The sequence below is a fragment of the Cryptomeria japonica genome, chromosome 8 (genome assembly GCF_030272615.1).
Source record: "Cryptomeria japonica chromosome 8, Sugi_1.0, whole genome shotgun sequence".
NCBI lineage: Eukaryota > Viridiplantae > Streptophyta > Pinopsida > Cupressales > Cupressaceae > Cryptomeria > Cryptomeria japonica.
The window spans coordinates 205288575-205360663 of NC_081412.1; the positions used below are offsets into that span (position 1 = coordinate 205288575).

Here is a 72089-nt window from a genome sequence, read left to right on the forward strand (position 1 = left end):
GATAAGGACTCTATGTCCGTGAATGTTTGGACTCAAAATGACTCAAAGAAAAGTGTGTTGTTTGATGTAAGATTGTTTTGACTACACTTGAAGACACAAAAGACACAATGTATTGATGTTTGGTCTTCAGTGTTTGAATGTTTAAAAGAAGACAAGTGTAATTCCTATGGTTGGTCGGGACAATAGTTGTTGATGTCACATGGGGTTTCCCCCGAGGCTATGCTATTCAAAGTAAATAATTAGGTGCTTGACCCCACTGGCTCCACCCTCGACACTCATTTCTCTGAGGCAACCAATCACCTATCCCCATGAAAACTCCCATGGCAAACTTTGTATCTCTACTAAGAACTGTATGTGTGTGGGCCACTCCAGAGGTCCGACCTCCTACCCCAACAACTAGAAGGGTTTTGGCTTTCTACAACAAAAATGTGCTAGTAAGGGCATCCGCTTATGTGGCTATACATACGACACTTTCAGCTCTGTAAATACAGAAGGCTCCCAACCGGTAGGGGTTACGCCCTACTACTGACTAAATAAATTTGATCAAATGGATTTATGGGGAGACATAGTGTCAGTATGAACTAATCAACACACGTTACCCATGGCTTTCACCATGGATACAATTATTTATAGTGGTTTGGAAGAGGTGGATTTTCCTCACTACCACTTGGGTTGTTCCCTCCTCACTATGAGTCCTAATGACCACACAGGGAGGGAGGCCCTCTAACTAATAAACACAAAGAGCCTATTGCTTAAGACACAAAAGACACTGGTTCAATTTTAGTGCACCAATTGAAGTGTTTGCTAGTCTATGGAAACAAAGCGCACAATGAAAAATCAAAAGAAAACCCTTGCCAAGATCCTACAACAAAGATTTGTGAGTAGTTTGGGTTGTTTCAAATGATTACCCCTTCCTGCAGGCAAACAAGTTAGGTTTATTTTAACAAAATCGCAAAACACTTTGTGAAACAGGGGCCTTCGACAATGCATTTTTTGACAAATTCAAAGATCTGATTTTCCATGAGTTATTTTGCATCATTAAAAATAGAGAACCTGTAAAATTTCAAGAGATTTCCAGAAATGTAAGAAAATCCTAAAATGTTTCTAATTTGCTCAAAAAATTATTTTTTTATGAAACATCATAAAAAAATTCATAGAAAATGCACAATTGATCCAAAAAATCTGAATTATCTACAGGATACTTTTGATATCCTTTCACACTCGCATAAAAATATTCCTACAAAAATTCTAAGCAATTTGTGAGATATGATCAAAATAATGCAAAACCCTAATTTTTAAAGATCCATTTTTTTATGAATTATTTTGCATCAAAATTAAAATCACAAAGAACGAATCCTATGTATAATTTTGAGAACTTTCCCAAATTGTAAAAAAAAATGAAAAATTCTATCGTTTGCTCTCAAAATTTCTTTTTTATGAAAATGCATAAACAATTCATACAAAATTCAAATATGATCCAAAAAATCTTATTTTTTAGCGAAGCACTTTTGATATTTTTCTCGACCTGCAACAAAAATTTGATGCCAAAATTCAAAGCCATTTGTGAGATCTGATCAAAATAATGAAAAACCCTAATTTAAAAAAAATTGATTCTTAAGGAGCTATTTTGCATCAACATTAAAAACACAAAGAACAGATCCCGTGCATAAATCAGAGAGATTTCCAAAATTATAAGGAAAACTGAAAAATTCGCTTATTTGCTCTCAAAATTATTTTTTTATGAAAATTCATATACAATTCATAGAAAATTCAAATTTGCTCCAAAAAATCTGAACTTTGGATTGCAAGCTCTTGATACTGTCCAAAACCTGTAAACAAACTTTTATGCAAAAATTACAAGCCATTTGTGAGATAAGATCAAATCTCTCCAAGATCTTAATCTTATGTCAAAAACCCTAGCTGCACAAGGTTATTCTCCAAATTGTTTTACAAAACAACACTATAGGGTTAGAAAAACTTGCAAAAAAAAACATAGATCTAACAAAAATCCATGTCCCACCAGGTGTGCCAAAATGTTTATGGTAAAAATAAAACAACAACATTGAAAGACTAAATGAATTCAACCACAAAACCCTAGCCTAACAACAACAAAGATCCACCATAACAAATGAGGATTACCTAAGACAAATGCAAATTAAAAAAATCATAAAGATTATTCCATCGCATGTCCACTAGGGTTTGAATCTCCATTCTTCCTATCTCCATTGATCTTTCTTGATATATTTGCTCTCAGATTTTATGTGTGCACAAGAGCTCAACAAAGAATGGAAATGTGGTTGCAAGTAGGCTTGATCGCATATGAAAGTTCGAATGCTAGAATTCTTTGGAGGAGTTGATAATGAAGTAGGAATCCTCTTATATAGAAGACACTATAAGAAAATGGAGGGATAAGATTGAGAGGTGTAAAAGATAAATGGTCGGCTAGGATTAGAGGGTAGGTAGAAGAAATAAGAAAATAATAAGAGGGTAGGTAGTGTAAGAATTAAGAGATGAATTACATGTGTCATAGGTAGAAAATGCTAATGAATTGATTAAATAAATAAAGATTAATTTAATTAATAGAAGAAATGGGATCAATTAAATAAATAAAAGTATTTATTTAATTTAGGGGAAGGATAATTTAAACAAATAAAGTATTTATTTAAATGAGAAATAAGGCTAGAAGATGATAAATGAATTAATTAAATAAATAAAGATTTATTTAATTAATAGATCAAATTTAGGCTAAACTAATTAAATAAATAAAAAATTTATTTAATTAGAGAGGACAAGTTTAGGCATCTACAATAATTAATACAACTTATTATATTTGCCTATGCCGCTAATGAGGAATCTTCTAGAGGCAATCGATGGCTTTTTGGGAGTGGCTGGGGTTATTATTTAAATGGATCAACTTCCTTATGGATTATTATTGATCAATGTTAATTAGTTTCACTTGCTTTGCAAATTGAACTTCAACAATTCCTTTTAGGACAAAACCCGTGTAGAGGAAATACTTTTGGATGAAACCCTAGAAGATTCTCATAGAATCAATACAACAAATCAGTTCTTTCCCCAGCGATAAGAGAAGTTATTCCAACATTCAAGGCAACAAATTTATCTTCTAGTAATCATAGGCTGGCTATTGTAGATTGAAAGAATATTCCTTTATGTTTTGGGAAGGCTTGTATTGAAGGTATTCATAGCCAGACTTCTAAAGGTGCAGATTGAACTATTCCAGTCACAATGAATTATTGCTATAGAAATTGCTGCATACAAGGAAGATCTAGAGATGCGAAAACAATATGAAATATACATCGATTAATGAACAATATCAACACTTCAAAATAAATTGATACAAGTATGTAATACTTTTTTTATTTCAATAATAAAATTAGAAAATATGCATTGCTGCTATTGCATGCACAATCGGTTTATGAACAAACTTGATGTATTAAACAAGAAAAAACTATAATTTCTACCGAGAATCAAAGGTTAGAATATATTATTGGTATCAAAGTTGGTTATCTTGCTACCATGTTGGGGTTTCAGTGTTGTATGTCAATTTGGTGAATACCCAAATTAGCGCATGCCAATTTTGGCGACTACCCAGATCCCGCATGTCAATTTGGCAACTACCCAGATAGTTGCATGTTGATTTTGAGTGTTGCATGTTGCTTCTAATCAGTTGCATGTCAGACTATATGGTTTCATGTTACCCATAATCCATTTCATGTAGATTTGATTTGGTTCTATGCACTCTAGGGAGTCGGAATTGCATAGATATAACACAAAGAGTAGGTTCAGGCAACAACAAAAAGATGAAATTAACCCAACTGAAGCAGAGATGGGTGAAAGAGGAAATTAAAGCTCACCAAGGGACTTGAATAATCAATTGAATGAATTTTTGAAAACTCTTGCACAATAGCAGCAACAAATGATGCAACAGTTTTGGGACAAATGAGAATGGATTGTTCCTGATCAAGAAGATCTAGTAGTGTACCTAGTAGAGGCAATGTTGGACATGAAAATCAAGACATGGCAACTTCTAATGTTGTTAGGACAATAATCACACTCTCTAATAGACCTCTTCACCCTACTTTTCTACATAGACAAATTGAAGAAGAGGTGATTCCCGAGGAAGTAGTTGAGGAAACTCATATCACAGATGATGTGATGGTTGAATATGATGACTATATGGCACTTCCAGAGTAGGTTAGGGAATTAATAAACTTGATTCAAATCATGGACCAGTGAAAGGATAATGATAGGTACCATCGAAATAGGCAAGACATGAGGTCTAGAGGACATATTAGACAAGATTCTCAGTGAGTGGAAAATAAAAATACACTGAATAAAATTCCCTTACCAGCTTTTGATGGCAGTGGATAGTTGAGTGTCAGATCTTGGGTTGATAAAATTGACACCTTCTTGTCACTGAAGCCTATAGAGGAGGAAAAGGCCATACATTTCACTACAATGTAATTGGAAGGTGTGGAATATGACTAGTGGTACCATGGATTTGTTTCACAAGACCGCGGTTTAATTCACTCATATGAGGAGTTCATCAATAAATTGATTGCATGTTTTGACATGAAGGATATTGAGGTTTATTATAGGTATTTAGCTCAGTTAAAAAAGGTTGGGCATGTTGATGCTTACATCAACGAGTTCCAAAAAATAACACTTATGGTTCCTGACATGACTGTGAGGCATGTAACTATGTTATTTGTCAAAGGTTTGATCAAAAATTTGAGGGGTTTGGTCAAGGCACACAATCCTAGGACCCTGCATGGTGCTATTGGGTTAGATCTTGACCATGATACCTCACCCCTTACCAGCCACCCAAGAAGAACTTCAAGAATAGGAAATTAGATTATGAATCAGATGTGAAGGCTCCTAATTAGCCAAATGACCCAACACTTATGATAAAAAAAGAGATGAGAAACAAATTGATAAGACAAAACCTTTTCTTTTCTTGCAAAGAACCTTGGGAACTAGGACAAAAATGTCTTGGTAAGGGTAAGGTTCACCTTATTAAGGTGATTTTTGATGTGAACAATGATGAGGATAATGAGCATGATGATAAAACACATGGTACTATTACATCCCTCTTCGGTTATTCTATAGATCATCTTCTGTTGTTTAAGGGGACTATCAAAGGGAACAAAGTTATGTGTATGATGGACAGCGGTGCTATGCATAACTTTATCAATAAGGCCTTGGTGGTTAAGGAAGGACTACAAGTAGAAGAATTCCCCAAATTAAATATCATTTTGGCAAATGGATCCAAAATCTGTTGCACAAAAAGGATACCAAAATTGATCATACAACTGGGTGAGTATACATTTGATAATAATTACTATGTTGTTGGCATTGGTGGGTCTGATATAGTATTGGGAGTACCGTGGTTGAAATCTCTTGGCAGACACATCCAATATTTCAATAACATGGAGCTTGAGTTTACTCGTGAAGGTAAACAAATTGTGTTGAAGGCTATCAAAAGTAACAACCTAGGTTTTGGCAGCCAAGTTTATGCAAACTTACCTTGATGATGAGAGACGTGTGTTGCCTAATCTTGAGTTTCCAGTTGAGATAGTTGGTCATTCTCATGATGGTGATAGTGACTTCGTTGGTGACTCTCTTAGTTGGACAACCACTCAAGAGTTGTCTATGTTTGGTAGTAGTGACATAGATTCTTTATTTTTTAATTTGTCACCTATTTCTCTTGATATGGTAGTGATATCTTTGTTGATTTGTGACTTCATATTCTTTGATTCCTTAGGGACTAGTGGTTGTCCTAGTTGGAATCATATAGCATTTCTTGATTTTATAGTGACTACATCAGCAGTTTAGGAGTTTGGGAATGTTGAGGGGTAATTTTTGATAGAGATGAAGTGTGGAGTGAATTCCTTTGATTGGCATATTTGATATCTTCTATGTTGCGGATCAGAGTTACGACAATTGGGTTTGTGGACATTTATATTGGTTTATTGGCATATGGGAATTCATCTTCTCATTGTCTTGGTGTCATACATATATCGATGGTTACTCAAGGACAATTGGTTGAAAAACTTCTTCATCCCTTATAACATGTTCTACATATTGATATGGGATTCATGTATTGTTTTGTAGTTTGCATGGATTCCATGTTGTTGCTTCACAGATTGTGGTGTATGGTGTCTTGATCAAAGTGGAGCAGTGGGGTGATTGATGATTGCTTGAGGGTAAGCAATCCCAAGAAGGGAGGACTCCCAAAGGTCAGAACAAATTTAATAAAGGAATATTAAGAATAAATGAAAGGAATATTAAGAATAAATGAATAGTTGAAGAATGAGCCCCAAAAAGATTAAGTTTAATTATTCATTGTGAATAAGTTGGGTCCATTTTTAAGTTATAACAATATGTCTCCTAGATGACCATACTTAGGGGTCATTTAATAATTAATACAACTTATAATATTTGCCTAAGTCGCTAATGAGGAATCTTTTAGAGGCAATCGATGACTTTTTGGGAGTGGCTAGAGTTATTATTAAAGGGATCAACTTCCTTATGTATTATTATTGATAAATGTTAATTATTTTCACTTGCTCTGCAAATCAAACTCCAGCTATTCTTTTTCAAGATGAAACCCTTAGAGAGGAAATACTTTTGGATGAAACCCTAGAAGATTCTCATAGAATCAATATAGAAAATAAGTTCTTTCCATAGCAATAAGAGGAGATATTCTAGCATTGAAGGAAAAATATTATCTACTAGAAATCGTAGGCTAGCTATTGCAGATTGAAGGCAGATTCCTATATGTTTTGGGAAGACTTGTATTGAAGGTATTCACATTCAGACTTCTGAAGGTGTAGTCTAAATTATTCTAGTCACAGTGAATTATTGCTAGAGAAATCATTGCATACAATGATGATCCAAAGATGCCAAAAGCAGTCTGAAATATACATCGATTAATGACTAATATAAGGCCAACTTATTAGCACATGTGAATTTAAGTAATTCTAACTAAAAATTAATTTTAGTGAAACCTATGGTCTATAGAGATTCATTATAGCTATTTTATATATGGGACACAACTTTTCCAATTGAAATTATCTACAAAATGTATATTTAATACCAGTTTGGGTCTAATTAAGAATTTTTATTTTTGTTTGAAAAACTTGATGTTTCAACAACTCCTACTCTTATAAGTAATTATTTTTTGAAATGTAAAAATACCATTTTATATATCTATAAGTGAATTTTCCAAAATATATATATCTTTTAATATTTTAATTAGTTTTTATATTTTATATTTTATTTTTAGTAAAAGTAGGTCATCAACACTAAAATAAAAGGTTGATTGTCTTGTAAAGGAAAAATAATAAAATTTATTTTAAACTTTTGAAAAAAAAAATGCACTAGAGAAAAAAATCTATGTCAAGATGATATAATTCTTTTCTAATTTGGATAATTAATTAAGGAAAAAGGTGATGTCAAAATGAAAGAGTCATATTTCAATACACACAACTTTCCAAATTTATTGAAAAATATATATACATAGAAAATAGTTAAAAACATATTTTTGCACTAAAGTTTCAAGTTATCAATATAGAAAAAAAAATTGAAGAAAAAAAAGGTAAAATTTACTATATAAAGTGTGGCGCCTCATGTAACTTCAATTTAAACATTTTATTAGCAAATAAATTATAGTGTTTACTTTATAAGAAAGTAAATTCAAATATTTTTTTATATTTTTTAAAAAATTACAAACATAAAATACACAAAAAAAAATATACATTTTATTAGTTTACATCATTTCAAAATTCAAAACATATATTTCACTTTCTATTGATTCAATTAAAAAAGTTGAATCACAATTGACCATTTCCTTTATAAAACTGTGACACAACTTTGTGCTTCATAATACTTCTGTTATTTCCATAATAAACTTAGAAAGTATGCATTTATGCTATTGCATGCACAATGAGTTTATGTTGTGAAATGAACTTGATGTATTAAACAAGACAAAACCGTAATTTCTACCAAGAATCAGATGTTGGAATATTTCACTAAATCTCCAAGACGTAAAATGATTAAGACAAATGATGGTTCAATTTCTATTCCTATTAGAGCTCCTATTTTTGTTAATCTTGATGATGAAATAGATGAGAATGTTTTTCATGATGAAGAAGTTGATGCTAATAATTCAAATGATGAATATGAATATGTTGATGTTGACAATGATTTATCTAAACAATTTTCAAACGCATTAATCTTAGCTCCAAGTAATAGATAAAGTGACTCATCATTAGAGCATGGTCCTTTGTTGGAACTCGTGATAGCTCCATCTATAGTGCTTGACGTGGCTCCTCTTGCATATCATCCACCTTCCCAAAACAGTCATGAGCAAGGTTGGGAGGTAGATGTTTTCCAATGTGCCTAGAATTGATACTTTACATTTAACGAGAAGTGCAAAAAATTGTAGTCAAATTCTTTTATTGAAAACATACTTTTGCACCCTTTCTCAATCAACTTGTCTATCGTAATTGTCATATGTATTTTTAAAAATATGAAGAAACACTGTGTTGTCAATAATGTGTTTTCAAATAGACAGTAGTAGAAATTTGGCAAATAAATGACAAGGTGACTAATACTTTTACTCATGGCAAGTAAAAATGACCAAATTCTAGTCCATTTTTGCAACATAGCTATAAATGACTAAATAAATGACTATTTTTCCTCTATTACAAATAAACTTCAAGAATATATATACATACACACATATAGATATACACACATATATATATATAATTTTTTTCCTCACAATCTACTAAATTACCTATATGGTGTTTAAATTAAAAATTAAGACAATGTTTTCTAGTCTAGATGGGAAAGGGTAGAGGAACGGCGGGAAGTGATTTTTCCAATTTGAGGGCTCCTTCAAAGAAAACCTTGGCGAGATGAAAAGATTCCACTAAAATTACAAATCACAAATACAACTAAATGTTTGAAAGTGGGAACCATGACAGGTAAAACAAAACGGTCTCTTGAGGGCGGTTGCATAAAATTTGAACTCCTATATAAATAACCCTCCTTCACAGCATGATAATCAATGGAATTTCCTTCTTCTTATGGAACCGCTTACGTTGGCTACAACGATTCAGGCATGAATCTCATTGATGCTATGGTAGGAGATATCAACGTTGCATATATTAAACCAATAGAGGTTAATTATGCAAGCTATATTGTCTCATCCTTTTTCTCAATCAATGAAAAGAGAGGATGGGGCGGGGTCGATGCCCTTGCGGTTAGTAATCTAGAATGTGGAATGGATAAGACTGGGAGGAGGTGGTGCCAACACCGAGTCGACCGAGAATCAATGGGAGAAGCCGGTTTGTGAAGAGGCAGTTATGTTGGATTGGACTTGAGCACACACTTAACTATCTAGTATGATTTATCTCTAAGCTCTGTAATGTAACCTATCTATAGCATCTTCTTTCTTTTATTTAGCTGTTTTCTTGTTCTTTATGATAATCTTGGTGAAATTGTTGTAATTTAACTTCTTTTATTTGTTTCATTTTTCCTCTTACAAGAATTGTGATTCCTTGTGTAATATTTTAGGGATTCAATATAATTGTTTCGTAGTTTGGGAGTGGGTACTAATTTTTCCCTATTATGGCTTTGCAGAAAAATCTCTGCAAATCTTGCTAATTGTTATCTTTTTTTAGTTTTGATTGGTAAATCTCCCACTTCTTTATTTGTTTTTAGGGAATTTCTACCCATGGCTAGCATATAGAATCATTTAATTTTTGCCCCGTTGGACATTTCCAGTATGGCTGTTCCTTTGGTTGTACCTTGCAACTTGATGATCCAAAGCATGTAGCAGAGGTTAAACATATAAAGGCATAAAGGGTGGTTTCTTATCAACATTTTGAGCACACTTGCTCCCAATCCATTTTTGGATATAAGCTTGCTAACACACAACCCAGAAATTCAATTCAATATTGAATCCACAATACAACACAATTCTCATCTCATTAGTCTAATCTTCAAATGTTGTTTGAATACTACAGCTGGAACCTCACAACTCAAAGACATTTTATTCATACATAGCCACATAATCTTCAAAGGGCCATTACAACCCTTCTACAGGACTTTCATATCCCTGTAATCAATTTCTGAGCAAACAACAAATGTACTTAAGGCAGAGACAATAATTTACAATGTCTATACATTAACAGAGATGGTCATAACCCGGAAGCATTTAAATATGCTTTACATTAATCAAATTCTGTTACACACACAATATTCTACCCGATAAAGTTGTTAATTTAATTTTAATAATTTTTAATGTTTTATTAATAATTTTTTTTTTAAAAATAAAGAGAGGGTAAAAATTTATTGAATCAGCAAAGCATTACAAAGGGGAAGAAAACTCCCAACAAAAGCAACAAAGCAACCCCAAATTAAGATACACCTAAGAAGCACCTCATATCTTCCATAACCAAATCTTCAAGAACCACAGCCAAATCTTCTGGGAGATTGTCCCACTCCGCCACATTCCAAGTCCCCATCTGCTCAGAAGCCCACCTAGCCAAGCCATCAGCCACCATATTCCACTCCCGAGGGACATGACAAAAGACAACAAATTCTAAGGTAGTGCCCAAAGCAACAATTTGCTTGACCACCACCGCCAACTGCCAATTCACCTCCTCAAACTGCCTCCTATTTAAAAGGTCAATAACAACCTGAGAATCCGATTCACAAACAATCCTTCTCCATCCCAGAGCACAAGCCCGTTCCAAAGCCAGAAGAATGGTAGTGGCCTCCATGAGGTTATTAGTATGCTGACCTCTATAAATAGAGAAAAAAAACACCACCACTCCAGAGCCATCTCTACCAATGCCACCAACACCAGCATGCCCAGGATTTCCTCTAGAAGAGCCATCAGTATTAATTTTTAACTCTCCCAGAGCAGGGGGACACCAGTGACCAGCCTGACTAACCTTCTCCCCCCCGCGCCTATGGCGAACAGTCCTCACAATTCCTTTTCCCCCTAGGGATAGCCCCAACGCACTAGCAACTCCAAAATCACCAGGATCCATAGGAATAGACAAATCACACTTAGCTGTCAAAGTTTCCTGAAGACCCCCCAAAATTCTCAACCATAACTGACCAATCTGCAGCTTTCTATCCAAAAAGATTCTTCGATTGCGTTCCAACCAAATATGCCAAATTATCAGACTAGGGCCAATAACCCAAGCAATTAAAAGAAAAGAAGTCCTAACCGAAGGAGACCCTTGACTTTCCCAGAATTCCTTCAAAGAAAAAACATGTCTACACGGCATATGCCACAGATTCCACCAAAAGTGCCAAATGGCTTTCGCAAAGGAGCACTGAAAGAAAAGATGAGAAATACACTCTTCATGTCCAGCACACATAACACACATAGAAGGTCCCTGGAAGCCACGCTTACAGAGATTCTCCCAGGTAAGACATTTTCCTTGCACCACTAACCAAGAGAAGAAATTGCACTTAGGCCATGCAAACTTATTCCAAACCTTCTTCCACCAAGAGATCTCAGTACTCCCAAACAACTGCTTATCAAGGACTGCATAACCTGAAGCAACAGAGAATCTTCCTTTTGGATCAGAGTCCCAAGCCAACACATCACGTCCAGAAAGGGAACTAGAAGCACGTCTAGACAAAATCCCAGCAAGCTCTTGACGGTCCTCAACTGTGCCATCAGGAGGCCATTCCCTTGGGTCCTTCCACCTGAAAATAGTAGCCTGCCCCAATGTTTGAAGAGATTTAAAATCAGCCACGTGACAAAACCCAGCATCAATGAAGTGTTGACACAAATTTTGCAAATGAGGATGAGAAGCCAAAATGGGAGGATATCCATCCCAAGAATCATGCCAAAAAAGAGCTTCCTTACCCTCATTACAAATCCAGAACAACCCCTGCTTGACCAACTTGGCACCCCTTTTAAGAGTGCACCGAATCATAGAACCCTTCCCGTCTAAGCTAAAGCGGGCCACATCAGCACTCTCGACCTCACCAAGATACTTTGAGGTAAGGATTCTTGCCCACAACTGGTTTTGCTGAGAGCACCACCGCCAATATAGTTTCGCAGCTAGAGCTTGCCCATTCAAGTCAGTCCTGCGAAGCCCCAACCCGCCTTCCTGCTTCGGTCTACAAATGACATCCCATTTAACCAAGCTCCACTTTCTATGAAGAAGGTTGCTTGTCCAAAGGAATTGCCTAGACAATTTTTCAAAATCTTTGATAAAACTAGATGGTGCCGAGAGGACAAAGCATCTATATATAGGAAGAGCTTGAACCACAGATTTTAGCAGAGTCACTCTACCAGCAGAAGAGAGCCACTTGCAAGTCCAATGACTGACCAGATTGCGAAACTTGTCTAAAATCCCCTTCCAAAACAATTTAGGAAGCGAGCGAACTGCAAGTGGGATGCCAAGATAAACAAAAGGAAGAGTACCAATCTGGAAATGGAGAATACCAGCGATCCTCCTTTGAATAATCTTCAGAGTATTAAAAAAATAAATAAAGGACTTCCCTTCATTGATTCGTTGACCTGAAGCAGACAAGTAACAGTCTAGAGTGCTACGCCATCTGACAGCTTCCTCAATCTTGGCACGGCCCATGAGAGCAGTATCGTCTACAAACTGCAGATGAGACTAAGAGGGAATGTTATTTCCCCAGCTCCACCCCTGTATCAAGCCACACTCCACGTGAGATCTTATGAACCTCCCAAGGCCTTCCGCAAGCAAAATAAACAAATAGGGAGACAAGGGATCTCCTTGTCTAAGCCCCCTAGAAGCCTTGAACAACTCAGAGGGTTCACCATTGACCAACACAGAGAAGGAAGAAGTGACACAACTCCTGACCCACTCAATCCAATCACCAGCAAAACCAAAAGCTTCCAGAAGCTTGAACAAGAAGGCCCATTTAACACGATCGTAAGCTTTAGCCATGTCCAACTTGATGAACATGGCTTTCTCTTTAGAGCCCGCCATAGAATGAATGGTCTCGGCAGCAATAATGACACCATCTAAAATTTGTCTACCAGCAACAAAACCCCCTTTTTCTTTTGAGATTAGTCTACCTAACCAAGGTTTCAGCTGCTCAGCAATCAGCTTTGTGATAATTTTATACACCACATTACACAAAGCAATGGACCTAAAATTATCCAAAGTATTAGCTCCCACCTTCTTTGGTATGAGGGTCAAAAAAGTAGCATTCATAGATCTCAACATTTGTTTGTTCAAAAGAGATTCTTGAACAACTGCCAGAAGGTCCAATTTAATCACTTCCCAAAACTCCTGGAAGAATTCAGTCGGAAACCCGTCAGGCCCTGGGGCTTTTCCTCTTTTCATCTAAAAAACAACTGCCTCAAGCTCAAATAAAGGGATAGGACGAAGCAAAGATTCATTCATTTCTCTAGTAACCAAATTCGGTATGCTACCCAGGATCAAAGCTTCCTCCACCTCCGCAGGAGAGGAATCCTCAGACAGCAACGCAGAGAAGAAACGGGAAGACTCAGCAGAAATAGAAGCGGAAGACGAAAAAGTCTCACCATTCTCCGACACTAAAGAGGAGATAACATTACCTTGCTTTCTGTCCTTCACAGAGTTGTGGAAGAAGGAAGTATTCCTGTCTCCAGCTTGGAGCCACTCAATTCTGGATTTCTGTTTCCAAAAGATCCCCTCCCTTAAGTTCCATTCTTCCACAACCTTCACCGTAGCCGCTTCAAGCACACCAAGCTCCTCCGTGAAACCTTGGTCCCGAATCTGCAGGGTAATTGAATCCAACTGAGACTGAGCATTTTTCTTTTCTTGGAAGAGATTACCAAAGTGCTGCCTATTCCAACGCTTCAACTTATACTTCACAAACTGGAGTTGCTTCAAGAAGGAGTACATAGCAGTCCCATGAGCCGGCTTCCCAAAAATCCACCATCCAGGAACTAAGTCATGAAGAGACTCATCCTTGAGCCACATAAGCTGAAACTTAAAAGACTGGTTTATACCTTGTTGGGGTAAAGTAGCAGAAAGTTTGATAGGCCAATGATCAAAACCCCTGCCATCCAAAATCTCAGAGCTAGTCACCCACCTATCCCCCATCCAAAAACTGGAAACTAGGAATCTATCTAATCTTTCAGAAATAGCTGCTTCCCCACATCTTCTATTACTCCAGGTAAATAGCCCATTACTCGGCTTGATGTCAACTAGGTTCAAGAGAGCAATATTATCCTTCAAGAGTGTCGAAGCAGAATCCAGAGGGACATTACCACCCTGCTTCTCCTCTAAAGAAGTGACAACATTAAGATCTCCAGCCAGGATCCAAGGAAGGAAAGGATCCAGAGACCTCACATATCGCACATGATCCCACAACAGAACCTTACCCTAAAGGTCAGTCGGTGCATACAAGTTCGAGAAGAGAACTCTCTCCCCTGACTCAAGATGAGAAGCAACACAAGAAATTGAACCTTTGCAAGAGAACCACCAAATAGGTCTAATTTTGCGTGGGTCCCACAAACAAGCCACCCCCCCAGAATTACCAAACGCCCCAACACATTGGCACTGACCTCGACCCCAAATCCTAGAAGCCACCGCCAACATACTATCAACAAACAACTTAGTTTCCTGTAAGAAAACCACATCAGGAGAATGCGACCAAATCAAATCCCGAATAGCTTTTTGTCTAGGGATGCTATTCATACCCCACACATTCCAAGAGAGCACAATCATCGAAGAGGCTGAGAGAAGTGAGAATCAATAGTCTTCACTGAACCTGACTCTACCAATGTCTCACCAGTTAGCTTGACTTTTTCCTGATCCTTCTTTCTACCCACCTTAAGAGATTTCTCAAGAGCCCCTTTCTTGAAAGTCTTTTGATGCAGACCTAAACCAGGGGGGTGAGTCTTCTGTTTACCTAGATCAGAAGCACCTTGCATCACAGGGAGAACTCCACCAATGTCTGCAGGCCCACCAGATGCCTCCAACACCAAATCAGTCGTAGCCAAAGCAAGGTCTAGAGAAGATTCAATAGTAGCTATCTGAGCACCCTATACTCCAATCTGAGTCAAATTTGGAGGTCCAGAAGACTGAACTCCATGCACCTCCTCCACTAAAGAATTCCCTGATCTCTGTAGGACTTCTTGAAAACCCTCCTCTTGAACTAAATCCTCAAGAGCCTCAAATCTGTTGAGAGTCTCTTCCTCTTGCCTATCTTTAAATGATCTCCTTTGGCCTCGATTACGATTCCTAGTCTTAACTGGGATAAATCCCTCTTTATCAGCCCCCCTCCCTGCATAGGAGCTTTACCCTTATCTGCATTCAAAGAGGGCTGAGAAGAGGCATTACTTGAACCAAAAACACTTGAAGCACAGGGACACCTCCGTTGGAGATGTCCATACTCATGACATACTCGACACCTGAATGGTAGCATCTCGTAGTCTAACGGTTGAGTCCAAGGGCAGGATCCAACAGTCATATCAATAGAATCTGGTAATGGCTTACTCAAATCAATTTCGACACAAACCCTAGCATAAGAAAAAATGTGCTTATTCAGAGTTTGTTGAGAAGGGCCAATAGGTCTTCCTAGCAACAACACAATCGACTGTAATATATCACTTCTCCAACATTCTAGTGGTAGCCGAGGCAGACAAACCCAAACTGGGACTCTAGAAGGTAATTCCTCTGCCGAGTTAAAGCCAGCATGCCATGGTTTGATGAAAAGACCCACCTGATTATAGAAGTACGAACCACCTTCAAAAGCCCTGTTTCGGTCAGAAGCACACGAGAAATCTACCATAAAGAAGTTATTTGCAGCCATTAGAATATCAAAGTCACCTTCCGGGTTCCATGTCTTACGAATCCAATTATCAAGAAATGCGAGAGAAACCCTCATCCCCAGGAACTTGCAAATCAAAACATGGTTGCAATAGTATTCAATATCTTCAGCTACCGATTCTGATTGCACTACTAAAACTGGACGTTCTTGAGTCCTCTCCAAGCATCCATTAACCTTATGCAGTTTAAGGGCACCATTTCAAACCCCACCCGAACCAGAAGAATGTTGAGGAGGAATATTAGCATTCACCCCAGCCGAAGCAGAATCAATACCTGCCATATCTAAAGACACGTGGGCATCCATTTATAACACCAGTATGAAGGCTCTTGTAGCCCCCCGCTCACCAGGCCAAATCCAAAATAAGAACCCAGAACGGGCGCACTGACACAAGAAGCAGCAATAAAAGGAAAAAGAACGCGCCTCCCCAAGCATGCACCATGCACAGACTAGAGGACGCTAAGATTGAAGAGAAAAAACCCCTTTTGGAGTCCGCAAAATCTGTCCTCAACGCAACACCAGAGGAAGAAAAACACAACACCCACAGAAGAAAACCCAATGGCAGCCTGGTCCCCTTGACCCCCCGCGAGCAAGCAAACACCCAGCGCACAGAAAAAACAGACTGCAAGCTAGGGCTCAGGTGCCCTAGCTCGCCTGCACTCCCACGCGATTGCCATCAAAAAATTAATCTAAAATCATAAATTTTAGACCAACCTTTTATTAATAATTTAATAGTAAAAACTTGTATATATTTTTTTAATTTTAATTTTTTATTTATTTTGTAATGAAAAATTTCCCTCTATATATTGCCATATCCAGCAGCTGTATCTATATTGGGGGTCTTGAAAAACAGACATATCCATGTCAGATACCATATCTATGTATTCCAAATGCTCACAAGAGACAATAATTAGTAGGAGTAGGGAATCCCATTCCCAATCATTCTCTCTTGCACTTAATCCACTTGATGGGGATTTAAGGATGGTATTAGTATTATTATAATTTGATGGCTGCAAAGCCCTATTTAGTCCCAATCTGCCTTTAAAAAGTATGAATAAATAATATTAAAGGTTGTATATGTACACTGATATCATCCTCAGTTCCCATGTTTAGCAGAAGGTCTATGTTTTACAGAACTCCAACGCACATATTGTGTGGTATGCAGTTTAGCACTTAGTGAATGTTGCAGTGGTTGCAAGAATTCAGGGAACACATTTAGTTTGTTAATGTTAAGAGTCTAGGAAAAGGACATTAGAGTTGAATGTGTTAAATTTTTTGCATAGCAAAAATACAAATCTAGCTAGAAAGCAAGAAACAAAACTTGTGGAGAAATGAAGAAGAAAAACAGAACAGCTGAGAATGAAATTCTATTAATTCATTGTACAAATAACATTATGCAAATGTATGCTTTTATACAATAACAACCACCACATTACGGTGGAATCAAAGGCAGTCACTGGAGGTGAAAGAGGCATAGCATGAATAGCTAACTAGCTGTTTGCATTGATCGCTTAGTCAGGCTTAGATAATATAGTGCATGATGCCTTATTTACGGTGGAACTATTGCTTCCCTTCAATTATGGACAAGTGCATGCGCTAACACCCCGCCTTAAGTCTAACTAAGGAGAAATATGGGTCTTGGCAAAAAAGCCTTATTAGGTACCCAATTACAAAGAAAGAGAAAACCCAAGTGAGAAAAACTCGTAACCATTATTCAAACTAAAGAAGAAAGCTGCAAACTGCAAATGAATCCACACTGCAACAGGATTATACAGAATCATAGAAACCACTACATGAGTACCTCTGGGATACTTTGAAAATGCAATTGTATATATTTTGCATTGCTCAAATGGATGAACAAATAGGTACATAGTTTCTAAATACAAAAACTGATCATTTGAAAACAGGAAGATATGCATCTGCAAAAATATGCTCCAAACTGAGGAACTACAAAGATGACCTTTGGTTGGGATGATGCTATTGTATATCCATTGCTCAATAATGTCCCACTAGAAAGAAACTCTGGAAGCACTCGAAGATGCGACTCTAGAATCTCATGTAGTTAGGAATCTTGCTAGAAAGAATCTCTAGGAGCAAACAAAGTTGCAACATTGGAATTTCATGTAGACAGGAATTTAGAACAAAAAAATACTTATGGCTATCAATTGAAGGAAGAGTGCATAGCAACTTAATCTTGTATTTTAATAGGAAACTTATTGAAAGAAACCTATACTAAATGCATTAAGCAAAACCCCATAGAACCTTTCTAAAAGTTCATTTTTTTACAAAGCCCCAAATTTTCCAGATCTTTATCATGTGGTGCTTTCAAAGCACTACAATTTTTAAAGAATCAATATAGGAAAAAAATTAAGGAGCATGCAAAAATGAGGGGAAGAATATGCATGCATTTAGAAATAGAGATCTACATCAGCTTCCATGGTGATGCTAATCTTCAGAAATCTGCCTGCAAATAATCATTAATGCTTCTTCTTCCTAGCAACCTCACTCTGATACCATGTCAAATTTTCTGCATAGCAAAAATACAGATTTAGCTAGAAAGCAAGAAACAACACTTGCAGAGAAATGAAGAAGAAAAACAGAACTGCTGAGAATGAAATTCTATTAATTCATTGTACAGATAACATTATGCAAATGCATGCCTTTATACAATAACAACCACCGCATTACGGTGGAATCAAAGGCAATCACCGGTGGTGAAAGAGGCATAGCATGAATAGCTAACTAGTTGTTTGCATTGACCGCTTGGTTAGGCTTAGATAATATAGTGCATGACTGCCTTATTTACGGTGGAACTATTGCTTCCCATAAATTATGGACAAGTGCATGCGCTAACAGAATGTAGATCCAATATATCAGATAATAATGTTAATATTGTTATTTTTATAAAATAAAGAATAATTAGAAATCACAATAGAAGTTTGAGATTATAATTTGACTTAACTATGTTAATGCAATATTTTATTTATAAAAAATCAAATCTAATAGAAAACACTTCTTCAGCATTCAATAGATTCATTTGACTTTACTGTTAGCAAGATTGGAGGGAACAAATACGGTCTCTTAATGTTCAGAGTTAAGGAAAAGGCCCTTAGAGTTGAATACAGATCCAATATATAAGATAAATCAATATAATGCTGATATTGGTATTTTTTAAAATAAAGAGTAATTAAAAATTAACAACATGAAAATTTCCATAGTTCTAATATCAATGAAATCATGATGAGATTTCTGGATTTTGACCGCATGATAAATTTTACATGAATGTTTCAGATCATACTCCATGATCCATCATCAGAATGAGTTAGAACCAGAGAAGAGAATGGAGAAATAGTAGCAGACGAGAATAGATAAATTGATTTTTTTTTAGAAGTTTGAGATTATAATTTGACATAAATGTCTGTTTAGAAAAAATGAAATCTAACAAATACACTTCCTCAACATTCCATAGATTTCTTTGATATGCTGTGTAACTGTATGGTGTATATTGCACAAAAAAAATATTTTGAAAAATTGAAATATAATAGAATACACTTCCTTAACATTCCACAGATTTATTTGATATGCTATTTAACTATATAGTGTATTTTGCACAACAAATTTTTTTTTATGAATAAAGTTAAATATCATTTTAATTTGCTGAGTTTTGTCAAGTCTTTGCCGAGTCGTGAGTTTGTGAACTATATTATAAACCATACTTTTTTCTTATGACATTGCAAAGTAACTCTATATTTTCTAGAAATCTACTTTTCAATGAGTTTCAAGTGGATCACCCGACCTGTATTGGGAAATAGATGGTTTCTGCTAATCACTTTGTCAAGAAGATAGAGAAGTCACCTAGGAATCCTCATTTAAAAGATACTTATAAATGTATAGGAGCATTTGTCGTAAACTCATCTTATAATGTCGACTTGGTTGCATGTCTTGTTGTCTTGTATCCTAACAAGCAGAAATACAATGACATCCACTCTAAGAAGAAATGTTGGCTAGGGAGGCATCCCTGAAAGATATTTGGTCTATAAAAGTTACAGAGATGTCCTCTTGGCCCTACCTACCTACTTTAGTTATATTAAAATCCGTGGTGGGTATATTGAAAAATTTTATGCCTGTACTTTAGGGAGACAGCAATCATAGGGAAAAGTTTATCATAAGTACATAAAATGCATGCTATTTGGGAAGGTTTGAGAATTGTCGCATCTCAAACTAAAATTTTAATGTGTGTGGTGTGTGTCTAATTTGTCTCATATAAAAGTGAACATGCCGACCTATTGCTTTGGTCGTTCTATGTATAAACATTGACCATTGTATTTGGTTTTATTTAAATTTTCATGTGTGGAGTTGTCTATTCCTAATGCTGATGAATTGAAGCTGGCTTGTCCTCAAACTGTTTGATCCTATTGCTTTGGGTGTTAGATTGATTCTCTTTTATCCTTTAGAGCGTTATCATAGGGACTATCATTCTTGTTCATCCTCAAAAGCAACTCTCTTATATTTGGAGTTTGATTCATCTGTAGTATTCTGCTACATAATAGAAGCTTATCTTTTGACCCTGAAGACTTAGCAATTTTGAATAAGGAGTCCTGGTATCACGCTAAATGTTTTGTCTATGAGATGCATAATATCTATGTTGGATTTAAAATTCTTAGAAATTAGTTTCTTCTTGAGTAATTTATATACACACCTAAATGCTTAGAAATTAGTTTCTTCTTGAGTAATAAGTTCCTTGATAGGAAAATATGTTTCTTATAATCTGTGGTATTCTGAAGAGCATTTGTCAGGATTAAAATATCTATATATATCTAGATTGCTTCTTGAGATCTTGAACATGTTACATAACTTAACATATGGTCCTTGGATGATCCTGGTCAGGTATAGGAGCAGCATTTGGTACAACAAAGAGTGGAGTTGGAGTTGCATCAATGGGTATTATGAGACTAGAACTTATGATGAAATCTATAGTACCAGTTGTTATAGCTAGAGTGCTTGGTATATATGGTCTGATCATTGCAGTCATCATAAGCACAAGAATCAATCCCAAGGCTAAATCATATTATCTGTTTGATGGATATGCCCACTTATCATTAGGTCTAACTTGTGGTCTATTTGGATGTCTGGAGGAATGGCAATTGGTATTGTAGGTGATGTTGCTGTCAGGTATGTTTTTTGTTTGATTTTGAACAAAATATTTTCTTGTGTTTTTTATCCCTCCTCATAATATTAAATAAGTGATCAAAGGAAATTAAAATAAAATTTTTCTTTTATTACAAAAAAATGCTATATACATTTGTTAGAAGCAAAGATCACTGAGAGGGGGTGAATCAGTGATCTTTGCTTCTAACAAATCCATAAACTTATTCTTTATCCACTGGTTAGCAATGCATAACATAAAATAGCACAAGCAAGTAATAAACAAACCAAAAATCCACAACACAAGAATTTTTATGTGGAAAACTGGAAAGGGAAAAACCATGGTGGGGCTAGAACCCACAATATTCATATACTATGGCCAAGAGTACATAAATATTACATAGAAGGGGAATGCACTTGCATTTAGGCTCACTTCCTAGAGGTCACTGCTCAATTACAATGACCCGAAAGGCTACAACCTTCAGGGAAGTTTCACTGACTTACAATTTGATTACAATGAGAAAGTACAATGAAATGAACTCTAAAGTACCATATGATAACGCATGAATGAGTTACGGTTATGCAGAAGATATCTAACTATCCTCACTTTGCAAATACTCTATTTTTGTCTTAGTCAGCTACCAGATTATATATCAACCAAATGCGCACGTGAACCTACGCTCAATCGCACCAATACATATCACCATAAATAGTATTGCATCGAAAACCAATCGCCAATTCGATCTTATATATCCGGTCTTAACATAAAAAATAATCTCCTTCAAGTCAGCTTCAAGAAGTCTAACGTGTAGCTCCAAGTCAGCTTCAATCTCGAACAAAACATAGCATCGGACCAAAAGGGTATAATCACATGCTTCCTAAGGATCTTCCCATTCACCCAAAACACAAGATCAACCACCAAAATTACCGCAATAATTGGAAGTCATTCCAAACCAACACATTACCAAGATAGCCTCGATTTACCAGTTAACTACCTACCGGTTAACTCTTTCTTCCAGATAGGATGAATCATGATCACCGGATCGAATCACCAAGAAGAGTTGCCATCAATGACAACCTTAAACCAATAAGCAACTACTAGAAATCACCGGATGAGTGTCAATTGTCAATAATCTCCCCCGTTGGCATTAATGGCAACACTTGTGAAAAAGGAATAGGTGTTGAAAACCTATGAAACCTGTACACCGGATGAAAAAGAATGAAAGAATTCTAAGGCTTCCCTTAGATCAATAACCCAAAAATCTGCATCACCGAATTGTACAGTCCATACACAATCAGTCTATACATTTTTCACCTCATCTCTCCCCTTTGAAAACAATGCCAAAGATAGGGTGTGCAACAAAATTGCCTGTACATATATACACACACACCGGATGATCAAATCTATACATGCTTAAGTATATCTGCATATGCCATCTTGAGGAACCCAAGATAGGTGCTCCAACCTACCCGCAATTTCTCCAAAATGGAAACAAAACCATTCAGAACATAAGCATGAAATTATATAGCTACAATCTAAGTGAGAGTCTCCTGAGACATGTTTTGAATGCAGTCCATCTTATGGTACACTAAGGTGTCTAAATGGGGACCAATTAGGTTCTGGAGTTCACCTGTCTGCCTAACCATTCTCTCCTTCTCCTTCTCAAAATTCCTAATCTACTCCATAATAGTCAAAATTTGGCCTTCAATACTATTGGTTAAGTTAGCTATAGGATCATAAGCCTGAGCAATATGAGCTAACTTTCCTTTACAATTATCTATCTGCTTGTCTATTTCAATAGTAAAATTTGTCAAAACTAGACAAGACATAAATTTTACCACCTTTTGTTAAGGCCTTATCAATTAGTTTTAATTCGTTTTCAAGATGTACCTTATCATTGTTGATCATTCACAAAAATGTTTGAACTTTGGAATCTTATAGCCTTCTGAGTTGATGCCTTGGTCAAAGAATCAAATTGAGTTAATATATGATCTATCAAGTTCTGAAGCTTACTGGATGAACTGGCATTAGCATCAAGTTGTAGTTTCCGTACAACCTATTCCAAAATTGAAACCGTTTTCTCAATGAGTCTCTTATCTTCTGTTTTTGACTGTGCTAACTCCTAACTAGCTTGTGCTTGGAGAGAAGCGACAACAATCATCCTTTCTGCTAGAGACATTTGATTGAATGGTTTGTCAAAATTGATATTAAACTGTGAAAATCTCCCTCGGCTTTGTATTTTTGATGTGTCAATTTCCATAAGGATCGGATTTTTCCGCTACCTTATGCTTCCCTTTATCCGGTTTCTCCTATTTTTCGTCTTCCTTCTTCTTAGCATTATTTTCATCCGCAATGGGTGCCTTCTATGCATCGGTGTCACCACTTGGTGCACCAACCTCTATCTCAGTCGGTTCATCCTGAGTATTCTCTATCTCAACCTCCATTGAATCCAAAATTTGTTGCCCTGCAACATCTTGTGTATCTTCTACCTTATCATGCACTGAAGGATCCTCTGTTTGAGTGACTACCTCTTGTGAGTCCACATCTGGAGGGGAATTCATGGGTAGTCAGTTCTCACTGAGAAATTTCTTCCAGATTTCAATAGTTTCTTTTGTTATTTCTTCTACCCTTCCCACCATTAGGTTATTTACCCTGTGTTTATTCTTGAATACCTTTTTATTTGCTTGCAAAATGAGGTTGTCTATCTCCTCAATAGAAATACTAGTGCACAAATTGACCAGTTCATTTTATTTCATCTCCTTATCCATTTGACTTGCAAAATTTCCGCTGCCATCAATCAGACTGTAGAAATATTTGGGAAGATATTTTTCTAATTCAATCAAGGTTTTACTAAATACATCCATGTGCAAAATTACAACTTCCTCAATCTTCCTCTTATCCTTATCATCCATATTCTCATAATATACAAATATGTTCTTAGAATTTCTATCTTTAATAATTTCATCTATTAATTCTTGAGTAGACAGAGGAGGAATAATGTGATACTCTATTTGGGTGGTCTTCATCTTACCGGATTCAATTGCCTCATCTTGGTTAGATTTTGTCTTCCTTCCTCGCTTAGACTTGCTTATAGGTACAGGATCAGACTTTGCCTTCTTCTCCTTCAAACCTTTCTCCTCAACACTGGATTGAGGTTTCTGGATTATTCTTGCAAACTCTCCTTTCTTTGGTGCCTTGGGAATGTCTGCATCTGGCTCAATTTCAGATGCTATCGGAGAAACTGCAGCATACTCCCTTTGGGGTTTTTGTTTCTTCCTCAAAACACCTTTCCCTTTGTAGATGAACCGGAGGGTTTTGATTTAGCAGGAGGTGTCTTCTGTAGTCTTTTGTTTCTTCGCCTTTTCAATTGCATACATTGCAGCTCTTGCAACCTTGACTTTTTTTCGAGGGTGACCTTCCTCAACAAGGATTTCCTCCAATATCTTAGCAACTTTTCTTTTCCTAGCCAATTCGGTGAACTTGGTGTGCAGTTCCATTGATTTTTCGTTGCAAGTTCCAAACCTTTCTTCTTTAATATTCACTAGAGCATTAAGCAAGTGTTGTGCGTAGGCATCCAAAGTCCCTGCATTAACCTCATAGCCCATAGGAATTATCCACACTATCCTGGGTTGAACTGCCTCCATGAGACATTCATTTTTTTTCACTGTAAAACAGATTGTCCCCTCATATTTCTTCACAATATCCTTAGGGGTTCTGACCCTCTGCTTCATCTTAACCTAAAAAGTCTTGAAGAATGCCCACAATAGAACATTTTGATTATCCTTATTTCCAAGATTATTAAGACCCTACTTGATCTGATGGGCCATTAGTCTATCAAAAGCCCACTGCACTCTACCAATTCTGGGGAACTAATTCATGAAGTAAAGTGCCAAATAGATAACCAAGGAATGAAAACATGCTTTTTGTCTTGCTTAATTTTCTTCAGATTTATCATCAATTCCTCCAATAGTCTACTACACAGATCATAATGAGCATCTTCCTTAACCATCTGGTAGGTTGTATGGATGGCAGCGCCAGATGCATAGTTCAGTCGATTAGATTGATATACCTTGTAGCCGATTACCATCGCAACAAACTTAACATCATCTTCCTTGATTGTGTTGATTTTCATTGAGCGTCCATCAAACTTTGTACCGGTTAACTTGTTGATGGTAGGGTTTGTGACTTTTCGAAGTCCTAGCTTGTCACCGGTTTGATTCAAAAAATTTACCGTCCTAATGGCTTCTTGAGTAATCTTATAGGGATGGTCAAGCCATATAAACTCAGCATGAATTCTGCTCAACACATACCTTACCCATTCATTTTCATCGAATGACGCAAAGTTCACAAACTGGGTGAAACCTTTTCTTTGCAATTGCACAAATTCTGGCTTGGAGTCATCGATTTCATGCATGATTTTGTCAATGTAGATATCCCAAAAATCCTTAGTGTCAATTTCCTTGATTTCATGGTGAATATAGACTCGTACATCATCTACATGCAAAACTCCATGTGGAATGGAAGAAAAAGCTCCAATCGAGTCGTTCTCCATGGATTTGTAAGCGTGCTTCTTAAACACAGTTTGGGTTCTATCCTTGACCTCAACAACTAGTGGTGTAGGAATGGAAGAAGAGGATGCCATTTCAGATTTTCAAAAAACCAAACTCAGAAATGCACTTTGAGAAATACCTCAACTGACTGACGAATGCCCTAGATCACTTGTCGGATCACTTCTAGCTCTTGATCGCCTGGGAATCTTTGGTTGCCTTGTTCTATAGCCCAAAAAAATTATTCGCAAAGTGAATAATAACTCTCTTATTTGTCTTTTTAACTTTGCAAACCCTAATTTCACTATGAAATAAATGCACTTTAGGTATCCAATCGAATGCCCTGTTAAACTACCGGATGTTGAAATCAACCATCTGAATCCCAGATATCAATTGAAATTCAATTTCTACCATTTGTAATCCATTGACTACAGATCTCATCAAGGGGTACTATAAGATTCGCATGAATTTGCCTTCCCCTAAGGCCAAAAGTCCTAGTTGCCAGATGAAGGTTCTGCACCGGATTCAGGTACAGATCCACCATTTGTTTTAGATTCATCCTTATTTACCCACATCTTCTTATGTTGATCTCTGATCTCATCTATCTTTGTCTTTCCCTTTTAATCTGATTTGTTCTTGTCTACCATAGCACCATTTTTGATTTTGCAGTACTTTGCAATGTGACCGGTTTTGTTGCATGTTCTGCAAACACCATTCCATTTTATAGGTCTAAAGTTCATCTAATTTTCTCTCATCCTGTACTGGTTAGAAACATGTCCAAACATTCCACAATCATAGCATCTTTTGTTTTGAAAGTTATTTACTACTGCTCTGCACATATTTGACTTATGACCAAAGTCGTTGCAAATGAAACACTAACCGATAAAGGTAGGAACATTGTTCATGTTGTTCACTCCATTATTCATCCTACTTCTGCACTGACTCACCACGTGACCAAATTTATTGTAAGTAAAACACTTACCATTAAACTTATGAGCATTAGGCTTCCTTACCGAAGGATTCTTGCTCTTCTTCTGATCAGGTTTTGCATTGTTCTGACCAGATCTAGAGGATTCTCCCTTCTCATATCCAAGTCCACTAGAGTCCTTTCCATGTCTATGCTTGTTTATCATTTCCTCAAGCATTGCTTAACTGGTTTTGAATTTTTCTTTCTATTCATTTGCAATAGCAAGCTCATCCCTCAAGGATACAATTTGCCTCAATTAATCATTGTCATAAGTCAATTTGTAACATTCATCTGATCTTTCCTTTAAGGATTGAGTAAGACTTTCTTCATTCTTCTTCCGATCTTCAATCTCTTTAGTCATCTTCATCACAAAGGTTTGCATCTCATTTTTCAAAACAACATTCTTTCTGGCAAGCTTTTCAAATTCTTCGGATTTGCTTTGATCTTCAGTGTTCTGCTCTTTCTTTTCTTTTAACTTATTCATCAACTCCATCCTCTTTTCTCTTGAATCGTTAATTTGATCTTCCTGATCTTCAATGAAATTTGCAGCTGCACTCAGCCTTCTTCTTAAGGAACTTGCTTCTCTTTTAGCATCTTCAAGATCTTCAAGTACCACACAAAGCTATTTCTGCAAACTGGAATCCATGGATTCAATCTCTTGGATCTTCCTGAAGTAGTTAAGCTTCTGCAGAGGAACTAGGCTCTGATACCAATTGTCAGAATCTGAGATCACTGAGAGGGGGGTTGAGTCAGTGATTTGTCGGAAATCAAATCCACAAACTTATTCTTTATCCACCGGTTAAAAATGCATAACATAAAAGAACACAAGAAAGTAATAAACAAACCACAAATCCACAACACAAGAATTTTTATGTGGAAACTCGGAAAGGGAAAAACCCTGGTGGGGTTGGAACCCACAATATTCATATACTATGGCCAGGAGTACATAAATATTACATAGAAGAGGAATGCACATGCAGTCAAGCTCACTGTCTAGAGCTCATTGCTCAATTACAATGACCCAGAAGGCTACAACCTTGAGGGAAGTCTCACTGACTTACAATTTGATTACAATGAGAATGTACAAGGAAAATGAACTCTTAAGTAGCATCTGATAATGCATAAATGAGTTCTAGTTAAGCACAAGATCTCTAACTGTCCTCGCTCTGCAAATACTCTGTTTCTGTCTCAATCAGCTACCGGATTATTTGTCAACCAAATGCACACGTGAAATTGCGCTCAGTCGCACCAAAATGGATCACCACAAATAATATTGCACTGAAAACCAATCGCCAATTCTATCCTATATATCCAGTCTTAACATAAAAAAAATCTCCTTCAAGTCGGCTTCAAGAAGTGTAATGTGTAGCTCCAAGTCGGCTTCAATCTCAAACAAAACATAACACCAAACCAAAAGAGTATAATCACACACTTGCTAAGCATCTTACCATTCACCAAAAACACGAGATCAACCACCAAAATTATTGAGATAGCCCTATTTTAGCGGTTAATTGCCTACCGATTAACTCTTGCTTCCGGATAGGATGAATTACAATCACCAGATTGAATCACCAAGAAGAGTTGCCATCAATGAAAACCCTAGACCAATAAGAAACTACCGAAATTCACCGGATGAGTGGAAATTGTCAACAACATAATTATATATTATGAAGGTTCATTTCTCATTTAGTTTCATGTATTCAGATGTCTTCATGTCTTTAAATTGTGAATTTTTACACAATTCTTGACATGGTAGGGAGAAATGCTAAACAAGAAGGACATATTTTGTGATTATCCTTTCTTTCCAACTTTGGTTCATATTTAATTTCTTTCTAGAATCTGGGTTCTTCTTTCCATTATATGTAACATCACAAGAAAAAATTGGTGTTTTTCTGATAGACCAAACAAAGTTTTTATTATTCATAGGGCTACCATGCACGGTTTAAAATAACTGCAGGATAATCTTATTGTTTTTAGAAGAAGCAACATATGTCTGAGCAAACAATTTAGGCCATAAACAGTTAAGGAAACCCTGAGAAGCATAGTAATCTGTATATCTGATCACCTATATTAATTTAAAAACTAAACTATAATAATGATTCTTTGGTAGGATAAAAATAAAATTGTACTAAAGCTTTGGAGTAGAATGACAAAAGTGGTAGATATTACTGAACCATGGCAACTACAATAGCTAAATCCCATACATTAATAGATGTTATAGGATATTCTAGAGAATGAGGAGAATAGTTGTTTCATCATGCTAAATGAGGTTGGTTGTTGAACCTACCCAGAATGTAACGTCATTTATCTTATTGTGTATTTGCCAATTTATATATACTAGCACTATCATAATGTATTTGGCAAGAATTTATGGTATTAGAGCCAGGCTATTGTTTTTTGCGTACTTTGGATTCAGCCATAGTAGGAGTAAGTGTGAAAGTTTGTAGTGAGGTGAAGAATTCTGTCATTTGTTGTAGAGTATTTATTTTCCATGCTTCTAGAACACATTATACTAATTCAACATCAGTTTGTCAAACACAAATACACCAAACAAATACACATACACTTTACTAGGTATGGGTATGGTTACAGTACGACATACCAGGTATGCTTATCAGGGTTACCAGACTTTGTTTGGTGTATTTATAAATACTTCTGGAACACATCATACTAATTCAATATCAATTTGTCAAAGGTTCTTGCACTTGATTTAATTCTATATGTCTTGGCTTGATTTAGGCTTGAATTCTCAAACCTACCCTACTATGGTAACCCCTTTGCTGCTCTTTTGTGCCTTGAAGGGACTATCATTGTTTTGTATGGAAGATTTAAGGTGCACCTAGTTTTTTTGTTCAATAACTCCGTACAATCCTTTGGTGTTCTATGTCCTCAATGTAAATGTATTCATATCCTTTCAACAAATATTTCCTAGCCTCAAGGACTGTCAAACATTGTTTGCTTCATTGGCCTACCCCAGCTAAAGGAGCAAGAAAGCCATAGTTTTCTATAGGCTTCTCTTGTAAGCTGCAGTTTGATGTTGTGATGTCGGCCTTGAACATAAAGGTTGAAGATAAATAACACGTACCATTCACAAAAGGAGTGTAAAAGAGGTTGTGACAGTTCAAACCCACTTGTTGAGCAGCATTCAAGGGTTTTTCAGATTCAGACTTCATGCATAAGAGAGAAGCCTTCATAAAGCTTCGTGCAAATCTCATCCTAAAGATAGGAAGACCATACATAGGGCATTCAAACTCATCATGCAAACAGCCACAAAAGGTTAGCTTTATCTGAAGCCTCCTTATCATGCGAGAAAGAGTTTCAAAGATAGCTCTATGTCCAAATTTTCAAGCTATGACTAAGTTATTTCTATTATTATCTTGATAATTTCTCTCAAAACCCTAAGGGTTTTATTCTAATATAGGACAATAATAAAATATAGTCATCTAGTGAATGAGCGATAAAAGTTCAAATAGATCTAAACCAGAAGCCAACATTTTGATCTTAATTCTATTACTAAGGTCAAGCCCATTTGCAAGGAATGCATTGCGGATTATGATAACTTTGAGACAAGGGTTCAAACTCAAAAATATGGGAATTGTAAGTAATCAGATTTATGTCTTTTAATTATACCCTAGTTTGTTAATCAGATTTGTAATATTTTAGTAAACCATAATTCAATAAACTCAGAAATGAAACAAGTAAACAAGAGACAAACATAAATACCCTAGGAAAACCTCCAAGGAGGAAAAACCCAGCATTAAAGACCCACAGGTCAGATTATATATTCTCTCTTAATTCCACAAATACAATACTTAGCTTGCTTCTCCAGATCTGATCCCTTTTGTATATCAGATCTGCACTTCTAAGCACTTCAAGTCTGCATCAAAAGAGGCCTATATCCTCTTGGACAAGTTCGTACAATCCTTGACAAATTCGCACAATCCTTGGATAAATTTGCACTTTTATTAGCAGAGCTAATTTGCTGATTGCATGAGGAAATTATTTATTTATTTGAGTTTGCATTTGATCTTTATTTATATGAGTCTTTAACCTTTATTAAATCCAAGTCGGCCTTCCTCCTTTTGGTGCCAATTTATTTATTGAGGCGTGGTGTATTTTAGGGTGGTGTGAGGGTATAGGGCTGAGCTTAACTTCGGGGCACGTTACCTCTTTAGGATAGGACCCAGTCCTATATGGGTTTGGATGCTACCTTAAGGCAATCCGAACCCATCTTACCTAGTTACAAACAACACTCCCTCTTAACTAGGGAAGAAGAGAATACACAATCTGAACCTTTAGAGTTCCATCTAGCACACAAGCATAGAATGGATCTAGCGCACAAGCATAGAATTACATCTTCCACCTAGCACACAAGCATAGGATGGTTCTAGCACACAAGCATAGAAAGTGTAATACACAAGTGGGTCTTTACATAATTACAATTTTCCATCTAGCACATAAGCCTAGATTGGACACAATTCATTCTTGCACAGAAGCAAACAATGATCAAGGTACTGCAGATAGAGTCACTCAGATTGGAGCTCCCTCTCAATCAAAGTTCCGTTTTCCACAATACCAAGTCTGTCTCTGAAGTATTCGAACTTCACTTTGGATGAGGGTTCGGTAAGGATATCTCCAACCTGTTCATTTGTTCTAATATACTTTAGCTGAATGGTGCCTCTTTGCACCTCTTCGCACAATATCCCATAGTATCCATCTTGTAATGCTTGTGGAGGATGACTTCAAACTTTAACATGCACACTTGCAAGTCATGAATACATACAGAATTTATTCATGCACATCATGGAGTCTTTCCATGCCATCGATCACGCATATCCATCATTCATTTTCGTTACTTCAGTCTTCTCCCAAAGAAGAATGTAACATCATAATCTTCCATCTTGCACACAAGCAAGAAATGGAATAGACATAATCAGAATATTGTAGTCTTCCATCTTGCACACAAGCATAGAATGAAACTACATAACATAGTCTTCCAGCTCACACACAAGCATAGATTGGATCCACCTTACATTGCCTGCAGAGGGTGGAGAGGATCTTTTCTACCATCTTACATTGCCCGCAAAGGATGGTTGATACAATACAATGTATCACAGAGGTTGAGACTCCCTCTCAACCAAGACGGTGTTCTCCACAGCTCCAAGTCTATCTCAAGCTTCAAGAGACTTGGTGAGAACATCTGCAACCTAGGATTGTCCTGCCATAAAACACTGAATTGTCAGGCATCAATATACAACCCTGATAATAAATCAAAATAGTACAACAAGAACTTTGAGAAACCACACTGCTTGTCTTGATGCAACACTTGCAACAATGTATTTATCTACAGTAATACTTAATGCAACTGAGGACTGTCCCTGTAGGTCCAAGAGATCGCAGTGGGTGAATGCTTGACGAGTTTTCCTTGTCTGTAACACTTCTTTACCAATCTGAACTTAAGCAGCTTCAGCCCATAATCAACTGTGCCTCGCAAGTATCTTAGGATGTGCTTGGCTGCAACATGATAAACATGTTTGGGCAAGCTCATGAACTAACTGAGAGCATTCACTGCAAAGCATATATCTGGTCTAGTGTTAACTAGATACATCAGTGATCCAATCAACTGCCTATACTCTGATGGATCTGCAAAATTAGAATTAGCTGCAGAAACACTTAACTTCTTTAAGTTAGATTCCATAGGAGTAGACATGGGTTTACAATCCATCATTCTAATTCTTTTCAAAATATCAATAGTATACTTTCCTTGACTTAGAAAAATTTCGTTAGACCTTTGCCATACTTCTAGACCTAGAAAATAAAGTTTTAAACCTAAGTCCTTCATTTCAAATTCTGAAGCTAGTTCTTTCTTACATCTAATGATAAGTTCATCTTTACCAGTAAGAAATGAATCATTCACATATCGAACTATAATTAGCATTTCATTATTGGATGACTTAAAGTAGATGTTAGAGTCAGCATCATTTTACAAAATTCTAAACTTAACAAGTATTCTTTCATACCAAGCATGAGAGTCTTGTTTGAGGCCATACATGGCTTTCTTCAATCTGCACACCTGAATCTCATAACCCCTTACGATATACCAAAATAGCTGGAACTCCCTCTTAGCAGTAGCTACGTCCAATCAAAGCTTCCAAAGTACTTGAACTTCCTTTGAGTGTATGTCCATCCCAATAATTTCCCTTGAAGATTTAGTATGCCCTGTTTCAGAAGCATTCCAAGCCACTAAAAGATCCAATCAATTTCCTATACTCCGGGATAGTAAATCATACTCTATGATGAAATTGAAAATGCTCGACTCAAGAAAAGAATTACATGCTAATACTCATAATAAAAGGTGATCAACCATCATAGGTTAGAGTATACCAACTCAGAAGGAGGTGCTCCTCCTTAACTTCTGCACAATCAATCTTTTATGTTAATCTCAAGGATCCTGTCCATCTATTTTTCAATAAGGTGGACCCATAGCATAATTGTTGAGATAAGATGAGGATAAATTCCATCAAGAGATTACACAACAAGATTGCCAATAAAAAACGAAAATCCTAAGAAATCAACAATACATTCTAACTTCTACTATGTAGGAAAGAGCATCATCATAACCAATTAACTGAAAGCAACCTGTCATGCAGTTATTTTAACAGATAACTGACACATAATAAAACTGCTTTTGTCACAACATTTAATGACATGAGCTCGAATGCAACAGGGATGATATAAGGATGGTAACTCAGGATAACACAGGCACAAACTTGCTTGCAGACCTACAAGGATAAACACCTATCATAGGGAACCTCAAAACATGATTGGCCCAACATGGGTTAATTCAAAGAGAATATCATTTTCCTTTCACACAACCCAACAGGGGTTTTACAAACCCATAAGAAGCAAATATTGATAATGAAACCCTTATTATTACAACTTGACAAAGAAACCCCATATAAACAAATTGACAAAGTTATTTAATAGGAATACTTAACCTTCAATTATCATAAAGTCTCTCATCAAAAAGTTAATAAAGAATTAAGAAAAAAATACACCTGTTGATGTTTAGATGACACTGACATTGGAACTGAAAGCTTCCCCAAAAGAAACTATCTTTGCAGTCTATCTTCAAAATCCATAATTCGCAATCTCCTCTTGATGTGCCTTAGCACAGTCAGCTAGGGTTTGAAGATTGGTGGGAATACAACTGATTTTGTTAGCAATACAAAATAGCAGTTGGATGCCTAGTAGCAAAATAAATCTACCATACCATCAAAGATTAAATCATTATTAAAATTGGATCGGATCACATCAAGGGTTAAGAATCATGAAATATATACCAATCTAGGGTTTAGACCAATTATGAAAATCAACAACTTTGAAGGTCTGAATAAGGTAATAACTCCACAGTATACACTTTACATTCTAGAGATCTAAAACTCTGAAAGTAGAAATATTAGTTACTTCTTTGGTTCTTCACTCGAATCTCCACAATCTTTAATGAATTAAAGAATGACTCCTTGATGAGGACCCAATGATGCCCTCTAACTTCACCCCTGTCATTATTTTAATAAAAGATGAACAGCAACCTGAAGGTAAGAGCTTATTGAAATCGGGGGGTTAGCATAACCTTAGCTCTGATACCATGTTAAGTAATCAGATTTATGTCTTTTAATTATGCCCTAGTTTGTTAATCAGATTTGTAATATTTTAGTAAACCATAATTCAATAAACTCATAAATGAAACAAGTAAACAAGAGACAAACACAAATACCCTGGGAAAACCTCCAAGGAGGAAAAACCTAGCATTAAAGACCCACAGGTCAGATTATATATTCTCTCTTAATTCCACAAATACAATACTTAGCTGCTTCTCCAGATCTGATCCCTTTTGTATGTCAGATCTGCACTTCTAAGCACTTCAAGTCTGCACCAAAAGAGGCCTATATCCTTTTGGACAAGTTCGCACAATCCTTGACAAATTCGCACAATCCTTGGATAAATTCGCACTTTCATTAGCAGAGCTAATTCACTAATTGCATGAGGAAATTATTTATTTATTTGAGTTTTCATTTGATCTTTATTTATATGAGTCTTTAATCTTTATTAAATCCAAGTCGGCCTTCCTCCTTTTGGCGCCAATTTATTTATTGAGGCGTGGTGTATTTTAGGGTGGCGTGAGGGTATGGGGCTGAGCTTAACTTGGGGGCACGTTACCCCTTTAGGATAGGACCCAGTCCTATATGGGTTGGGATGTTGCCTTAAGGCAATCCGAACCCATCTTACCTAGTTACAAAGAGCAAGAATAACCTTTAAGGTTTCAGTCACAGCTTCTGCTCAAAATGTAAGGTCATGTAAAGCATGATGTTAGATGAATGAGTGAGTTTTGATTGAATAAATAGGTTGCAACACCAAAGTGGATAAAAGGTGAATTGACACATAACACAATGATGTTAATTCACTACCTAAAGGGAGAGAATGATATGAATCTAATATAATCATTTCAATACTTGTTTAGTACAAGAAGACATAGCCATTATTGCAACATGAAGTGGATAGATTTGTATCAATGTCTTCACATCCTTGTTCCAAGTTATCATTTGGCAATCTTTTTAAAAACAAAGATTCAATCATGCAAATCAAAGTGAGAAGGCAGTGACAATACGAGTCATAACAGTCATAGAGCTGCTACAATAAGAGCATCAAAGCCTTAGCATTCACCAAGCATAGGTAAACAAGTGGACACAGAGAAATGAATGATAACAATGTCATGGAGGGAGAATTCGAGATTTAATCATATCCTGAAAATTATGATCTAGGTTCTTAAGATTGTTTCACAGAAATTAGGAAACGAGAAGGAGAAAAAACTCAATAAATTTCTCACTAACCTAGTTCATAGTTTTTGTTAATTTTTCATTAGTCCAGAGCAGCATTCTATAGCTTGTCACATCCATTGAAGATCGCAGCCCTATCTTAAAGAACTCACCACTGATAAAAGAAATCCTCAAGAAAGTATTGATCAATTCACAAAGACCTATGGTTAGTAGCAACTTTAAAATATTCTTCTAGAACACAGTCACTATCATGCATCATCTTCAAGAGTAGATCACTGAGAACATGGTTAGAGCAGTCCCAATGAAGAGCTAATGAGCAAAGCACAAAGACAGTATACATACAGGGTGACAGTAGCATTAAAGATCAAAGAATGAGTATTTTAAAAGTCATATACAGTTATAAAAATGTTGATGACAATGTCACAGAGAATGATAGAGAGATCAAAGTGATGAAAGTAAATGCATATCACAAAGGGCTTGTAGGACAGTGAGCAACATGAGCCTTATTAACAGTCAAGACATCAAAGATTCAACAAAGATTCATGGAGACAACAACTTCATTTACATTGAAGAGGTGTGAAGATCACAGTCCTCAGTAAAAGACAAGTATGAAGGGTTTTGCATGCCTGAGCATGATCACATCTTTGAATACACGGTTCAAGGAGCAGACTTAATACCACAAAGCAGTGATTGTGAGTAAAGGTTGCACACAACCATAGTGCATTACAAAGAAGACATGGTGATAGCCCTTGCAAAGAACGGATATATGAAGGGACAACAACATTATATCAAAGGATTAAAGCAACCTTTGGCAGTCTAAAGGGTATTTAAGAGAAGCCATGTGATTGAAGTAAGGCCTCTTAAAAGACATCTTTGCAACATACAAAGAGATAGGCATGGCATGTTATGAAAAGTAGTCTTCTTGTCTTGAGGTCTGTGCTAAGCAACAAAAATAAGCCATGACAGTGAAATGGAGTAAGAGTCAAGCGAGGTGTTAGAAGGGCAAAAATGATCAATGATGGTGTTTGTCCTCTAGTTTTTGACAAGTTGGCTCGGTCTTCTCATGTTTTTGTCTTCACACTCTGTGATAACAAAGTCAAAATCCTTTGAAGCTTTAGAATTGAGCATTGTTTTCTATTCAAGCTTGCTATTGTTATTGATACTTTGAATGACAACAAAATAATCTTAGGTCTTATCTTGTCCTCTATTGTCAAAGTCTACTAATCAATGTCTATTATGCCTTAAGTGTGACCTTGATTTGAACCTTTCCTCGAATTTTCTCTCTCTAAAAAATAATGAATGTCTTTCTCTACTGTATTTAATGATTGCACAAGTATATTATCTATAATTCACTTCACTTACAATATTGTACTGCTATAACACTCATTGTTGCTTTGACTACAATACACCTTATAAATACTCTTCAAAATTTCAAGTCACAATGCCTTCTCCTAGGTTTATCTTGGATGCTTCATGGTGTAAAAGCTTGGTATTAGAATGATCTCAGACTTTATGAAGATTATGTTTTTACTTGCTCATGCTGCTACTATAAGGTATTTGGATTGCATTTTTATCTCCGTATCTAACCTTGTTCATTGTCTATCATACTTTATTGGATATTGTTGTTGCTAGGATATGTTGTTGTCATTGATGTCAACATATTCCTATGTTTTGGTGCTCTACTGATTGCAGAGAGATGATTTGGTTGATTTAGTGGATTCAGCATATCAATCCACTAGAGATACTTCATTCTCTATTGGTTTTAGTGATCTGGAAGTTTAATTGTTCATATCATTTAATCCGATTTGAGGTTTGGTTTTTTCTATTTAGTGGCTGGCAGAGTATGGTATTTGATCCATTGTGCTCCGATGTCATCTGGTCTTGAGTTACGGATTTGGGAGAGTATTTGGGATGATAATGTGTGTCTACATTTCAGATGGTTCATGATTTGGTGCTCCGCAAGTTATCTTTCTTCGTTGTAGTTGCTGCTGTTGAGTGTTCTTGAGTATCAGTGTGTTGATCGATGAAGATTTGAATAAGTGTGTTGGTGCAGCTATTGTGGATGATTCTACCATTCTTTTTGGTGTTTCCTAATCATGTCCTATTTGTTTCGGTGGTCTACATTGATCTTTGTGTGCAGTATTGAAGATCTTTTGGGTTCGGTGATGTTCTTTGTGTTGTGTGACATTCTCGGTGGTGTAGCATGTTGCGGTTGATTTTGGCATGTTGTTTGGCAGTGTTGCGTATTTGAGGGTTTGATTTGGGTCCATGCTATGTCATTGGTGATATTGTATTGGTCCAATGGTTGATTATTGTATCGTGTGATGTAATTTTGTAATTATGTCTTATGTGTTGAGCCGACCTTGTTATCAAGGTTGATGATTTGTATAAATAGGTTTGATATTCATGTAATTTGGATATAGGTGAAGTGTCTGCATTATCAGAGAGTGTTATATGTGCAAGAAAAGTGAATTTATCTTTCGGTGAAGTGTTTGAGCAGAGATTGAAGAGTTGCAAAGAAGACAATTGTGCTTAACCAAAACTAGTATCACGCATTAGGAGATGCTATTATTTCAGTTCATGTAATTCTGGATTGTTGTCCAATGTTTGTAAGGCAGTGATCCTTCCCTCAGTTGTAGCCCTTTGTTGTTTTGAGTAGTGAGCTCTAGGCAGTGTTCCTGGATGCATGTGCATTCCCTATTGTAATATTTGCACATACTACTGCAGAGTATAATCTTATTGTGGGTAATCTCCCACCGTGGTTTTTCCTTTAACCAAGTTTTCCACGTCAAAATATTGGTGTTATGTGTTTTGTTGTTATTGTTCTTATATTTGTTATTGTTGCAGTTGATTAGAATTGAATTTGTGCTTAATTTGTTAGATTCGGTGAAAATAAATTCACCCCCTCTCAGTTTTCTTTCATTGTTGTTGCCAGCATACTCTCGATCATGCTCACCTTCGTGTCAAATATGTTCTTCTAGAGAAATAGATTACTTTTGAAGACTACCTTACTGTCATAAGTATTCTTGACTGTTCATGATGTTCCTTGGTGACCTGTAACCTTGTTTCAGAATTTCTTTGAATTTTGACTTGATAGTTGGAATTTTCAAAGCATTGACTATCCTCTGGGATGTCTCTGCTTGCTATGTGACTGTAGATTATCATTGTTATAAATATGTCTTTCATTACATTCTGTCTTTTATGATTATGTCTGAACTTTGTCTCAGACTTTGCTATCTTTTGTAGAGGTTGGTATGATTGTGTTTGACAAGTTCACTATTCTTGCACTAATGATTCCTTTTAAATGCTTTATTACAAAATGACCACTTCTTATGCCATTTACATTATATTCATCATTAGGTCTACCCCAACTTCCTTAGATCATTGTTACCTTCACAACCAGGATTTCTATGTAAATCATAGACAATGATATCAACATTCTATGGTGCGCTGAAGAGATTTTATAAGGACATTCATTCGTTATCCTTGTATGCCTTAGGACTGGTTTTTGTCCTGAATGGACTTCTCTAGCTTGATGCTATTTTTTTTTCTATTTTGATGATCTGGTCTATATTGTTTTATGATTGTGAAATGACCTTGGTTGCTCCAAAATTTTGTTTCTTGTGATAGTGATCTTCCTTTCTATCATTCTCTGTTTTCAATGTGATGATAATGACTGTTTCTTTGTCACAACTTTGTCATAACTTGCCTTCCTTATTTACTATCTAGCTCATTGTCCTAGACAATGTAATGCAATCTCCTTGTTTTAGATTCCTTCATTTGATGGACTGTTTTCTACTCATGGAGGTTTATGATCTTGAGACTTTCCTCTAAAAGGTTGTCACTGTTTATTACTGATCTTTCATGTGCTTTACCAGCAAAGCCCATGATTGTCTATCTCACAAACCTCTACTAACATGATGGATTGTATTATCTTTGTCTCATTCTTTATTAAACTCATTGTCTTATGAAGGGATCTGTTCTAAAGTGAGCAAAAATGACTCAGTGGTGTGCTTTTTGAGGTTTGATCTTTTTACCTCCTCGAATCCAAGAATCATATAGTCCTCCGTTGCAACAAGAATCCTCACTATTGATGCCCTTTATACTAGATCTAGGCACTGTGATCTGAGTGTTTGGCTGATAGTTTCATGATGTTAGAATAGTGGCATAATAGTCATCTTTAAAAGATAATGAAAATAAAGAAGGCTTAATGATCAAAGATAGTCAATGGGGTTTTATGTTTGTAGTTACCTTCTCAGGACACAATGAAAATCTCTAGTTGGTTTTATGGAAATCCATTAGACAATTAATGGATCTCAAAACTAGAGATCAAATATAACACTGGGTTGTTATGACTCAGAGCACACCATCACCAGTCTTAGAGCAACACAAGAGAACCATATCTTCATGAGCTATCAATGTGACCTTTTATCTTCTATTTTTAACATTGTATAAGATGAATGTATATTGTGTTCTTTCCTCGTCAACTCTTAATGTTGGAAAGCTAATCATGTTATAACATATACTTTGCTAGTATTTTTTGAGCTGACTTGTAGGCACTACTCTATAGTGCAAGGTTATGACAACAGATTTTTATTCATAGCTGAAAGTTTATAGCTATTCTATGTCATTTAATTTAGGAATATCATATTTCAGGATAGTTGATAACTAGTTTTATTAGATGACCTTTGAGAAACAAGCATAATGAGATAGTTGTGACAATGTATGCCATCACTTCATGATTCTAAGTATAAAGTTAAATGCTAATATTGCATTTTTTTGTCATATTTTTGTTCATTACAATTTAATGCTTCAGATTTATGGGTTTTAGGAGTTTTGTATTTTATTTCTAGTGAATGTTAATCTTCCCTTTGATTGAGTAAATAAATTATTTATGGACATTAGATTTTGACAATCCATGTTCATTATTATGTCTTGTTTCAGGATTCAACAATGTAAATCTGTTTGCATCATGAGTGCTACAGGCGACAAATGGATGTTTTGTAGACCAGACAGGTTAAATAAAAGAGGGGGAGTGGGGAAAGGTTTCATGGGATCCAAATTTTCTTTTTGTCTTTTTAAATCCAACTTTGGATCCTATGGCAAGAAGTTCATTTCATATTCATTTGGGAGCTTGTGTCCTGTAATCAAAATCTAGGGAAGCAACATTTGGAGAGAAAAAACTTTCTTTGCAAAATAGTGATTTGTTCGATGGTTCTTGGGTGGATAAGATTATTTGTGAAGGAAGTGAAGATGCTCCAATAGCTAAATTGATTTTCAATCTTCAAGATGACCAAATATTGTTTGAGATAGTAGATGCTAAAGAAGGTAGACATTTATGGACTCATGCAACAACTATCTTTATTTCTCCCTCATCTAAAACATGTGAAATAGTAGAGCATGCGAATCAAGTTGCTTCCATTGCTAGATTCAATATCTTAATGACAAATATTATTCAATTCAGAAAAGCTCTCAGCAACAACATAAATCTAATACAAAGAAGCGAGCATTTTGTGTAATCAAAATTGTGCATTCTCTACCGGCCATCAGATTGCAGACAATGAAGCCAAAAATGACCAAGTGTTGTTTGTAGTTGATTTATTGTTCTTGTAGAAATGGTGATGTAGGATTTCTCTAGGAATTGATCTACAAGGGTTAATGCTTGTCTATTGAGGTGTTATTTTGCCATGTTTTTACTGACCATATGGCACCTGATTTTAACAAAAATAAATGTTTTGATTATCTTAAAGAGAATTGCCTTAGCTATACTAGATAAATGGTTTGGGTTTAAAACCATACAAAACCAAAGTTCAAGATTGTTTTCATTCCATAATTGCATACATTGAATGCTACACTGAGGCAACATAAAACCATAGTTTCCAAATGTTAAAATGAAGGATGATAATTTTATGTTTACATTCATGGCATAATTATTGTATTGAATTGGCTATCCTTCTCTAGCAGTAATTAACCCAACATAAGAGGTAGGCATACACGGCATAATCAAGCATGGTGGCAATTAAGCACAAAACTTGAATGTAAAAGTTTCATATTTACATGGTTTGCGTTGAAGCATTTGAAAGGGAAGGCCCAGTGTTATGTACCTAATATAATAGTCAGGGTTTGTATATTTGGTAAATGCATGTGACTATTATTATTGATCAGCCTGATGATATATTTAATTGAGCTAGCTGCTATAGAAAAAATGAGGATTGGAAGAATCAATATATGGACAAAATATTGACTTGGATCTCATTTGAGATATTGTCTAGGATATTTAAGGTTGGACCCTCTTGAAGTTGTCTACTATTTTGTAGGAGTGCTTCATTATATGTCGCCCCTTGTTTCAGTGTAGTTTTTTGTGTAATCAACCATGTTATGATTGATCAATCCTTTTTATTTTTTATAATTTCGTAATGGTATAGAATTGTATGCAAACTTTAAGTTCATACTGATGACCTATAACTAATTGCTTTTGTGTTTTTGAATATAGTATTCTATCATATTGGTTTGCATCTCTGGTAGAAGTTGTTTCAGCTTTTTGTAGAGGCAATCTTCTATAAGATTTCGTAGTACATATATATTTTCATGAATATTTTATGTTATGAACTGCAAAGTAGTGTCCAAAAGTGGCTTGTTAATTTATAACCAACTTATTTGTGAATTCTAGTGTTTCATGCTTTAAAAATCCGATTTATGTTTGTGACAAGTTTTGACTAAGGTTTGATCTTTCTTTGTAATTTAGTAATCGATGTTTTCTTATAGCTAGATTGTGATTGTTTTGAATGTTGTTATTATTTTAGACTAATATTGCTTGCAATACCTTACTACTTAATTTATATTCAATGTAGGTACTGTGAATAAAGACCTATTTTATTAGGAAATGCTAGCATGGGTGCTCGATTATCTAGATACTAGCAGAAGCTAACGTCTTCTGACCAAAATGTAGCTTTGTTGCGAAATGGATCAAATTGTTCAGGCAAGATTATTCAGTTAGAGCCAACAAATAAATCTCCATTTCTGGGAGATATTAACCTTGGTTGCAATCAGTGTTGGCTTGAAACAAATATGTCCCGTACACTAGTATTTCCTCACAAGGTTGCATCATATACTACTTGTTAGACATCTTCGCTCATTGCTTTATGCAGTATTTTGAATGTGTTGTTCAGGGGTCTTAATTAACATGGTGTATTTGAAAGAGTTGGAAACTCGTAGACAACTTTGAAATTTATTATTATATTTACATATATACTCTTAGACAACTTTGACATCTTATAATCTTTTAATTCTAGCATGGTGTTGTTGGCCATATGTTGGATTTAGTTAAGTGTTGTCATTGATGTCAACACTATATCCGGGTTGGAGACTATCCCGGTTAGTCTTTGTGATCTTCGTGGTTTTGGTTGTGATTCTGATCCGATATGATCAGATCTCTCGAATCGGTTTTGGATGCTTATTTTGGATGGTTACATGCTTTCTATATTCTGTTGGTTCATGATTTGGTACTTTGGTTGTTATTGCTTTTTGTATTTGCCTTTACCAGCTTACCCCTGCTATCCTAGTTAGCTTTACTGGTATGTTGTTTTGGTGATTTAGTTAGTAGATTTTGGGTTTGGCTTATGGAATCGGTTTCTTTCATGCTAAAGGTGTTTCTTGATCGTGTCCCAACACTTGGTGACTTTGTATTAGATGGCGTGTTATTGTGATGGTCCTATTTGGATTCGGTTAAACTTTATGTTACTTCAATAAGGGTTTCTACCGGTTGGTGAAGTGTGTTGGATTTTGGTCTTAGCGGAATTTTCGGTGGATATAATTGTTTGGATATTTGATTTAGGTCCATGATATGTAATGTAAATCATAATATTGGTTTGGTGGTATCATTTGATCTAATTTTTATAATTATGGGTTTATGGGTTTAGGCTTTAGTTGACCTTGTCAATAAGGTTGATGATCTGTATTTATATATGACATGTTCATGCAATTTCAGGATCGACGGTTATGGGTAGTTATGTTTGCATTATCAGAGAAAGGATTATGTGTGAATAGATTCATATCATTCCAATGGAGGTTGGAAAGGTTTTGTATTGCAGAGCAAACATTAGTGCTTAACTAGAACTGTATCAGGCATTAGTAGATGCTACTTTCACAGTTCATTTCTTTCTGCATTGTAGTCTGATGTTTATGTAAGTCATTGAGACTTCCCTTTGTGATGAGTAGTGTGCTCTAGGTTGTTGACCTATTTGTAAGTGTAGACCCCATTGTTATTATTCATAATACTACTACAGAATATTCATCTAATTGTGGGTAGGGTTTCCCACTATGGTCTTCCCATTTCTGGGTTTTCCACGTCTAAATATTGGTGTTATGTGTGTTGTGCGTTGATGATATATCTTTCATTGTGTCGTGCATTGGTGTATGGTTTATAATTGAATTAATTGTTGTACTTGTGAGTAAACTGATTCACCCCCCCTTCTCAGTTTACTATCAATATCAGTACATTCCAATAGTTGTAGCTTGTTGATATATGTAATATTTTTATTTTCTTTTATGTTTTAGTTAAAGTTTAATATTATGTTATTTTTGCAGTATAAAATTTATGGTATTTAATAAATTATTCATATCATGACTATATTTACTACCAATTAATGGAAATTGGTAAATAAAAATGACTAAATATACTACCAATGGATGAAAATCAGTAAATAAAAATGACTAAATATGCTACCAAACGATGACAATTAATGATTATAATGACTAAATAAATGATTGCTTAACAATAATCAATGACTAAATATATGACTAATGTAATGACTAAATATGTGACTAAATAAATGACTAAATTAATGACTAAATATGTGACTAAACAAATCACTATCATGAATAAATAAATGACTAAATCAATGACTAAATTAATGACTCAATCAATGACCAAATCAATGACCAAATTGATCAATCAAAACAACCAGTAAATGACTAAAAAAGTTTAGTCATAAATTTGGTCAGGTTATAAATGACCGGCAATAAACTACTAATGGTCATGTGACCAAGATTAGTCATTTATATTGATGTTTTAGTAGTTTTTTAGTCATATATTGTTTTTTTTTTAACTCGTGAGAGTGTGTTTTTTAATCTGCCAACATAAAATGAGGTGTTTTCAAATGTGCTTGAAATGAATAATTTACCTTCTATGGAGACTGGACAACACTATGTTTGAATACTTCTATTGAAAGCATAGATTTGTACCCTTGCTCAATCAACTTATCTATTTTAACTACCATGTGTGTTTTCAAATATATGGGGAAACACTATGTGTTGTCAATATTATATTTTAGAATGGTATGTGTTTTCTAAATTGTTCGCATAAAAGGAGGTGTTTTTTGACGTGGTTTAAATGAATAATCTATGTTCTATGGAGAGTGGACACCACTATAACTAAATGCTTCTATTGAAACTATAGATTTGCACCATGTCTTAATCAACTTGTCTATCATAATTACTGTATGTATTTTTAAAAATATGAGGAAACATCATATATTGCCAATCATATGTTTTCAAATAGTATGTGTTTTCCAAACCATTGGCATAAAACAAGATGCTTTTCAATTTATTTGAAATGAATATTTTACATTATGTGGGAAATGGAGGACACTATAGTTAAATTGTTCTATTGAAGCATGCATAGATTTGCACCCTTTCTCAATAAACCTGTCTATCGTAACTATCATACGTGTTTATAAACACATGGAGAAACACCATGTCTTGTCAATAATGTGTTTTTTAGGCCATCTACATAAAACAAGGTGTTTTTCAATGTGCTTGAAATGAATAGTTTTTAATTCAATGGGGAGTGGACAACATTGTAGTTAAATGCTTCTATTGAAAGCATATATTTGCATCCTTTCTCAATCAACTTGTGTATCATAACTACTAATGTGTTTTTGAAAATATAAATAAACACTGTGTTGTCAATGATGTGTTTTCCAAAATGTTAGCATAAAACAATATTTTTTCAAATGTGCTTGAAATGAATAGTTTACATTATGTGGGAAGTAGACAACACTATAGTTAAATTCTTCTATTAAAAGCATAGATTTGCACTATTTCTCAATCAACTTATGTTTTGTAAGTGTTATATATGTTTTTGAATATGCACTTAAATACCATGTATTTTCAAATGGTATGTGTTCCAAATCGTTGGCATAAAATGAGGTATTTTCCAAATGTTCTTGAAATGAATAATTCACATTCTATTGCAATTGGATAAAACTTTAGTTAAATGATTAGATTAAAACCATAGATTTCCACCCTCTCTCAATCAAGTTGTGTTTTGTACTGGCCTTACATTTTTTCCAGTATCGTGACTTTTTTAAATTTTTGGTGTAAAATGATGTGTTGTTGAAGGCAAATGCAATCATGCATTTTCCAATGTTCACTATGATTTCCATTGAAGTGTATGCATAAAATAATGTCTCCTTGTGTGTTTTATAATATGCATAAATAATGTGGATTTCAAATTGCTGGCAAAACCTAGAGTTGCCAACACCTATTTATGTGTACTGATCATTTATAGTCTCAATTTTAAACAAAATCTAGTAATTAAGTCAGCTATGGAATAAGGATGAGCTAAGATGGCATGCTTAGGCTACAAATGATGTTATCTAGGAATAGATGGACTATGGACCCTATCATAGTTGGATAGAATATTTAGGGTATTATGAATATCATGTTATTGCTTGAAAATCAAACCATTCGAAATACTCAAGCTTTTCTCCCTTGTCTTTATCAATCCACTTAGAAACTAGAAGCGATCTTATTATTTTTCTCTCATTATTATATAGTCATCCAAATATTTTTGTCCATTATTATTTTGGATTTACTTGTGCCAAGTTAAAAATATCATAGAAAATGCACAAAAAAAATAATAATGTTAGAATATACACACAAAATAAATGTGCGAGTAGTCCTAGTTAGGTATTGAAACCATATTAAGTTAAGTGCCAATCAGTAATAGTTAACATCAAATCAACTATATGTGACAAAATCATTTGGATCAAAACATAGTTGGGATGCATTACTAAAAAGGTCATGCAATTTTTCAATGGGGAGAGAGAGAGAGAGAGAGAGAGAGAGAGAGAGAGAGAGAGAGAGAGAGAGAGAGAGAGAGAGAGAGAGAGAGAGAGAGAGAGAGAGAGAGAGAGAGAGAGAGAGAGAGAGAGAGAGGAGAGGGTGGGGAAGAGCGAGAGAGAGACAGGGTAAGGAGATAGATATAGATAGAAAGATAGAGGTAAATATGGAGATAGAGATGGATAGGAGGAGAGATAAAGATATAGAGATGGACATTGGTTGATTGTAAAACCTTCTTTAAAGATTCAATTGAATGGGTTCCTTGAGGGGCATGAATTTTCTTCTTAAAACATCATTGATTGTTGGAGGGTCATTGAGTGTTTTGTTGAGTTGTATTTGTTGACTAACCCTAATTTTAAAGATGATTGTTGTTAAACATTTGGATAAAAGTACAAATTTGTGTTACACTTTTATGAAGGAAATGGCCAATGCTAATTCAATTTTTAAAATTGAATGAATATAAAGTGAAATATGTGTTTTGAATTATGAAAGATGTAAACTAATAAATTGTATTTACTTTTGTGTATTCTATGTTTGTAATTTAAAAAATAAAATAATTTGAATATAGTTGTTTATAATGTAATGCCTGTCAAAACACCCTAGGGAAAATAATCAACCAAGAAAATTTTAGGCAAATCTGATACTGGGAGAAAACTAAGAGGGGGGGGGGGGTGAATCAGTTTCCTTATCAATAATCATAACTATTGCAGATTATAACCTTTATACCAGATCAAAAAGAAACCAACACAATGAAAGATAAAACATCAAAGCACAGTACACACAACACCAATATTTTGACGTGGAAAACCCGGTAAAGGGAAAAAACACGGTGGAAAACCCTACCCACAATCTGATAATACTTCTGAAGCAGTATGTGAAACAATTACAATGGGGATTGCACTTGCAATCAGACCAACAACCTAGATCACACTACTCATGACAAAGAGAAGCCTCATTGACTTACAAAAACATCGGACTACAATCTGAAAAGAATGAACTATGAAAGTAGCATCTCCTAATGCATCATACAGTTCCAGTTAAGATCAGAAGTCTCCTCTACAACACCAAAAACCTTTACAACATTTTACTGAATGATATATCCTTGTTCTCACATAAAAATCAATTTGATAAATGCAGACACAAAATCCCGATACCAAAATACATGAGTGTATCACCTATATATAGATCATCAACCTTAATAAACAAGGTCAACTAAACCCTAAACCCATAAACCCATAAACGAAGACTATAGAAATTACATCACATGATACCACCAGACCAATATTATGATTTACATTACATATTATGGACCTAATTCAAATATCCAAACAATTATATGCACAAAAAATCATGCTAAGACCAATGTCCAATACGTTTCACCAACCGGTAGAAACCTCAAAGAAACACAAAATATTTAACCGGATCCAACCAGGACAACCATATCAACACATTAGCCAATGCGAAGCCACCAAAAAAATGGGACATGATCCAAAAACATCTTCAGCATGTTAGAAACCATTCCCATAAGCTGAACCAAAAACACAAAATCATATCATCAAATATAACTAACCGGTACAACTAACTGGTACTAAGAAATACCAACCGGGAACAAAAGCAATAGCTTCCAGAGAACCAAATCATGAACCAATTGAATATGAAAAGCATATAACCATCCTGAATAACCATCCAAAATGGAAACTAGGGATTTGATCATACCAGATCAGGATCACAACCAAAACCAAGATAAACAGCAAGTCTAACTGGGATAGGTCCAACTAGGATACAATGTTGACATCAATGACAACACTTAACCATATTTACAACAATCTCCCCCTTTGGCATCGATGGAAACACTGAATGTGAAAAACATCCAAGTGCCAAAGAATGCCAAAAATCTCCAAAGATTGATCTGAAATATATCTCCCCCTAAGATTAACATGAATACTATCTTCTCCAAAGATTACTTGTTTGTCACATGAGCACCATCTCTCACCCTTTTACATCAATGACAAAGGACAGATACCAAACCAAACAGTTGACTACTCCCCTTGAGCAACAACATCATCAACCCCAATCAGAAAGTATGTCTGATAAGCTCACTGAATTGAAGCATTCCCGCATCTCTAGGTCTCTTCTGGAGGGGTGGTGACCACAAACTAATCTTTGATATATTCAAAAGTATAGTTAGGCAATGGTTTAGTTAGAATATTTGCAATTTGTTCCTTAGTAGGCACATAAACCAACCTGACTTCCTTTGCTTCAACCTTTTTCTTCAAGAAATTGTACCTTAAACAAATGTGTTTTGATTTGGAATGAAAGACCAGATTTGTTGACATATCAATAACAACAATATTATGACGGTTAATAATAATAGACTCATTATAACTTATCATTATATCCTTCAACGTTTATTTCATTCATAAGATCTGAGTAGAATTAGTTGCAACATCTACATATTCAACTTCGATAGTAGATAATAAAGTGCATGATTGTTTCTTGCTAAGCCATGAAACCAATTTCTTCCCAAGAAAGAATGCACCACCTATAGTGCTCTTCTAGTCATCCACATCTCCTGCGCAATCAGAGTCTGTGTAGGCACATAGTTTGAAATCATCATCTTTTGGATACTATAACCCATAGTTTGATGTACCTTCTAAATATCTGAATATCCTTTTAACATCAATATTATGAGTTTCTCTAGGACCTAACTGAAATATAGAGGCAATACAAACAACATTCATTATATCAGGTCTAGTCTAAGTTAAGTACATCAATCCACCATTCATTGACTTATATCTGCTTGGATTAATTCTAGGAGATTCATCATCCTTTGACAATTTGCAACCGGTTATCATAGGAGTACCAACAGGTTTAGAATTCTCAAGTCCAAATTTCTTTAACAATTCCCTCACATACTTTGTTTGACAAATGAAAATACCTTTATCAGTCTAAGTAATCTGCAAACCTAAGAAATATTTCATCTCACCAATCATACACATTTCAAATTCATTCTTCATATGATCAACAAATTTCATGCAAAAACTTTCTTCTCCTCCAAAAATGATATCATCCAAAAAGACTTCAAGGATAAGCATGCCATTATGCCCAATCTTATAATATAAGTTACTATCAACATTACCTTTGCAAAAATCGAGCTTTGAAAGATATTTATCTAATCTAGCATGCTAGGCTCTGGGGGCTCGTTTCAATCCATATAAGGCTTTCTTCAATTTGTGAACCATGTCTCTGTCCTCTGATAAAGAAAATCCATCAAGTTGCTCAATGTATACTTCCTCTTCAAGATATCCATTTAGAAAGGCACATTCGACATCCATCTGATATACCTTGTAGCTCTTGTGTGCAACATAGGCAAGAAATAATCTTACTGCTTCAATTCTTGCAACCAGAGCATAAGTTTCACCATAATCAACTCCTTCTTCTCATGAATAAACTTTGCAAACTAATCTAGCTTTAATTCTCACAACTTGACCTTCCTCATTTAATTTTATTCTAGAAAACCCATTTAGTTCCAATAATATTTTTATCTTTAGCGAGCTAGGAACCAATTCCCAAGTCTTATTCTTTTCTATCTGATCTAGTTCCTCTTCTATTGCTCTCATCCAATTTTCATCTTTACTTGCTTCAATGAATGATTCCAATTCAATCTGAGATAATAAACATACCTCTTCAACAACTAACCTTCTTCTTATCATCATACCTTTCCTCTTATCTCCATGATCTGATCTTTGGAATGATTCAGCTTCACATACTAGGGAGTCTTTAAATTTTCTTGATTTTTTGACTCTTTCTGCTCATCAACACTCACTATGGAATTTTCTGATGTTACTAGAGAAACTTTATCAATGTTCGGAACTAATTCTTGCATTGTTAGTTCTGATTTGACAAATTCATCTTCTGGTCCATAGTCAAATGATCTGATCTAATTATCGTGTTTCTCATCCACTTTGGCATTTATGCTTTCCACTATTTTGTTCAATCTCTTGTTATAACATCTATGTTCTTTTCTCTTGTTAGAATAACCCAAAAATATTCCTTGATCACATCTAGGATCAAATTTCCCTAATGCATCGTCTCTTTTAATATAGCATTTACTTCCATTTTTTTTTTAAATATCTGACAGTAGGAGTATGAACGAACCATAACTCATAAGGGGTCTTACTTGTATCACCTTTTATGTGTATTCTATTAAAAGTGTATACTACAGTACTGACAGCTTCTCTCCAATAGATATGATGCAATTTGGCTTCCATCATCATTGTTCTTGCAACATCTAGGATTGTTTTGTTCTTTCTTTCCCCCATTCCATTATGTTGTGTGGTTCTAGGTGTAGAAAATTTTCTTTTGATTCCACACTTCTCACAAAAATTGTTGAACTCATCGGATGTTAACTCACCTCCTTGATCTGATCTTAGACATTTTATCTTCAATCCTATTTCTGTCTCAACCATAGCCTTGAATATTATGAATTTCTCAAGATATTTTTCTCTCAAGAATGAAATCCACATCATTCTAGAGTAATCATCAATAAGTAACATAAATTATCTATCACCTTGAAAACTTTTAGTTCTCTCCGGTCCACACATATTAGTATGAATAAGATCAAGAATTTCATTAGATCTATCATGTATGCTTTTGAAATAAGTTCTAACTTGCTTACCCATTTGACATTCTCTACATACTAGATTATGAAGCTTGACAATCTTGGGAAAATCTTTGACAGCTTGTGTTGAACTAATATTGACTATGTAATCTAAATTTACATGACACATCCTCTTATGCCATAACCAACTTTCATCAATCTAAGAAATCAAGCATGCCTTCTCACCAGAGTTTAGATGAAAGGTATTTCCTTTGTTTTGAGTTCCGGATGCAATCTCCAATCTAGATCTATTGATAATTTTACATTTTCCATCTTCAAATTGCAAATGAAATCCTCTATCTACCATCTATCCTACACTCAAAAGGTTATTCTTTAAGCCTTCAATATAGTAAACATTGCCAATATTAGTCTTACCATCCAAGGATATTGTTCCTTTGCCTTTGATCATGCATGCCTTGTTATCTCCAAATCTAACTAGTCCACCATCAAATTCTTGTAGAGTTAGGAATTTCCTCTTATCACCGGTCATGTGATGTGAGCATCCACTATCTATAACCCATTCATCCTTTTCTTCAATTTTAGAAGCCAAAGCCTTCTCCTCAACATGAGTTTTTATCATTGTCGGGTTCCAGAGAATCATTCTTGATAGCAATAAAGACCCAATCTTTACCGGACCTTACATTATCGGATCCACTTACAGGTTCATCATCATCAAAATCAGCAGTAATAGCAAAATCATTATCGCCGGCAAAATAACATGATTTGTCCTTATTCCTCCTATATCTGGGTTTGGTTTGATATTCTGGATTAGGCTTATAATTCTTCATAAATCTTTCTTGATTCCTAGAAACTCTTTTAGGACCTCTAGAAGCAAAATAACCAATCTTATTGGATGAAAAATATTTGAATGGGACATTTCCTTCATACTTACTTCCAATGGGTCCTTTAGGGAATCTTCTGGAAATTAGGGCTTCCAATTCTTCAACTTCTCTTTCTTCTCTTGCAATGTCTTCCATATCTTTAGCATATAACTCTTTCTAATATATCTTCTTCTTACTGGAGGTGGACAGTTTAAATCTAGTCTCTATTTTAGTAGCATTCTGATCTCCAAGTTCCTCAAGCTCAAAAGAAGCCAATTTCCCATGTCATGTATCTTTGTTAATAGGGTACTTGACATTGTTCGAAGTTCATTAATTGCAGTATCCTTCATCTTGTATGTGGGAGGTAGAACTCTCAGAATCTTTGACACAACCTCACCTCACCCTCACTAACTAATCCGCCACAACCTTTGATTTCCATGACAATCTCATTCACTCTATCCATGACAGAACTTATCTTCTCATCTTCTTCCACCTTCAAAGTTTCATATCTCACCCAGAAACCTTCTAGTTTTGTAATCTTTACTGCTTGGTCACCTTCATAAAGAGTTTCAATTTTTATTTAGATCTGCTTTGCATTCTCCAACTCTATGGCATTTAACAACTTCTCATCAGATAGGGCACTTAACAATGCTTCTTTTCTCTGACATCATTTTCAGCTCTCTTGTGTTCATTAGCAGGTGCTGATGTTCCACAATTAGGTTCATGAGGTATATATCCTTTCTCCACTATCTCCCATACATCATCTCCAACACATCTCAGATGAATCTTCATTCGCTCCATCTATATTATGTAATTTGTGCCATCAAATCTAGGACTCTCCTTCCGAAAGGGTTTGAATATAGAACTAGATACTGATGCCATTGGATCTCCTCAACTAGTTAAGATTCTATAGAGAGAACCTTTCTTTGATACCAATTGTTAGACAAATTTGATACCAGGAGAAACTGAGACGGGGGGGGGGAGGTGCTGAATTAGTTTTCTATCAAAAATCAGAACTATTATAGATTATAGCCTTTATACCAAATCACAAAGAAACCAACACAATGAAAGATAAAACATGAAAGCACAATACACAAAATACCAATATTTTGACGTGGAAAACCTGGTAATGGGAAAACCACGGTGGAAAACCCTACCCAAAATTTGATAATACTTCTATAGCAGCATGTGAAACAATTACAATGGGGATTTCACTTGCAATCATGCCAACATCCTAGAGCGCACTGCTCATCACAAAGAGAAGTCTCACTGACTTACAAAAACATTGGACTACAATCCGAAAAGAATGAACTATGAAAGTAGCATATCCTAAGGCTTGATACTGTTTCGGTTAAGCTCAGGAGTCTTCTCTGCAACACCAAAAACCTTTACAAACTTTCACTGAATGATATATCCTTGTTTGCACATAAACATCTCTCTAATAAATGCAAACCCAAAATATTGACATCAAATTACATAAGTGTAATCACCTATATATACAGATCATTAACCTTGATAAACAAGGCTAACTAAACCCTAAACCCATAAACCATAATTATAAAAATTACATCACATGACACCACTAGACCAATATTATGATGTACATTACATATCATGGACCTAACTCAAATATAGAAACAATTCTATCTACCAAAAATCATGCTAAGACCAATCTTCAACATGTCTCACCAACCGGTAGAAACCCTCAGTGAAACACATAATATATAACTAGATCCAAATAGGAGCACCATATCAACACGTTGGCCAATGCAAAGCCACCAAACAATTGGGACAAGATCTAAAAACATCTTCAGCATGTTAGAAACCATTCCCATAAGCCAGACCAAAAACATTGAATCATATCATCAGATATCACTAACCAGTAGAACTAACTAGTCCCAGGAAAAAAACAACCAAGAACAAAAGTGATAGCTTCTAGAGCACCAAATCATGAACTAACTTAATATGAAAAGAATATAACCATCCTGAATAACCATCCAAAATAGAAACAAGGGATTTGATCATACCGGATTAGGATCACAGCCAAAACCAAGATAAGCACCAAGTCTAACTAGGATAGGTCCAATTGGGATACAGTGTTGACATCAATGACAACACTTAACCATATTGCCAACAAAAAATAGAGATTTTTTTTTTCTAAAGATCTAAAGCCATATATACATCAACTTAGTACATGCACAAATAACATAGATACACAAGCTCAACTAAATATCATCACATAGAATAACATTCCCTAGGGTATCTCAATGCCATTACTTAACATACCACTAAGAACATGAACATAAATAACATCATAACAATTATACCATATCCTATTCATTCATCAATTCTAACAATCATCTCTATCAAGGACATAGGAAAACATCCATTTACTATACTACTAATATGCTATTATAATCGATTCACCATTAATATCTTAGATTTATTTTAATACACCAAATCTAGATGTTCCTACCCCATTATTCCATCATCTAGAATATGACTACTTTGTTTCTATAAAAAAATAACTACACTATCTAGGATAATACTCATTACAAATTACATCTTATAGAGTAAGATCAATAAGAGTACAACATCTATTAAAGATAAGAACCATAATCACTAACCATAAGAATAATCTTCCATTTAAATAGCATTTTTTACAAGATTTCAAAATAATCCTTTCATCAAGATACATAGGCTCCAATTACAAATATGAATATCTTATGATACATGATACATGGTACAATAATATTTTTCTAATCCACAAGAGAACATAACAATTTGCTCCAAGAATCGAAGTACAAGTTGAAGAGATAAGTAATCCTCTTCCATGCACACAAGAATCTAACAAAGAATAAAATCCCAATATAAGAAGGCATCAAACCACCCAACCATGTGGAACTAATAAGGAACCACCTCCCATGCTCTAGAGAATGACACAAGGTGCAACACACACTCAAAACCTAGGTTGAGACTTAACAACCAAAGGACATAAAATGTCACAACATCCACAACTAAATATAATCACAAAGACATAACCACATAAAAACCGCAAGGCTTAACCAACCAAGAACAAAGACAACAAATTCTAGATGCTACCCAACAAATAGGGTATAAGGAACTAGGATACATATAGGGAAGAGTGTCATCGCATGCCATCACCATAAAAATAGGGACATCCTCAGGCCTTATGCCTTGGCACCCATGATACCCATGCAAATCTATCTCAACCTTTGAGAGAATTAAGGGAGTTTGGTTACCTATCCAGCCCTTACCAATCTCATCTTGAGCCTGTACTAGAACTCTAGGCCATGGGTGGGGCACCAACCATTTATTATCTTATTTAGATGAATTCCTAATATCCCACCCATCTAAATTAATTAATGAAGTTATCACTTGTTTAACAAGAAAACTTCCAATGAGATTTCCTGGCGGTCAAGACCCCACACATCCTTACAAGGAACCTCTTGGTAGTCCATCTCTCACAACCTAGGCACCCACTTGAAAGCCTACTCTCCCTAACCATGTTCCAAGACCTTAGGGTAAAACAACATACATCAACAATAAGACCTTACCACAATAGTCACATGATGACCATTCAAGGATCCATAATTATTCCAAAATCATATAATGTCAAAATGCCATAGCTCACATCATATAACTTAATCGAGAGCCAAAACAGAAAGAACAATAATCACAAGCAAGGCATAAATCATCTTGCTCAAGAGAAAGAGTATCATTTATCCAATTGTAATCAAGAAAGACATCCTAAAACATAAAACTCATGCTTTGGACTGACGTAAATAAACTTAGATTGCGAAAATGACCAAAAATAGAAAGTAAAGAAAACTAGCACATTTACCAATTGAACTACCGCTTATACGCTGTATATTAGCACTTACACACAAAACTATGACACATACACCTAAAATAATAGTACATACCACACAAAGTTTAGTGAATATACATAGTGGTATAGCACTTATGAGCCACAAAATGACACATATACTCACGAGTAAAACACATCTAACAAATAAAATAGAGCATTTGTTAGATAGAATAACACATTTACAATAGAGGGTGGAAATCAACTTAGATGCAAGGGAGACTAAATTATTAAGTTTAGTGAACAACTTAAATATAAAATACAACTTCAACCAAAGATTACAAGAGTGATAAATGATTCTAATATAGAGTACATTACAAAATTAGAGAATATATAAATCAACTCAAGGCATATACATTGTTGGGAACTGCACATAGTTGCATTTCCAACAACCATAAATGAAAACTACAATTGTAAAAAGAGGGAATACACAAGGGAAATATCCAATAGAACAAACAATGCAATTATCACATATAACAATTACAAGAAATTATAGACATAAGCCAATCTCAAGATGATTCCCAAAATGAAGATCCAAAACTCCATTTCCGCAATATATTAACAAAATAAAATAATAGCAATGCTTAAGCACAAGACCAATTTTTAACACACAATTGTCATCTTTTCACACACACAATGAAGATATTATTTTCAAAAATAAAATGCGAAAAAGGTATAAATTATCCAACATGGAATATGAAGTTATGGAAAGAGAAATTGTAGATGGGCAAAACATAAACAAACCACAATCTAGCCAATGCAAATCACAGCTTCAACAAAGCCTCCAAATCCAATTTCAAATCTCACACCAATGCCAAAAATCCAACTAAGAAAAATACTTAGAAATGCAATAATAATTTTTTCAAAACATAGGAACCTCCCAAAAATCTCAAAACTCTATATTTATACAAATCAATCAAAAATTATAACCCATCACAGTCGACTCAAAATAATGGAAAATATAATAAATTCTACCAACCATCACAACAAACAAAATAATATATAATAAAATTATAATATCTCCAAATCCAATAATCACAACCAATAGCAAAAGAGGGTAAGTAAGATAAATAATAACAAAATAAGTAAAAAGGATAACTAATTAATGCTAAACCAATAGTCATTAAATTAAATAAATCAAGAGCACAAATAAAACAAAAATCAATTAAATAAAATCCAATAAAATAAACATTAACATATAAACAACTCTCAATAATTAAATACACATAATATTTAAATATCAAGACCAATCATTAACTTTAATTTATTATTAATAAAATATATAAATTAGTTAATTAATAATTTAGCAATTTAATTAATAAAATAACCAAAGCTCAACAAGACATCCCAACATAGGGATCACATAAAATATCTCATGACGCCTAACAAGGCAACTCTATCCATGACACCAAAATTGACAATGTACCAACTAAGCCTAGAGTGTGTGATAGGGTCTCATATCACCTCCGATCAACTTGCCATTGGGATTAAAGATATGCTCAAACCTATAAGACTAGGTGGAGTCAATGTCTAGTACCTACAATCCTACACAACACTAATGTCCATATAATAACATATATATTGCATATAACATAAAATAATAAGGCAAGTGAAAGAGAGTTGCAGCATCACACCTAGCTCATAATGAGTGGTATAATATTGTCCCTTTCACGAATACAATGATAATACAAACATGGCAACCATAGCATCCCCAATAATAGCATATAGTAAGGTTGGCACATATCATGATCTCATCATAAGTAGATATAAATCTCCACAACACATAATGAGTTCTCACAAATATCCAATAGGTCTCCAATCATCATAGTAGTCCTGAATGTATCGTCATCCATATAAACCATAATGTATTTGTTTATGGTGAAAATGGATAACAACAATATTGAAAGACTAAATGAATTCAACCACAAAACCCTAGCCTAACAACAACAAAGATCCACCATAACATATGAAGATTACCTAAAACAATGCAAATCAAATGAAATCACAAAGATTATACCATCACATGTCCAATAGGGTTTGAATCTCCATTCTTCCTATCTCCATTGATCTTGCTTGACATATTTGCTCTAAGATTTTATGTGCACAAGAGCTCAACAAAGAACGGAAATGTGGTTGCAAGTAGGATCGCATATGAAAGTGCAAAGTGTAGTGGAGGCTGAATGCATAATGAGTGTAATCAATTGATTATGATGCATAGATTGATTAGAATGATTGATTAGGGTTGATTATGAAGGAAGCATCTCTGTATATAGAAGACACTATATGAAATGAAGAGATAAGATTGAGAGGTGTAAAAGATAAATGGTCGGCTAGGATTAGAGGGTAGTTAAAGAAAATAATAAAATAATGAGAGGGTAGGTATTGTAGGAATTAAGAGATGAATGACATGTGTCATGGGTAGAAAAGGTTAATGAATTAATTAAATAAATAAAGATTTATTTAATTAATAGAAGAAGTGGGATCAATTAAATAAATAAGATAGTTATTTAATTTAGGAAAAGGATAATTTAAATAAATAAATTCATTTATTTAAATGAGAAATAAGGCTAGAAGAGGATGAATGAATGAATTAAATAAATAAAGATTTATTTAATTAATGGAAGAATTAGGCTTAGATAATTAAATAAATAAAGATATTTATTTAATTAGATTGGACAATTTTAGGTGTCTACATTTTGCCCCTCTTTGAGACAATGCGGCTTGTTGCATTGTTTCAAAGAAGATAAGATGAACTGATACAAAGTTGCCCCAAGATGGGAATGATATGCCCCCTTGAGAGATTAGATGAAAATGTCTGAAAAGATCGCAGACAATCTCTCGATAAGAAAGAAAGGCTACAAAGGATTGATCGGATAAGATAGAGTGACAGAGTCACAGGATAAAGAAGATTGACTCAGGAGACGAGGGCTAGGGTAGTCTATAAGATAGACCACGAGGGGAAAACATCCTCATTGTCATCCATACATCCAAGAGATCAGCGTGCAGAGCAAGATAGAGTAGCAACAGTCAGCAGTGATGGCATTGGTGCATAGATTTGATTGCGTTCGCCGATATCAGAGGCTAGCAGATGTAGGAGAGCCGGTAAGTACCGCAAAACCTCTTTGTACTTTGTTGCAATAAATGTTGTCATTAATGCATGCTAGGTAGTGAAATAAATAAGCTTTAGGTAGGTCTAGAAAAATGTCAAGTGGGGTAAAAACAGTAAGGTGCGTCTACATCATGAATGCGCATTTGTGTCAAAAAATGTGAATTTGTGTCTTCTAGGTCAAATCGGCAGTTTTGTGATGAACATACGCTATCGATTGGATAAGCTGTTGAGAGGATACACTCAAGCAGGTCCTCTAGGGAAGGCTATGATAGCAAATATGGCTAGGATTGACAATTTTGTGATAGAACATACGTTGCCAATTAAGAAACTACTCAAGAGGATTCACTCAAGCAGAGGCCCTAGGATAGGATAGATCAAGGCACTTTGTGATGAACAGTGAGTACCAAGACATAGTACTTTGTGATGAACAGGGAGTACCAATAGGAGCAGCACTTTGTGATGAACATGGAGTGCAAATGTGAGCAGCACTTTGTGATGAACAGGGAGTGCAAAACACGTAGTACTTTGTGATGAACAGGGAGTACCACTAGGATAATCAGCAACACTTTGTGATGAATAGTGAGTGTCACTAGAATAGAAGCAACACTTTGTGATGAACAGTGAGTGTTACTAGGATAGAGGACCATACACACTTAGATAAAAAGTAGCATTTTGTGATGAAAAGTGAATTCCACTATGACTGACATGATTGATTTGCTTGACTGCATGAGTATTTGCCTATGTTAGAGTCACGAGTGAGATTCTCGTCGACTTAGAGGTTGTGACCAGAGTTGACATTCGAGGACAGAGCAGCCATTGAGGGAATGGGTTTGCAATACATTATGTATGTGCCTGAGTTTTAGGCGAACATGGGTTTGCTGACTATGCTAGCTGAGAGATGGTACTCCGAGACGTGCACTTTCCATTTGCCGATGGGTGAGATGACAGTCACCTTGGAGGATGTTTACAGGATACTGTGGGTATCGATCGATGGGGAGCTGATTCCTTATGATCAAGAGGGAGACAGGGAGGCACTGAGACGAGTGTTTCTGGATCCCGGACTAGAGATGAGGGCTGGACACGTGGCATGGGACATGATGACAGCAACAGGACTAGCACTACCAGCAGTGCTAGGGGGAGTTATCAATGGGTTCCTCTGTCCGGATAGGGCGACACGAGGGTTGGCAATGTAGCCATATGTATATTGAAATCATTGTATCATGACACTTATGATTTTGAGATATATGTATGAGATGATTCATCATTATGGAAGCTATATGCATGTGTACCTATGTGATGTTGCTATGTGATGCTTATGATATGGATGCAAATATGTACATGATGAAATGAAATATTTTTGATCTTTTATGTTTTTAATATGTTATGTATGATGCAAATGTAAATGTGAATGTATGGAATGCATATGAATATGATAGTGTAAATAACTATTCGATGAAAATGTAAAATGTGCGAACATGTGTTGTGTGCAGGATGTGATGCAATTATGATATCTATATGTATGTATGAAATGCTTAAATGTGGTAATGCAGGTGCAACTACATGAAATGCAAATATTTTTGGCATGTCATTATGCTCAGTCATGTGATAGCAGGCTACATGGACTCAAGAAGGACGATGGAAGTCAGTCAAGAAAGGGGAATGAAAGATAGAAGATATGAAAGTGAAAGAGCTTCTTGTGAATTATCATCATTGAGCTTTATTATGGCAAGTAGGTTATGACAATTGAGGCATATGTTCGACCCAGAAAGTCATTGTACCCTTTTGCATAGAGATAAGATAGTTGCAAACAAGGAATGCCCCAGTTCATACTAGACTCTCAGTGTCCTCATATCCTTGGACAAGTCATAGCATTACTAAGAGACAATCCACAGACAACAAAAGAAAAATAGGTGACAATACCCCATCCTCGCCTTTCTAGTCAAAGACATCCTGGAGATAGAATCTCTAGTCAAAGACATCCCGGAAAAGCTAAAAGACATGTCACCAAAAGATAAAATCAAAAGAAAACTAAGACTCGACACCAACATCCACTGCAGTCCTTAAATTTAGTGTCTCTTGTCACTTGTATAAGTCTTATTTGATTGTGGTCACAATGTTTACTTTCACAAAAAGGATAGATAGCACAGAACCATAATGTTGTTTGAGTCTATTGAAAGATTTGATTTGTTGAAGCCCATTGTTGCTGCTGTGTCTCATCTGAAATTGACTGAATCCATGAAACTGATACTTTATTGAGAAGAAGACGTAACTTTATTGCGGATTGGTGATGTAAGTGTTGCTTTATTGTGGATTGTGTGCGGATAGACTAAAGAAAAGTGGAAGAAATTGTACTCCTCGAAACATGTGATGTTCTCAGTTCCACACCCATTACTAGACTTAGGATTAGCCTTAGCCACAGATAGGAGCTAATTTATTATGGATGAAAAAGGTGTGGAAAAGGAATGTTTATTATGAATGGCTAACCAACCTTGGGTAGATCAATAACAAGCCATGATGGGAATGGTGTATGTTTATTATGGATGGATAGGTTGTGAGTGTGTGCAAAGTGAAAGGATGTAAGTGAATCCTGAAGGAGGGAGGAGCAATGTCCCTACGCATGGTGCTGGTGACCCAGTTTTCACCATGGTACTTGCCCAGGGCGCCACCAAAGTGGTTTTCACCGTTGGACGAAATGTTTTTTCTTTACTTTTTTTATTTTTTGATTTTTTTGTTGTCACAAGGCACCTGTTTGCCAGGTTTTCACCAAGTAACAATTTTTATGTTTTATGATTTTTTTTGTATTTTTAATTTTTTTGATTTTTTTGTATTTTTAATTTTTTTCTGAATTTTTTTTTGTATTTTTAAATTGGGATACTTGGGAGAGCTATGTGTAAAACCTGTGAAGGTGCATGTTGTTGATAGGATCCTCTAAGGGTTCACCCTCTGTGGTTGAGAGCTGATATGCACTAGATCCATATGCTGCTGTAATGATGTAAGGACCAAGCCAGTTTGGTTCGAACTTGCCCTTATTCTCTCTGTCTTGCTAATTTTTTGGGTTTTCTCTGAGAACCAAATCACCTACTTCAAATGTGTGAGGCTTGACTTTGTGATTGTAGCTACGATGTTCCTTGACTGAATGATGTGTAGCTTGAGTGATTGTCTTCCTTGATAAAGGAATTGAGATAGAATTACTAGTGTGTGGACTACACAGGCCTGTATGCATGTCACCTAAAGAAGTTTGGGCATCCCTGATAACAAAGTCCTTTGAGGAAGCTCCATTAAAGGTCCATGATGTATCACCAAAAGGGGATGGATGTGTAGAACAAGTGGATGAGTGATGAAGGCTTATGATTGTGAAAAGAAGTGAAAGTAGGATAGCATGATGGAGACTTAGGATCAACAAGTATGCTTTTTGACTTGAAATTTTAGAACTTTTGCCCCTAGTTATTTTGATATTAGGGGAGATCATCTCTTGTTCTTTTTTCTTCATATGATTTTTATCCTTGACTTTGATCTTTTCAGAGTCCAATAGCTTTTGATTTTGATTTGAACTAAAGGACTTTTCTTTATTTTTGACTTTTAGATTTTTCTTTTCATAGCTTGATTTTTGATCCCCAATTAGTAAGGGATTTTGTAATTCTTGTTGATTCAAGTCTGGGAGAGAAGTGGAAATGGAATGAGTGGATGAAATGGTAAGGCTATGTGAGTTCTCAAGAGGGTTGGTGATATTCTCAATAGATTCTTTGTTGGAACCACTCTTAGGACTATTGATATCAAGAGATGCTTGCACCACTAGAGGAGATTTGCATTCAGACTTAGTAGCCAAAACACTAGGTGGTTCACACCCAATTCCTTGGCATTGCAAATTGTTTGTAGTTTGTTCTTGTCGACTGAATGTCTTAGGAGATAGTAGGAGTTGATCAACATGAAAGATATACTCACCACGTCCCAGGTCTTTAATCTTGAATTTTTCTTTGAGCTCTGCTTGCTTTGATGTAGAAAGTTTCAAGGATTCTGGATCCACATATGCTGATGAAGGAATAGCCTCTCGATTACTGGGAATGATGGTCTCATTTTTTGATCTCAAGTTATTACAATATATGAATGGATTAGGATCACCATTAACTATTATTTCAACTCCATTGTGAGGAAACTTGATGCATTGGTGATATGTAGATGGGACTGCCCTCATTTCATAAATCCAAGGACGTCCTAGCAATATGTTGTATGTGAGATCTAGGTCTAGGACTTGATAAACCACATCCTTCGTAACTAGCCCAACTCTAAGAGGCAAGGTGACCGTGCCTTTGGATGAACGCTCTTCATCATCATATGCCTTGATGGTAATTTTGTTTGTAGAATTCACAACTTTATTAGAATATCCCAATTGTTTAATAATGCTCAATGTACAAATGTTTAGACCCGCTCCTCCATCTATCAAGACTTGTTTGATTCTATGTTTGTGTATGAAGGCTTCAATGTGTAGTGGTGCATTATGTGGCTGACTTACAGAGGCATCATCGACTTCTGAAAATGTAAGAGAGTGTGGAATGGATAGGTATCCCACCATGGCTTGAAACTGGTCCACATTCAGATCAGTAGGAACGACAATGTCTCTCAAGATTTTGTCAAGAATAGCTTTATGTGCGGGGGATATGCATAAAAGCCCAAGGATGGAAATAAGAACAGGTGTCTTCCCTAACTGTTCTACAAGGTCGTATTCAGGCTTGGTTGATGAGGAAGCAGTGTTTTTAGCTAGAGCACCTTGGAAAGTGAATTTACCTCAACGGGTTGTAACATGACATTCAGAGGTAGGTTTGGAAGAAGATCCGATTCCTTTTAGGACAATCTTGGGTCTCTGGGTATAATTCTCAGGGTTTTTGTCCTTGATGATGATAGTAGAAACATAATTGTCCATTGAAATGTGATTAATAGTTGAATCATAGTTATAAGATGCTCTGGTATAGTTGGTCTGGTCATCTGTGGCTGCAGCTTTTCCCTTGTCATGTTTTGGGAATGGTTCCTTAAACATCTCATATTCTTGATTGGATGAGTGTCCTTCAATCTCAATGTCACCTCTATCAATGAGATCTTGTATGATGTTCTTCAGTCAGTGACAATTTCCTATCTTATGACCCTTGCTCTTATGGAATTTGCAATATTCATCATCATTCCACCAATTTGGTTTGACCTTTGGCTCATATGGAGGAAAATTTGGAACTGTGATTACTTTGTTTGCCACTAGCTTCTTGAAAACTGACTCAAGTGGTTCTCCCAATGGGGTATACTTCCTTCGTGATCTAGAAGTTGTTTGAGTATTCACTTGATTGTTTGTAGAGCTTGATCCTGAAAAAACAATTTTGGGTCGCACTGTATTGGCATCAACAACACCATCATTAACTCTGTTCTTGTTTTTATTCCAAAATCTTGGCTTATCTTTTCCTTTAAAGTCATCTTTATTTTCCTTGAATAGCTTGATGACTCCTTGTTCAATTAGGACCTTTTCTGTCGCTAAACCTTTTTCAATGATGTCCTTGAAAGTGGACAAACAAGATTTTATTAAGTCATAACCAATGTCTTTGTTAACATTCTGGGTGAACATCTCTACCATTTGTTTTTTTGGAATTTCACAAGAGCATCTGCTAGCTAGATTCCTCCATCTTTGTAAAAATGATGAAAAAGATTCTCCATCCTTTTGCTTGGTTTTGCACAAAGTAGTGACTGATATGGCTGTCTCTATGTTGTAGGAGAAGTGTTGAATAAATGCCTTTGCTAAGTCACCCCATGACTTAATTCCAGGTGGGAGTTGGGAGAACCATTCCATAGCTTGATCACCTAAGCTTTGTGGGAATAATCTCATCAAATATGTCTCTTCTGCTGCTACCTCAATGCAAGCTGTGAAAAACTATCTTATGTGTGCCTTAGGATCCCCTTTGCCTTTGTATTTATCAAACTTAGGTGTCACAAAGTGTGTAGGAAATGGAGGCATTGGATAAGGACATATGTATCTCATTGTGTATGTTGGCTTTGGTGTATTTATGTCCTCCATTTTCTTTTGTAAGTCCTTGTTTTGTTGTTCCAAATTGTTCTTAGGTGGAGATCGACTTCTTGGACCATACCCCATGCTTGAGGCACCAATTGGAGTAGGGGCATGTTGCATATATGGATGATATTGATCATACACATGTTCATATGAAGGAGGTCTATAATGGTGTTGCGTATATGGACCACTTGGTATAGAGTCATGTTGAGGAACGAAATATCTGCTTTGTCCATGTATACCATACTCTATAGGAATGTCATGAGTTTGTTCTAGTGTGTTGCCCCCAAATTTGACACGGGGCTTCCTTGTGTCCAAATTTTGAGCATGCCTTTGGATATCCAATTTCTTTGGTGGTTGTTCCTTAGAATTGGTATGTGATTGAGCATATTTTTCTGCATAAGACTTCCATAATGGTCTGCAAAGGTGAGTATCATATGTTTGACCATGTGTATGTGGGACCTCTGGTTTTTGAAACAAAGATGATGGTGATTCAGGAGCCATATGTGCTCCTCTATTGCCTCCACTATTAGGCCTCCTTTGATCTATGTTGGAGTGAGTTTGTTGCAAAGGTCAATTTTCCATTATTTGAGACATGTCAAAATCACGAGGGATCTTGGTTCCACTTTGTGCCATCACTTGTAGAAAATATTGTCTATCTCTTCACATTATTTCCTCAACCAATCGATTAAAATGAGGATTCGTAATGGTGTCTTCCACTTCTGTTGAATGTATAGAAAAGTTGTCCATATTGTCATTGTGTGTATCATTGTTGTTTGTAGTGTCCATGTTCTCAACATTTGGCATGTTTCTATAGGCATCCATGTCAGGTAATGTAGTATGATCAGAATTGAAAAAGATATCATTGTCATACTCATAGGAACTAATGTTTGTGGACTCTTGAGCCTCTTTAGTTTCTCTTCTAGATTTTTGGGAATGGGTTTCAACCATGAACTAGGTATTGACCAAGATGTGTAGAGACTAGAAGAAAATGGAAAGAGTATGGAAGACCAAGAGTTGGATGGAATGTAAAAGAATCTGAGGTTTACTTGCAATGTTCAAAATGTAAGACCAAGTATGTATGTAGTAGATTAGGTTTGACTTCCAAAGAGATGATAGTTTCTCTTGATGAGGTAAGTTGACCTTGACTCTAAGTAAGACCAAATGAGACCCAAAGGTGATAGACCTTGATGAGGGACCACTTAGCAAAATGTTGGTGTATGTAGTGTGTTGACAAAGTATGATGAGGACAAGCAAGTGACCTTTTGACTCAAGTTTAGACAAATGTGAATGTAATGCAAGATGTAAAGCGATGATGGACTTTGTGAGACCTAAAGACCGGTTGAATGCTAGATGAAAACCTGGAGAAATAACCTAGGAAGCTCAAGAATTTTGAAACTGACTGTGTTTGTTTGCTGGATTGTAAAAGTTTTCAATTCTGAACACAGACGTGCCTTTATACTGCACAGACGCGATTTCCTGACACAGACATGGTTCTGTTTAACATAGACATGAGTCTGAGATTTTGTAAATGCAATGTTGATTCTGAGAACACAGATGCATTTCTGCCCTTCACAGATGCAGTTATACGACACATACGCTATTATGTTAGACATAGATGCGTTTTTGCAAAATTTGTGCAATTTTTTCCAATCTGTGAAGTTGTTTTGTTGTGACCAAATCTGAATGTTTGACTATTTTTCGTGACAAGAGGACACAGTGTTGATGAGGACTCAATGTTTGCAAGTGTCTAGACTCAAAAATATGACTCAAAGAAAGTGTGTTGTTTGATGTAAAATTGTTTTGCATACACTTGAAGACACAAAAGACACAATGTTTTGTTGTTTGGTCTTGAATGTTTGATTGTTCAAAATAAGTCAAGCACAATTCTTATGGCTGGCCAAGACAATAGTTGTTGATCCCACATGGGGTTTTACCCCCGAGGCTACGCTATTCAGAGCGAATACTTAGATGCTTGACCCCATTGGCTCCACCCTCGGCACTCACTTCTTGGGGTAGCCAAGCATCAGTCCCCACAAAAACTCCTTGTGGCGAACTTTGTATCTCTACTAAGAACCGTATGTGTGTGGGCCACTACCAGAGGTCCGACCTCCTGCCTCAACAACTAAAAGGATTTGGGCTTCTAAAACAAAAAGGTACTAGTAAGGGTATCCACTCATGTGGCCATACATGCGACACTTTTAGCTCTGTAAATACAGAAGGCTCCTAGCTGATAGGGGTTACGCCCTACAACTAATCAAATAAATTTGATCAAACAAGGTTATGGGGAGACATAGTGTCGGTATGAACTAATCAGCACACGTTATCCATAGTTTTCACCATGAATACAGTTGTTTATAGTGGTTCAAAAGAGGTGGGTTTTCCTCGCTACCACTTGGGTTGTTCTCTCCTCACTAGTAGTCCTAATGACCACACGGGGAGACAGGCCCTCTAAAGATTAAACAAAAAGAGCCTATTTCTCAAGACACAAAAGACAATGATTCAATTTTAGTGCACCAATTGAAGTGTTTGCTAGTCTATGAAAACAAGGCACATAATAAAATCCAAAAACCCTTGCCAAGGACCTACAACAAAGATTTATTAGTAGTTTGGATTGTTTCAAATGATCAACCCTTCCTGCAAGCACAGTAGGTAAATTTTAAATCCAAAAGACTTTGTGAAATAGGGGCCTTCAACCAAATGATTTTGCTTTCAAGACAAGCTGCACCAATTTCGTTAGCTAGATCTGAAGATGTTAGCTCAAAATAAACTAGATCTAAAAAATTGAATAATTAAAAACTGAATCAATGAAAAACCCGTAAAAATGAAATCAGTATGCACAGATGCAGGTACAATACGCAGACACGGCTTTGGGATGGAGATGCACTTCTGTGAGACACAGACGTGGCTTCGTAATGTAGATGTGGCTTCTGAATATAGACGTGCCTACAAACCCCACAGACGCGACAAGAGATCACAGACGCGATTTTTGAAATCTACAAAAAAAAAGATGAAATAGTGTCTCAGACATAGACGCGATTCCAGATGTTACAGACACGGTAGAAAATCACAAACGCAGTCTGGAGGTGCACAGACGTGACAGAAAACCAAAAACGCGATCCGAAAGTACGCAGACATGAAAATATCAAAATGCTGTCGAAAAAATGTCAGATCTGCAAGTTTAAGACACAAAATTTGCAACAAGGATGTTAAATGCAAAAGGGACAAGAGTCCCACCAGGCGTGCCAAAATGTATATGGTGAAAATGGATAACAACAATGTTGAAAGACTAAATGAATGCAACCACAAAACCCTAGCCTAACAACAACAAAGATCCACAATAACATATGAAGATTACCTAAGACAATGCAAATCAAATGAAATCACAAAGATTATACCATCACATGTCCAATAGGGTTTGAATCTCCATTCTTCCTATCTCCATTGATCTTGCTTGATATATTTGCTCTCAGATTTTATGTGCACAAGAGCTCAACAAAGAACGGAATGTGGTTGCAAGTAGGATCACATATGAAGGTGCAAAGCGTAGTGTAGTCAATTGATCAAGTAGTCGGGGGTTTGATAATGAAGGAAGCATCTCCTTATATAGAAGACACTATATGAAATGAAGAGATAATATTGAGAGGTGTAAAAGATAAATGGTCGGCTAGGATTAGAGGGTAGGTAAAGAAAATAATAAAATAATGAGAGGGTAGGTATTGTAGGAATTAAGAGATGAATGACATGTGTCATGGGTAGAAAAGGTTAATGAATTAATTAAATAAATAAAGATTCATTTAATTAATAGAAGAAGTGGGATCAATTAAATAAATAAGATATTAATTTAATTTAGGAAAAGGATAATTTAAATAAATAAATGTATTTATTTAAATGAGAAATAAGGCTAGAAGAGGATGAATGAATTAATTAAATAAATAAAGATTTATTTAATTAATGGAAGAATTAGGTTTAGATAATTAAATAAATAAAGATATTTATTTAATTAGATTGGACAATTTTAGGTGTCTACAGTATCAACTATCAATATGAAATGTCAAGCATCAACTATAAGCATTCGGAATATAAATAGATTCATAATCATCCATTCAAACATCATAAAAGAGTCTAATCTAAGCCCATCAAGTCTATCAAGGGATAAGAGAAAGGGTGAATCATGGAGGGGAACTACCTATAAAGTAAACACTATAATTTAATTGTTGATAAAATGTTGAAATTGAAGTTACACAAGGCACCACACTTTGTTTAGTAAATTTTACCTTTCTTTCTTCATGACTTGAAACTTTAGTGCATGCACATATTTTTTTCTATTTTTTATAAATATATATTTTTCAATAACTTTGAAAAGTTGTGTGTACTGAAATATAACTCTCTCCATTTGAATGTCCAAAGAGAAATTCCTTAAACCACCTATTTTCTCCTCATGTGAGGTCAAAACCTTGATTCTTATGGCGTGATTGAGGGTGGAGTGATGTATTATTGCCTTTTGAGGTGGATTGGATTTAATTAAATGAAGGAATTAAGCCTAAATCATGAATTTTGCTCGTGACCCTTCCAAAGGGTCCACAATGAAATTCTCAAAATCTCCTTTTTCGCCTAATTTCATGTTGAGCCAAGTGTTGATCAGGATGAATTAAGCTTGAAGATATCCCTAGGCATGTATTTGAATGGGTTGTGATTCCAAAAAGTGAAGATTTTGAGCTAGAGCATGAATTTCACTCCTGACCCTTCCTAAGGGTCCAAAGCAAGATTCTAATAGGTCATGTCCTTGGCCATGGTCTAGAGTGAATTTCTCCATTCAGGCCTTCTTGAGGGTCAAACAAGTGTTGTCTTCATAAGAGAAGAATCCAAAGGTAAGAATCAAGGTAAAATGAAGTAGGAAGAATAGAGCCAAGTGAGGGAAAACAAGCAAAGTATGAGTTTCGCTCTTGACCCTTTGGAAGGGTCCAGAGTGACATTCTCAAAATCCTCTAATTTGCTCATGTTTGAGATCAAGAGATGGATTCCTAAGGCCTTGGTGGAGAGAACACTAGTATATACTTGCCTTGAGAAGAAATTTGGAGCAACGAATGGATGGAATTGTGTCTTAATCATGAATTTCACTCCTGACCCTTCCAAAGGGTCCAAAACAAAATCCTAAGGTAGCCTTATTTCTTGCCAAAAACACTTTGAAATTTATATGCCTTTGAAAATTGAGCAAGATTGACATTGAGAGAAGAAAGAAAAGCCAAGCTTAGAAGTGAGGTTGAAGGAAATGGTCAAGATTTGTGCATTTGACAAATTTCGCTCCTGACCCTTCCAAAGGTTCCAGAGTGAAATTCCTATAGGGCCTGTCCCTAGAGAGGATCCTGAGCGAATTCCATTTTGATGCCTTCTTGTTAATGATTTAAGGTAAGAAATGCTATGTTGGGATAAATATATTATGTATTCTTAATCATCTTTTGTTTGTTTTGTAGGTCAATCTAATCAAGTTGGAAGAAGATTAGGCCAGGATAGGGGTGACCTTTTCCAGTTCCATCATTCATCAAGGGCACTTCAACCGCATAAAAGAAGACTCAAAGTGCTAAGGACTTCAAGTGTTAAAGGAGTTGCAAGCAATGGAGCTGATCATCATCAAAGACCTCATTCTACCACATGGAGAAATCATAGGATATCAGAAGAAAGATCTTATTAACACTTCAAAGCAATATGAGCTACCAGAGAAGAAGGAAAGACTTGATAAAGAAGGATTCCTCAAGCACAAGGGAGTCAAGGAAAGGTACACCAGGTGTGACCATCACACCACTTGCCTTGGGATAAGGTCCGGGATAGGCCTGGGATGGTCACACCTGAGACATGGACCCGCAAATTCAAATCTCCATGAACAAAAGCACAAATATGAACTTCTGAAATAGTTTACATGTGTCTAATTAGAGAAATTTTATACGAAATTAAAACCGAATTCAGATTATACTGTCTAGATTCTAAATAAATATTTTTTTTGTAAAAATTGATTACTTTAACTATTTTCATTTAATTTATACTAAATCGGGTCCATAAACTTGAAATATTAACTAATTTTGTTAATTTAATAACTTTTTTATTTTAATGAATTTGGAAAAAAAATTTGCATGTCATCAATCTACACAAAATTATTTTCTATTTAAAAAAAATAAAAAAATGTTAGGTTTATGTCAAATTATGTGGGCCGTACACGTCAAATTTTTAAAAAGATAATTACGATCATTAAAAAATTAATTTTAAAAACAATATTTTAAAGCAAAATACAAAAAAATATGCTCATCAATCTTGAGTGTGTTACAAACCATTTCCCAAAATAATTTGAGAAAATAATTTTAATTGTGTCAAAAAGTGTGGGTCATACACATGCATGGTATGGTCCTGAAAGAGACATTTTTAAAATATAGTTTTTAGAACTCCATTCAAAAAGTTATTTTTTATTATGTGGGTATTAAAATATGAAAATTAGGGAAAACACTTCCACTTTTTGGCCAAAAAGTGGACTCATCGTCTTGCACTAACCCAGATACATATTTATTTGGCCCTATTATTTATTACCTTCAAATACTATTATGATCTACCGTGCAAGAAATATAATTTGTGGCATTGAGATGGCTTTGCAAATATGATTGTGACAATTTAGATTCTTGAGTACTTTTTTGTAAGCATGAGCTAGTGAGTTCAAAGTTTCTTGACATGGTGAGTGACAAAGAGTGTGTGCATATGAGTGAGAGATACAAAGATAAAGATATAATATATATATGTGTGTGTGTGTGTGTGTATGTATACACACACACACACACACACACATATATATACACATACATATATATATGTGTGTGTATGATTATATATATATATGTGTGTGTGTGTGTGTGTGTGTATGATTAATTATATATATATATATATATATATAATCATACACACACATATATATATGTATGTGTATATATATGTGTGTGTGTATGATTATATATATATATACATACACACACACATTTATATGTGTGTGTGTGTGTGTATGTATACACACACACACATATATATACACATACATATATATATATATGTGT

General features: G+C 35.5%; 1 long non-coding RNA gene across 1 annotated transcript; it reads left to right on the forward strand.

The window, feature by feature from the left end:
- Positions 1–9105: 9105 nt before the first annotated feature.
- Positions 9106–41108, forward strand: LOC131062336 (uncharacterized). Its single transcript, XR_009110875.2, has 3 exons — positions 9106–9432; positions 20746–21030; positions 40300–41108. It is a non-coding gene; the product is annotated as an uncharacterized LOC131062336 (long non-coding RNA).
- Positions 41109–72089: the final 30981 nt, after the last annotated feature.